Source organism: Podarcis erhardii (genome assembly GCF_964252035.2).
Source record: "Podarcis erhardii genome assembly, chromosome: 3".
NCBI lineage: Eukaryota > Metazoa > Chordata > Lepidosauria > Squamata > Lacertidae > Podarcis > Podarcis erhardii.
The window spans coordinates 104,554,600-104,614,336 of NC_138507.1; the positions used below are offsets into that span (position 1 = coordinate 104,554,600).

At 45.1% G+C, this 59,737-nt stretch overlaps 2 protein-coding genes across 2 annotated transcripts; one reads left to right on the forward strand and one right to left on the reverse strand.

Annotated features, from left to right (window-relative positions):
• Positions 1-6,504: 6,504 nt before the first annotated feature.
• On the reverse strand, positions 6,505-18,584 carry LOC309338709 (uncharacterized protein). The gene is made up of 4 exons (XM_081856025.1): positions 18,406-18,584; positions 15,513-15,743; positions 9,202-9,537; positions 6,505-7,021 (listed from the first exon to the last, which is right to left on the reverse strand). The coding sequence occupies exons 1-4, from the start codon at positions 18,406-18,408 to the stop codon at positions 6,818-6,820; spliced, it is 774 nt and encodes a 257-aa protein (XP_081712151.1). The 5' UTR covers positions 18,409-18,584; the 3' UTR covers positions 6,505-6,817.
• Positions 18,585-22,557: 3,973 nt separating this feature from the next.
• On the forward strand, positions 22,558-39,135 carry LOC309338629 (uncharacterized protein). Its single transcript, XM_081855949.1, has 4 exons — positions 22,558-22,703; positions 25,572-26,633; positions 36,038-36,427; positions 38,715-39,135. The coding sequence occupies exons 1-4, from the start codon at positions 22,701-22,703 to the stop codon at positions 38,895-38,897; spliced, it is 1,638 nt and encodes a 545-aa protein (XP_081712075.1). The 5' UTR covers positions 22,558-22,700; the 3' UTR covers positions 38,898-39,135.
• Positions 39,136-59,737: the final 20,602 nt, after the last annotated feature.

The following is a 59,737-nucleotide window of genomic DNA, read 5'->3' on the forward strand; positions in this document are numbered from 1 at the left end:
AGCGGCTTAGGAAAAGGGGGGGAAAGGGGGGGAAACCCGCAGGAACTCGCAAGACATTTTCGTCTTGCGAAGCAAGCCCATAGGGAAAATCGTTTTGCGAAGCGCCTCCAAAACGGAAAACCCTTTCGTCTAGCGGGTTTTCCGTCTTGCGAGGCGTTCGTCTTGCGGGGCACCACTGTATACGTAGCAGAGTAAACTGCACAACAGAAGAGGCTTGAGGCTGTGGATACATACTAAAACTACGGATTTATGTTACATAAATCAGAACAAAGAAACATATCGTCTCTCCTTGCCGTCTTCTCGGAGAGAGGAGGAGTTTGGATTTGATATCCCACTTTATCACAACCCCAAGGAGTCTCAAAGCGGCTAACATTCTCCTTTCCCTTCCTTCCCCACAACAAACACTCTGTGAGGTGAGTGAGGCTGAGAGACTTCAGAGAAGTGTGACTGGCCCAAGGTCACCCAGCAGCTGCATGTGGAGGAGCGGGGAAGCGAACCCGGGTCCCCAGATTACGAGACTACCGCTCTTAACCACTACACCACACTGGCTCCTCAGTGTGGTGAATCAGGGCGAATGCTTGGTGCTATATAACCGCCCAGTAACATGTGGAGGAGCGGGGAATCAAACCTGGTTCACCAGATTACGAGTCTACCGCTCTTAACCACTACACCACACTGGTGTAGACTCAAAAACCAAAGCAACACACACCGAGCGGAAGTTCCGCTCACGGGACCCAGCAGTCTGTGCTGGAATGTAAACAGACATGCCACACGCAACAATCCCATGTCTGCAACAAAAGGTGGAATGGAATCTCCAACAGCTTTAGCTGAGATTCCTGCATTGTAGGGGGTTGGACTACATGACTCTTAGGGTCCCGTCCGACTCTACAATTCCGTGATTCTATGAAAAAAGCAGGGTGGGCGATTTCACTCAAAGCTTTCCCACTAGCTGATATCCCTATTTAAAATAAACAAGGTAACGCACCACTTTTTACAAGATGAACCCCAGCCCAGAGGCAGAAATGTTCTGACACTGATGATAAACATAGGGACATAAATGCACTTTGTACCGATTCAGACACATCGTCCCATGTAGCTTAGTATTGCCTACACTGACTGGCAGAAGCTGTTTAGGGTTTCAGGCAGCAGTCTGTCACGCAGCCCTACCTGGAGATGCTCAGAATTGAACCTGAGGACTTCTGCATGAAAAGCAGGTGCTCTACTGCTCTGCTATGGTCCTTCCCGATACAATCCATGCATCATACAGTAGCCGCAGGAGGATGGTCAAGCAAGGAAATGAAAGCGTGAGCTGGGAATGTGGGGATTGGACCTGCTTCCCATTGACTGGTGACTGGGAGCGGCCGCCGAGACCACATAACACCAATCCTGAAAGACCTACATTGGCTCCCAGTACGTTTCCAAGCACAATTCAAAGTGTTGGGGCTGACCTTTAAAGCCCTAAACATTCTCAACCCAGTATACCTGAAGGAGCGTCTCCACCCCCATCGTTCTGCCCAGACACTGAGGTCCAGCGCCGAGGGCCTTCTGGCGGTTCCCTCACTGCGAGAAGCCAAGTTACAGGGAACCAGGCAGAGGGCCTTCTCAGTAGTGGCACCCGCCCTGTGGAACACCTTCCCATCGGATGTCAAGGAAATAAGCAACTACAGTGGTACCTTGGGTTACAGACACTTCAGGTTACAGACACTTCAGGTTACAGACTCTGCTAACCCAGAATATAGTACCTCAGGTTAAGAACTTTACCTCAGGATGAGAACAGAAATCGCACAGCGGCGGCACAGCAGCCCCATTAGCTAAAGTGGTGCTTCAGGTTAAGAACAGTTTCAGGTTAAGAACGGACCTCCAGAACGAATTAAGTTCTCAACCTGAGGTACCGCTGTATCTGACTTTTAGAAGACATCTGAAGGCAACCCTGTTTAGGGAAGCTTTTAATATTTGGTGAATTATTGTATTTTAATATTTTGCTGGAAGCCACCCAGAGTGCCTGGGAAAACCCAGCCAGAGGGGCGGGGTATGTATGTTTGTATGTATGTATGTATGTATGTATGTATGTATGTATAAACAAACAAACAAACAAACAAACAAACAAACAAACAAAATTATTACTGCAGTTTGCAAACGGTCTTATGCATGCACACAATTGGTACGCTGCAAATACGGAAGGTATGAGGCATGCACATGATGCTTATCCATGCTTCCATTTACATACTCAGGCGCTGTGTGCATAGGGGACCTTAAAAGCATGGAGGTCAGAAGCAGGGCCAGCATGGATCCTCCCAGCTTTCTCAACTGCCCTCTCACATGCTCATTGGTAGGTTCGGTCCCCAGCACAGGGCAAATGCAGTACCCCATCAGAGGCACAAGAGGGCATACTTTGACAGTTTTGGTGCTAGCAATGCCCTCTGCAGGATCCTCACATTTCACAGAGAGATGTTCTGTGCCTTGCAGAGGCAGAAAATCAACAGGTAAAGCTTTCCCCAGTATTGCCTCTCCTTGTTGGGAGGTGCGGGCAGGCGGGGGGAATCCACTGTCTCTTGTGCAGCTGTAAAGGCACAGAGTTTATGGGAAAGGCAGAAATGCTGTTTCCCACAACTGGATGATAGAATAACAAAGTGTCAGGAATCAGCTAAATCCTGAGCAGACAATCTGGATTTACCTGCATTCCTAAGAATAACAATAACAAGTCCTATCAATGACAACAATCATGGTTCAAGTCACATTTATTTACATATGGACCTTTACTGCAAGTATTCCACCCACGACGGGTCCACAACAGATGCAATATAACAACTCAGTTCATTAAGCAAGTCATCAATAACTTAAAAAACTTGGCACCTTTGCATCGTTGCTATACATCGCCTTATAATCCTCACGTTGACGCTGTTATATTATCCCCATATTACAGATGGGGAGACTGAGGCTCAGGGAACAATGTCTCACCTAAGGCCAGCTGGTGAGATTTGAACAAAAGACCGTCCAGCTCATTCTCTTAGCCAGTTGGGCAGTTTTAGACTCTAGAATTAATGGCCTGACCAGGGGGGGCAGGGCATGGGGGGCTATTTAAATGGTAATGTATGTGGTAAGCCAAATTTTTATATTGGGAGTTGCCTTGAGATCTGTGTATGGCGTGTAGTATACAAAAAAATAGAATAGAATAGAATAGAATAGAATAGAATAGAATAGAATAGAATAGAATAGAATAGAATAATAAAATAAAATAAAATAACAAAACAAAACAAAACAAAACAAAACAAAACAAAACAAAACAAAACAAAATAAATATATGCTGCAACTGGAAGCCCTGACACTCCGTCTGCTGAGTGGGACTCCAGACGTCTGCCTTTCATGTCCTTTCATGCCAGTTCCTCTGCTCTTAGCCAATGCACAATATTGGCTCTTAAAGTTCTTAGGCTGACAAGCAGGTAACCAATGAACCAACTCAAGGATGCTGCTCTTCTTCCCCTCTGTGCATTTCCCCGCAAATAAATGCCATGCAACTTACCTTTGCATCCTGGTCCTGTCCACGTAACCCTGGAGGCAGCGTTTAAAATCCAGCAGTTCCCTTTTCCCTCCGCAGTCTTGGAAGTGGAGCGTTAACTCAGCTCCTCGGCGCCACAAATCATCCAACTGCTCCCCCCCCTTCCCTTGCTCTTAAAAGAGTTGCTGCTGCCTCTGGCTTGTGAGGGGTGGAGTTTCTTGACAGATATGCCACGCTCAGAGATGCATTTGCAAGCAGCCTTCTTCCTGTGATGATCACCTTCAAGTCAGTGGGGGATTAATTTATTTATCGACCTGATCTTGCTCTACTGGAGCTATGTAGGTCACAGAGCAGCTATGTGGGGTTTTCCCGCTCGCCCATTCACCCCCATTTCTTTTCACAGGGTAATTATAATTACCCAGAAGAAAGTGAATCTGTTTAAAGAAAGAGTAGTCTTAAAATGATGTGTTTCTGTAATACTTTCCCATCTGTGTATGAGAAACCCTAGCCTTACAAGACAGTCTTATTCATGGCCTGAAACCACACTGTCACCAGATCTCTAGACCTCAATATCCTGAATACTGTAATACAGTATATTATGGTCTGTACGTGCTTGTTACTAGCAGAGAGCCATAGCTCAGAGGAATACTGCCTCCTTTGCATGCAGAAGGTCCCTGGTACAATCTCCAACATCTCAACAAATGGCTAGGAGACACCCCTGTCTAGGTTTCAGCAAAACCAGTCAATTTCAGCTCATTTTCTCATTTCCCCAACCTTAGGTTCAGTTCTACACTTTTCCATATCCATTTGTGATTGTGTGTGGGGGTTTTTAAAGCATCCTTGTGAAAATTTATCAGCATTTTAGTGCAAATGTCTCCCGAGTTTCAAGTCACAAACTGTTTCGCAAAGTGTGAAGTAGGTAAAGGTAAAGGGACCCATGACCATTAGGTCCAGTCACGGACGACTCTGGGGTTGCGGCACTCATCTCGCTTTATTGGCCGAGGGAGCTGGCGTTTGTGGCCAGCATGTGGCCAGCATGACTAAGCCGCTTCTGACGAACCAGAGCAGTGCACGGAAACGCTGTTTACCTTCCCGCTGGAGCGGTACCTATTTATCTACTTGCACTTTGACATGCTTTTGAACTGCTAGGTTGGCATGAGCAGGGACCGAGCAACGGGAGCTCACCCCGTCACGGGGATTTGAACCGCTAACCTTCTGATCGGCAAGTCCTAGGCTCTGTGGTTTAACCCACAGCCTTTAAATTGTGATCTGAATTGAATCCCTCCAGCCTTTTGTCTGTCTGTCTGAAACCGGACAGTGTAGACAATTCTGAGATAGATGAACCAATGGTCTGACAAAGGTGTGAGACAGCTTCCTGTGTTCCTATTGTTGCCTGTGTCCTTACCATTTCTGTATACAGAGAAATTGTGGGAACCATTCTACCCAATTTCTCCAGGGGGAGGAGAAAATTTTCAACAGTTTCTTAAGGATGGGTCTCACAATTAGCAGCAGCAATGGCACAGCTTCCTTCAACACTCCCCCCCAGGCTACCCCACACCAAGCAGCCGCAAATCTGTGTTTACAGACTCACCACAATTTGGAGTCCTTTACAATGCCAGAGACCTGGTGTTATTTTAGGACGTTCTGGGAGGTATAAGGAGGTTTACGGCCGCCACACATAAATTGTGGAGAATATTCAGATGGAATTCTGTGAAGTATTCTTTTAGCAGACAGCGGGGGGGATTGCTGAGAAAAGGAAATCTCTCAGAAATTCCCCCCCCCCCCAATGTCTTTGGATAAATATTGGCTCAGCAGCTCAGCTCCATTGTGAGCCAATTCCTACATAAGATCAACAAGCCAAAAGCCCATTATCTGGTTCTTACAGTGCCCATGCTGATACCTGTGGGAGGCCTACAAGCAAGACATGAATATATTAGGCCTCAGTTGTTATTCTCCTACTGCTTCCAATAGTGGAGGTAGAACATAACCATACTAGCTAGGAGCCATACTGGCCAAATCATCCATGTATTTAATCATCTTTTAAAACTGTTGATATGGATGGCCATCGCTATCTCTCGTGAATTCCACAGTTTAATGATGCCCTGTGTGAATAAGTACTTTATTTTGTTCATTCTGAAGCTTCCAAAATTCAGCTTCAATGGATAGCCCTGAGTTCTTGTATTGTGAGTGGGGAAGAAAATCTTCTTCCTATCCTGCTTCTCTACACTTTATTGCACGGCTATCTCTACATTTTATCAGTGCTTTGAATGAACTAGTTCAGTTAAACAAAATTCACTGAACTAGTTCAAAAATCTCTGAAGGACACCAGAAAGTAGTTCCTATAACAGCTGAATACACTAAAGGCGAATAAAGTTCACTTTGAGGAAGAAACTTGAACAATTGCTAGTTCGCCTTCATGTCCATTCTCACACACCCAGCCAACCAGCAGGAGGCCTGGACTCTTAGCCTTCAATTAAAAGAAGGAAGTGAATTGGACATCTATCAATAAGGTTAGGAAGCAAAATGTGGAGGCAACATTCTAAGGCTTATTAGGCACTTATGGAGGTACTGCCATTGCTAAGGTCACTTAATCGCTTTTGCTAAATGATTAGAAGGAAGGAATGTGAGGCATTTCCTGTATTTTCCCTGCTGAAGGGATTAACTGTCTTTCAACAGGAACTTGCCACGAGAACTATATGTACAAGAAAAAGCAAGTGATGTCTCATGCCTTTAACAGCTATGCGGCTGGCACAAAGTAAGTATGTTCTAGTATGGAAATTCAATTATGGGAACGCTTTACCTATCATAGAATCGTAGAGTTGGAAGGGACCTCAAGAGTTATCTAGTCCATCCCCGTGCTATGCAGGAATCTGTCGATATTCTGCCTACTGGACATATTACTGGATTGTCTTGAATCTCCCCCTGCCCAGCCCTTTACAAACATTTCCAGGGGCCCTGCTTACTATACCCCTCTTATCAAAGAAAAAATTGTGGAAATAGAATCTGTATTTTTTGTTTAATTCTAGGCCAATTTATTAACATCGATGACTGTGACAGGCTCAGGTGGGATGGCTGCAATGGATGAGCCTATAACTGAATAGCAAAGGGAAACAACAACACTCAGCAGCGGCATTTGATAGAGAGAACTGCCAGTGCACTTAGACAGCCGAGCCAAATCTTGCATTTGTCGCATGCGACTGAAAAAGGGGGAATTGTAAAGAGGAGGGAAGGGAGAGGCGATAGAACGGAGATACATAAACATCAGGGAGCTGCTTGCCCTCTTTTTTTCTCTGCTGCCTAGAGTCTGCTGCTGTTTCGTGATTAGTTTCTCCTACTTCTGTAATCCAGTAAAATCTTCTTGAAAATGAAATACAGCAAAATGGCAAAGCAGAATACGTCGTGTTTCATAATAAAATAGAAAGCCAGCTCCCTGGCTGTGTAAATAATGTGGATAAAGATGAAGCAGAAAAAAAATAGGGCATACTGGTTCTGGGGCTGAAGGAGTTCGTGGAGCTCTTGCCCAATCTGTGGGGGAGGGGGGAGAGAAACAGGGGTGGGGGGAGGAAAAAGAGGTGTCTGTTAACAAAACGCTCCCTGTGATCAGCTACCCAAAGAGCCTACAATACTATAAACACCTTCCCATTGAACCCAGAGGGCTTCGCATCTTCATAGACATTGTAAATGTGCTCAACTTAAATTCCATTGATTTATATCAGGAGTGGGGGAAACAAGGCCCTCCAGATGTTATTGGATTGATGGGGCCTGGAGTCCCACAACTGCTGGAGAGCTACGGATTCTCCATCCTTGATTTATATGGACTTAAGCATGCTCAGAAATATTTAGATTGTGTATTCAAAATACCGATTCAGAGAAATGTCAAACTGCAGAAGTCAGGCGAGCCCACAACATGGCATCTAATGTGTTTTCTTTTCTTTTTTTCCTCCCTCGAACTTTTTCACTCCTGGAGGAAAAGGACCATGCCCCCCTTGCCCCAATGTCTTTTGAATGAAGCATACAATGGGCAGTGCTTGCCTTGGGGTTTCCTATATTCTTAATGCATCAACTGTTCTGGGTGAGGATAGCAAAAATGTCTTCTTTAGACACAGCGGCAGAAGCCAAATGTGTGTTTTGGAAGCATGTTGCCAACCTGGTGCCCTCCAGATCTCCCATCAGCCTCAGCTATGAAGCAGGGGCAGTGAGAGGTGTAGCCAGGGAGAGGGCATGGCTGGGAGAAATCCTCAAGGGCCTGATAGTGGAAGCTGGTATCCATTGGATCTGGTGGGGCAGAAGATAGCGAATGGGAGACAAAGCCAAAGGGTCAGTAGAGGCAGAGCTGGGGGTGGAGGAGAATTCAATTTAGTTTGTATTTAAGGTTGGATCTGTCAGAATTTCGCTTTCTGGAGCAAGATGAGAGCTGAAACACAGCCAGCCTTCCAAAGTTGCTCTTATCCGAAATTTGCAATGCAGTTTTCCAACCAAACCACATTTGCAAAAAAAAAGAGCATACATTAGCAGTAAGTGTGCAAAAACAACAACAACCCCACGAATGTTATTTGTGAAAATAACATACAAAAATGCATTACATTAGGATTCTATTGCTTGCAGAAATGTTGGCCGTGGTCCAAACTGCATACAAAAATGTGTTTACTGGGAGAAAAGGGCACTCAAATGCTGGAGAATTTTCATGAGGGTTCAAAAAAAAAATTTTTTTTTTTAATTGCAAATTGCCGCAGGCATGTAGAGAAATGGCTTTAAGGTTGGAAAAATGAGACCGTGGGAGTAGAAATTAACAGATTCTTCCATCCCTAGCAGGAACTAAGCAGTTGTTTTTTTTTACAGATTGATTCCAGCACCTAGAACGGGGTCAGCAACCTAAGGCCCATGGGCCAGAAGCGGCCTGCAGAGGTCATTTGACCGGCTGCCAAGCCACCCTCGAATTGAGCTGCCCGCTCATATGCTGCACAAAACCGGTGCAGTGCGGCGCAGGGACTCACTTCCGCAGTGCTAGAAATCACATCTGCGCATGCGCAAATGCCAAAAATCACATCTGCGAAGATGTAGATGCCAAAAATCACATGCACAAAAATGGAAGCAAGAAGAATTACCAACGATAGAAGAATGGCAGATGAAATTGATGGACTATGCAGAATTGGATAAATTAACTGGAAGGATTCAAAACCTGCGGGATCAGAGATTCTTAGAAGACTGGAGTAAATATATGAACTACTTGAAAAGTACTGTAATAGTAATGAACAGATTATGCTAGTAGGGTTGCAAGAAGTTTTGTAAGGAGAATTATATGAAATATTACAAGAAAGACTATGAGGAGAGTTATTAGTTGATGACAATTAACAGTAATAGATATATTAAGAAATGCAGAATAAGTGATAAAAGACGGAAAATCATCAGAGTTGTTGACGGAAGTCTAAAACAATGTATAAGATAAGAAGATATATAATGTGATTGTTGGAAATGATATGTTAAAAAACTAATAAAAAAGAAAGAAAAGAAAATCACACACTCATGCATGCGAGATCCGGCTCACGGAGGGATCTCTGCGGGACTGATCTGGCCCAGGCAAAATAAACCTTGCTGACCCCTGACCTAGAACAATGCCCAAAGATGCTGTAGGCCAAGGAATGCAGAATTTGGTTTCCATTTTTAATGGAAAGCTCACATCTACCCCTTATTCCCCCCTCACTTACTGATCGAGGGGTTGTCTGATGATGTAGCTGTTGCATTTTCTCCTCGTGCTGCCGCCTCTTCTCATTGTCTTCATGCCGGTACCTCAGTCTGGTCATTGCACCATCAAGCCTCATCTTCTCCAGGTCGAGATCAGCTGCTGTGATATGCCTGCTGTGCAGCTGACCCATCCGCTCCATACTGCTGGCCTCGCCCATCCTGGAGTAAGCTTCTGGCTGCAGAGCACTGGTCCCTCGCTGGGTGCTGATGGCCAGCCGGTCTCCCTGACTCTTATTGTCTAAGGTCTCCGTCATGTCATCAGGGACGTACGAAGAGGCTGGCGTGTCCCTTGCAGCATCCTGTAATAGGAAAGGAGAGACAGAGGGTGTCCAGAGGAGGGCAACCAAAATGGTCAAAGGCCTGGAAACGATGCCTTATGAGGAACGGCTAAGGGAGCTGGCCATGTTTAGCCTGGAGAAGAGGAGGTTAAGGGGTGATATGATAGCCATGTTCAAATATATAAAAGGATGGGAAATCGGAATTTTACAAGAAGTTGCATGAGATTATGCTGGATTATCTGGACTATAACAACATCATTATGATGGGAGATATGAATGGGGTCGTATCAACTAACATGGATAAGTCACAAGGCCAAAATGTTACAAAAGACGGCAGACTACCAAAGACTTTTTTTTTTTAAATGACAGACAATATGGATTGGATTGACATTTGGAGAACCAAGAACCCCCTGGGAAGAGAGGGAACATTCTTCTCTGAAGCCCAGCTGACTTGGACAAGAATCGACCAAATATGGATATCTAGAGGTCTGGCACCCAAGGTCAGAAAAGTGGAAATCTGCCCAAAGACCTGCTCCGACCATAATGCACTGAAGATGGACATGACACTACTGCCAACCGGTTCCTTTAGATGGAAGATGAATGACAATTTGTTTAGAGATCAGGAGATTATTAAGAAGGCCCAAAAAGCTTTGAAGGATTATTTTGAGATAAACATGAACACTACGGTGGAAAAAAGAACTATCTGGGATGCAAGCAAAGCTGTGATGAGGGGGTTCTTGATACAACAGAACGCTGTAAAGAAAAGGATACAAAATGAAAGGAAAGATAAGATTTTGCAGAAAATTAAAGAACTGGAGAAGAAATTAAGATTAAATCCGAAGTCACAGCCGATTCTGAGAGAAATTAAACTTCACCAAGCACAATATTCTAAATTGGTAAACCAGGAAATAGAGTGGAAGATTAAACTAATGAAACAAAAAACTTTTGAATCGGCAAATAAATGTGGGAAACTGCTAGCATGGCAGTTGAAGAAGAGACAAAAACTAAACACAGTTACAAATCTAGAAATTGAAGGAAGAAATATTCAGAACCCCATGGAAATCAGAAAGTGCTTCCAGAGATATTTCAAAAAATTATATACTCAAGGGCCGCAAGACGAGGCTGAGATTAAACAATTTTTAGAAAAAAATGGACTAACAAAATTGTCACAAGAAAACAGATCAATCCTGAATAACAAAATAACACGACAAGAGATTGAACAAGCCATTCAGAACATGCAACTGGGCAAATCTCCAGGGCCAGACGGCCTGACCGCCAAGTATTATAAGACATTAAAAGACTATTTGATTCAACCAATGATGGAGGTCAGCAACGAAATCATGGAGGGGAAGAGGGCGCCGGAATCGTGGAAGGAAGCTTTCATCACATTGATACCAAAATCGGAAACTGAAAAGACACAACTCAAGAACTATCGTCCCATCTCCCTTTTAAATGTGGATTACAAAATATTTGCAGATGTTTTGGCAAGCAGACTTAAAAGAGTTTTAAATGAAGTAATCCATAAAGACCAGGCAGGCTTTCTCCCAGGTAGACACATGTTTGCTAACACAAGGAACATTATTGACATCTTGGAACTTTTGCAAACAGACATAAATACAAAAGCAGTGTTAATTTTTATAGATGCGGAGAAGGCCTTTGATAATATCTCTTGGAAATTTATGAAGGGAAATCTAAAAGAAATGGGAGTGGGACGGGGTTTTGAGAATGGGATTGATGCAATATATTCAGAACAAAAGGCTAAATTGATAGTTAGCAATGTGGTTACAGAAGAGTTTAAAATTGAAAAAGGAACACGACAAGGCTGCCCGATTTCCCCTCTGCTATTTATATCGGTTCTGGAGGTGCTCTTGAATATGATCAGAGGGGACCGTTTGGTGGAAGGGATCCAGGTCGGAGCGAAACAATATAAACTTAAAGCCTTTGCAGATGACCTAGTTTTGACTTTGCAGGAGCCAGAATCTAGTACAAAAAGAGTATTGCAACTGATACAAGACTTTGGTCGGGTAGCGGGATTTAAATTAAATAAACAGAAAACCAAGGTGTTGGGGAAAAATTTGACAGATACAGAGTCAGAACGGTTTCAGAGAGAAACAGAACTAACTGTGGTTAAAAAAGTAAAATACCTAGGGGTAAATATAACAGCAAAAAATCTGAGTCTATTTAAGGATAACTATGAAAAATGTTGGTCTGAAATTAAGAGAGACTTGGACAGTTGGACAAAATTGAAGCTTTCTTTGTTAGGCCGAATTGCTGCTATTAAGATGAATGTATTGCCAAAGATGTTTTTTTGTTTCAAACATTACAGATTGTGGACAAGACGGAGTGCTTCCGGAAGTGGCAGAAAGATATCTCTAAATTTGTCTGGCAGGGCAAAAAGCCCAGAATTAAGTTTAAGATATTAACTGATGCGAAAGAAAGAGGGGGCTTTGCCCTGCCAGACTTAAAGTTGTACTATGAAGCCGCAGCTTTCTGCTGGCTAAAAGACTGGCTACTTCTCGAAGACACTGATGTACTGGACTTGGAAGGTTTTAACAATGCTTTTGGTTGGCATGCATACTTATGGTATGACAAGGTTAAGACCAATAAGGCCTTTAAGAACTATATTGTCAGGAAAGCAGTATTTAATGTCTGGACAAAATACAAAGACTTATTGGAAAACAAAACTCCAAGGTGGCTTTCACCTCTGGAAGCTAAGGCCCGAAAAAGACCCAATATGGAGGCCAAATGGCCAAAATATTGGGAAATATTAGAAAAAGATGGAGACAATTGGAAATTGCAGAGTTTGGATAAAATGAAGGACAAAGTGCGAGACTGGTTACATTATGCTCAGATTAAAGAAGTCTTTAAAAATGACAAAAAGCTAGGGTTTCAGGTGGAGAAATCGAAATTGGAAACAGAATTGTTGGAACCAAAAACTAAGGTACTTTCAAGAATGTATAACTTGCTGTTAAAATGGAATACACAAGATGAAATGGTTAAATCAGCTATGATAAGGTGGGCACAGGACATTGGGTATAATATTATGTTTGAGGACTGGGAAAGGTTGTGGACCACTGGGCTGAACTTCACTGCATGTAATGCTTTGAAGGAAAATGTAATGAAGATGATATATAGATGGTACATGACCCCAGTTAAACTTGCCAAGATATACCATTTGTCTGATAATAAATGTTGGAAATGTAAAGAAAATGAAGGAACATTCTTTCACCTCTGGTGGACCTGCCCTAAGGTGAAGGCCTTCTGGGAAATGATATATAATGAGCTGAAAAAGGTATTTAAGTATACCTTTACCAAGAAACCAGAGGCCTTCCTTCTGGGCATTGTCGGCCAGAAGGTGTTAAAGAAGGACAGAACATTTTTTATGTATGCAACAACGGCAGCAAGGATACTCATCGCTAAGAACTGGAAAACCCAAGAACTACCCACACTGGAAGAGTGGCAGATGCAACTGATGGACTATATGGAACTAGCTGAGATGACTGGCAGAATCCGAGACCTGGGAGAGGAGAGGGTTGAAGAAGATTGGAAGAAATTCAAGATTTATTTTAAAAAATACTGTAATTTGGTTGAATGTTAAGAAAGGATGCTAGATCATAAATAATTGTGCACCACTAAAATAGAAGGAATTAAGATGATAAGTAAATTTGAGGAAAAATTATAAACCTATTGGAGAATTTATAGATTATATTTAAATGAATTTGACATAAGAGTGTAAACAAGATGATAAATTGCTGGCAAGAATTGAAAATGATGCAAATGAGAGCGGGAGGCGTGAGGGAGTCCATAGATGTCAAGAAAAGATGTTATGATATATGTTATGCTGTTTTTATTTTTGCATTTATGTTTAAAACCCAAATAAAATATATTTTATATATATATATATATATATATATATATATATATATATATATATTTGCTTTCGTATATATATATATATATATATATATATATATATATATATATATATGGATGTCACATAGAGGAGGGAGAAAGGTTGTTTTCTGCTGCTCCAGAGAAGCGGACACGGAGCAATGGTTCCAAACTACAAGAAAAAAGATTCCACCTAAACATTAGGAGGAACTTCCTGACAGTGAGAGCTGTTCGACAGTGGAATTTGCTGCCAAGGAGTGTGGTGGAGTCTCCTTCTTTGGAGGTCTTTAAGCAGAGGCTTGACAACCATATGTCAGGAGTGCTCTGATGGTGTTTCCTGCTTGGCAGGGGGTTGGACTCGATGGCCCTTGTGGTCTCTTCCAACTCTATGATTCTATGATTCTATGACAGGGGGGAAGTGTCAGTGGCTACTAACCAGGCCAGCTATGCTCCATTCCACCCCACCCCCAGTTTTTAAATGCCTTATTGATTGAAAACTTTATAACAGAAATGTACAATAGATGTTATAGGCAAAATGAGAAATAAAAAAATACACAATTATTCATTCTTTAACTAATACTTGCTTTGCACATCCATTTGTGATTAAGTTTGACAAGCCCTCCGATCTTCCCTTGTGTTCCCAAATTAAATTCCTTAAATATATGCTTAAACTTTACTTTCTCCATGTTATTTAACTTACTATAAATTTTGTTTTGTAAAATTATCCTATTTACACACCGAAGCTCAGTCAAAACCTGCCAACAGATTGATCTTTTGACAATGTTCTTTTACATAGACTCTGTATATATCCCACTCTCTGATAAATTCTTCATCTGTAACATCTCTTGACTGTTACGGGAAATGCTAGAGTGCTAGAGTGGCTGGTCCTTGAGCTGGGCTGTTCTTAAAGTCTTAAGAGATATCAGCCTTAGCATTGGCATCTACTGTACTATAGATATATGCTCTATCATTATCTGTCTTGGAGACATCCATGGTCTTCACCATATGGTAGACACATGCTGTGGGGCTGAATGTGATGCAAAAGAACCTAATAAGAGCCCTGTTGAAGGTCCGTCTACTCCAGCACCGGCATTTCCCTTAGTGGCCAGTCAAATGCCTCCATGAAGTCTATAAGCAACAGCCATTTCTAGAAGCTTGGAGCAAGGAGTTGTCCAGGGATGGCTAGTTCTATCAGCATTTTTAGGTTATTTTTAAAGCTTTTCTTATTCCACCAGCCATTTGTGAGGCTGAACCGGGTTAAATTAATTTCCAGCTGCTTCTGCTGTTCATGTTGCAATTTCGTGAGTGGCTTGAGTATAAGGGATCAGATGGCCCTTAAGGTACCTTGGTCCCATTATTATTATTATTATTATTATTATTATTATTATTATTATTAGTGGTGGTGGTGGTGACACCTCCCATCTGACTGGGCTGCCCTATCCAATCTGGGCAGTTTCCAACAAATTAAAACACAGCAAGACATCAAACGTTAAAAACTTCCCTATACAGGGCTGCCTTCAGATGTCTTCCAAAAGTCAGATAGCTGTTTATTTCCTTGACATCTGATGGTGCTCTAGGGCTTAGCGAATTAACACAGGAACCTTGAAGCTTTCCTGGCAGCAAATTGGCAACCAGCACAGCTGTCTCTGCAGCAGAAATCACGTTGCCAATAATCTGCTCCCATAAGGATTGTGACCACCGCATTGTGTACTAGTTGCAGCTTCCAGATGAAATATAAGGGCAGCTCCACACAGAGTATGTTCCAGTAATCAAATGTTATAAGAAGGGACCTTACGTGAGTCCTGATGAACAGATACTTCTCTATGTAAAGAAAAGGACCCTGAATGGCCCAGGAACCCCATCTGCAAGGAGAAACATTAGGCATGTATGGCTCTTTTCTCACACTTGCTGAATGCGCAGCTGGGTCAAGGCTGTTTTTCCCCACTTGCCTCACAGAACATCCTGCCCTCATTGGTTGCAGATGTAGCGTCATGTGAAAAGGTGACCGCTGGATCTGTGTAATCGTCAGCTCCCATCGAAAAGATGGGAGTTCAACTGGATTCCCAGAGCCAAGGAATCCCTGCCCCACATCCGCTGCCACTTACCATCCTTTCCTGATGCTTTTTCAAATCTTTAATTGGGGTTATCTGCACAGCAAACTCAATCTCGGTTTGCATCTCCTTGAACCCTACACTGCCTCCTTGGTAAGAATATTCAGACCCTTCCACATTGCTGGTGTGATCCAGATCTGCTTGAATCTCCTTGTCTGTTTGGTGCACAGACTCCGTCTCAAAGTTGGAGAAATCTGATGAGGAATGGGGTTCTCTGGATACTTCCTGTTATAAAAACAGATGGGGATTTAGGGCAGTTTATGTTTGTTTGCTTTTCAATTAAATTTTCTGTTTTACATTTAGGAACATTCATTTCAACAACCTTAAAATATGAGTGACTTCCGTTCTTCTCTTTCCATGGTTCATTTTGCATAACATAAATCCATGCATATTTTATATAAACCAAACCATTCAGTATTCCATTATTACATCCATCAAAACTTATTTACACTGTTGAATTTATCTTAATGCTGCCCACGGTTTCAAATAAACACATTTTCCTTCCATATATTTTCCATATATTAAATGAACATTTTCCAATCTTCTTTAAACATATGCTCTTCTTGTTCTCTTATTCTACATGTTAGGTCTGCAAGGTGCGCATGTTCCATCAGTTTAAGTGGCCATTCTTCTTTAGTTAGGACTTCACTCATTTCCCATTTGGGGGCTTACAAAACACGAGCCGCGGTAGTGGCATACATAAATAACCTTTTAAAGCAGGTGTGTGTGTGTGTGTGTGTGTGCGCGCGCACACACACTCAAAGATAACTGATTTTTATTTGTTTTGACCATTACAATGCACAAAACAACAACAACAACAACAACAATATGTCCATTTCTAATACAAAACCACACAAAGTCAAGCAGATGCAATCAAAACCAGCAACAAAAATAAAAAGGGGAGAAAGGGAGAGGGAAGGACAGGGAATATGTTTCAGCAGGTTAAAGCGATCTTTCAGGAAGAGAAAAGGCATATAGGGCCACCCCATTGTTACCTGCCTGATTCAGAGCTTGCCACTCAGTTCTTCCACAACGCCATCTTTCCCCCAGTTTTGATACAGGGGGTACGCTATAAAGTGAGTTTCTCATGTGAGCCAGGATCGAATGGGTGTTTCACAGCCAGCCTCCTCCAAACCTCCCTGACTGCCACTGTTGATGGCGGGGAGTGAGTCCCCTGAATATGCTTTGAACCCAGAATGTGCCAACACAAAAAAAGTGACAATTTGTTGTTGACAAAGGACAGCTGGACATATAAAGGGCCCCATTACCTTCAGTAGCTGAGGGCCTCATCAAACCTAAATCCAGCCCTGATTTCAGTGAGAGAGTTAAGGAGGCACCTAATTCTCCCACTCATTGATTGACATAGCTATAGCTCTCTCTCTCTATCACTTAAAAGGTATTGACTTGGGAACATCTCCACCCCCATCATTCAGCCCAGACACTGAGGTCCAGCTCCGAGGGCCTTCTCACTGCGAGAAGTGAAGTTACAGGGAACTAGGCAGAGGGCCTTCTCGGTTAGTGGCGCCTTCTCCGTGGAACGCCCTTTCATCAGATGTCAAGGAAATAAAGAAATAAACAACTTTTAGAAGACATCTGGAGGCAGCCCTGTATCCGAAAGGTTTTTTATGTTTTGACGTTTGCTGTGTTTTTATTATGTTTGAAGTTGCCCAGAGTGGCTGGGACAACCCAGTCAGACAGGCAGGGTATAAATAATAAAATTTAGTAGTATTGCTAGATCATGCCCTAAGTTCCTTCTCACCTGCCTTGAGCCCATCTCAGGTTTGCAGATAAACATGATATTAGGAGTAGGCTGCATTTTCCCCATTAAGGGCCACATCTCCTAAGGATAAATCTGTCAGGAGTCATATGAGGAGAATGGATACAGCTTTGTCTTGTCCTCTCTGCCCAGAGGGCTGATGGGAGATGAGCAGATTGCTCCTTTCAGAGGTGTGAATGGATCCCTTGCAAAGCAGGGAGAGGCCTGCATCTTGCCCTGCCCCCCTTTGTTGTTGTTTAGTCATTTAGTCGTGTCCGACTCTTCGTGTCCCCATGGACCAGAGCACGCCAGGCACTCCTGTCTTCCACTGCCTCCCGTAGTTTGGTCAAACTCATGCTGGTAGCTTCGAGAACACTGTCCAACCATCTTGTCCTCTGTCATCCCCTTCTCCCTGCGCCCTCCATCTTTCCCAACATCAGGGTCTTTTTCAGCGAGTCTTCTCTTCTCATGAGGTGGCCAAAGTATTGGAGCCTCAGCTTCACGATCTGTCCTTCCAGTGAGCACTCAGGGCTGATTTCTTTAAGAATGGAGAGGTTTGATCTTCTTGCAGTCCATGGGACTCTCAAGAGTCTCCTCCAGCACCATAATTCAAAAGCATCAATTCTTCGGTGATCAGCCTTCTTTATGGTCCAGCTTTCACTTCCATACAACAGTGCTATTTTTCTAGAAAAAGAGTTGCCAGAACTTACCATGAACACCTCCTTGCTATGGCACCCACCTGAGTTCTGACTGAAAATAAGCCCTGCTCATTACCTCCAAGATTTAGTATCCACAAACACAATCTGTTTAAATACATGCTTCCCCCCAAAGAATCCCGAGAACTGTAATTTGTTGACGGTGCTGGGAGATGTAGCTCTGTGAGGGGGAAAACTACAGTTCCCAAGATTCTTTGTGGTGGGGACCTTTAAATGTATGGCCTTAGAAACACTAGGGCAGATGTGGGGGACCTTTGGCCCTCCAGATGTTGTTGAACTACAGCTCCCATCAGCCCCGACCAAGCATGACCAAGGGATGATGGGAGTTGTAGTTCAACAGCATCTGAAGGGCCAAAGGTTCCTCAGACGATCTTTCCCCATCCTGAAACAGAAAGAACTTACTGGGATTTCTTACCATAGCAGATTTTGTACTGGGAAGGGAACATACATCAACATTGGATGCCAAGGCAGGAGCCTCTATATCCCCACCTGCCCCATGTAGAAGAACCGAAACCGGCTGCCCCAGTTTGAAGCAGACACACACTGCTCAAACACCAGCCACAAGCTCTTTCCTGAACTGCCACAGTGATTTCAGAAAGTTCCGCACTGGGATGATGTCATAATTTTCCAGTTACCACAACAGTTAAGACAAGTGTTGCTAAGAGGCCATTGTGGATTGTCTGTAGGCCTGCTAAATATTTTATTTGAAAACAGTACTGGTAACATCATATGTGGCCATATCAATAGATGACCCAAGAAAGGTGTATTTTGCTTCTCCTCCCACAGCACACACTGAAATCACAACATTTGTTTATTGATCTTATTGGACACTATTAAAAATGAAAAGTAACTCAAAGCGACTTACAGGAAAAACCCCACATACATTAAAACTAACACAAAACTAAAACAGTGTGAAAGCCTCAATGTTTTATTCAAGTTGGCATCCTTGGTGAGGAGTAAGGCAGCTGCCATAGGCGAAAGTTGCTGGGGGGCAGGGAGAGTCAGCAAGGGGTCAGTGGCCCCCGTTATAGATGCCACCTGGAGTGCCCTATGCCCCCTAAGCAAGCCTGCCACCCTCAGGCGCAGCGAAGGTCACTGCTCTGGTGTTGATTCAGTTGCCAGTCTTGTTGGCTTCTGAACATGGAATTGGCAGCATCATCTTCTAGCCCACCTCAGCCAGGTAAATGTCTTGGGTTAGACCTTATTCTGATGATCACCTGAATGCTGCCCCACCTGTGCAGGTGGGGTGGGAAGGTTGGCATTGCTTATTCCACCACTCCTCCCCTTCATTTTGCTCACTGTTTTTCTTTCCAACGTATCTTCTCAGTATCTGCAAGTATCTGTCAGGCTGCTGCAGCAACACACCTTATTTGAGTGTATTTTTGGTTTCTATGGAAGCTGCCCAGAGTGGCTGGGGAAACCCAGCCAGATGGGCAGGGTACAAATAAATTATTATTATTATTATTATTATTATTATTATTATTATTATTATTATTATTATTCCAAAGCCACTATCGTGGAATCTGACAGAGAAGAGAACACTGTCTTTCATTTCCTTATTTGCTGATGTTTTATTTCCCTTCCTTTCCCCCCCGGTAGAAAACTGCACTTCATTGCAAAATAATACTCAGGGTGCCTAGTTATGGAAAGGTTTCGTGCTTCTGTGGATACACGCCTAATTGAAAACACATTTTTAAATAACGCTCTGCAACCATAAATATTCCACTGATTTTATATACTGCGTTAATATTACATTACCTCTGATGCCAAAATTCAACACTAATCTGGTTTGAAAACAGCCACGAGAAGTAGGAGTGAGGACCTTGGAGCTGACCATCAACACTGGACACGACTGAGCAGAAATACAGGTCTTTACCACTATACTGAGATGGGTTGTATTTCGATTTAAATTAAAGTGATTGTTTCTGAATCGGCATCTGCTTGTTTATTTAGTATATCACACTCTTCCTTCCAAAGGACCTCGGGATGGCAACCATTGAGTGAGAAGAACAATTTTTTTAAAATCATAAAAACAATTCCAATGCAGGTGAAGACTAGAAAAGATATCAACTTCACAGACTTGATGAAAGAGGAAGGTCCTCAGTAGATCTACAAAATGCAAATTTTATGCAAATGTGTGACCCCTTTATCCTCTCTCTCTCTCTCTGGTGTGTGACTGACCACACTGACTTTGTGGTCACTATTCAGCCTATTCCGCATGAGAGCTGTACCATGGCAGTTATGAATGAAACTTTGCTGCAGTAGCTCAGAATGGAACATCCATGTTCAGAGGCAGTTTATACTTCTGATTAACAGATGCTGGATGCAAGCAAAAAAGGAGTAGCTTCCTTCAATGAGGATCTTTCCAGCATCATGATCTGGCTGACTGATAACTGCAGATAGATAGATTTTCCAGCTGACCAGAAATAAAAGTAGCAGGGCAGGGGATACACTCAGCCTGACTTTGTCCCGTGCAGAGACAAAGAGAAGGCTGACCTTGTAAAGAAAAAGAAGGCACTTTTTATCACATGTGGTGGGAATGTAAGAAAGTGAAAAGCTTCTGGGAAATGATATATAATGAGATGAAAAAGATGTTGAAATATACATTTATTTAAAAAAAAACAGAAGCATTTCTACTTGGCAATGTAGGGGAGGATATTAACAGACAGGATAGTAAACTGTTTTTATATGCAACAACGGCAATAAGAGTATTATTGGCACAGAAATGGAAACAAGAAGAGCTACCGACGAAAGAAGAAAGGCAGACGAAATTAATGGACTATGCAGAATTAGATAAAATGACAGGAAGGATTCGAAACCTGTGGGATCAGAGATTCTCAGAGGACTGGAGTAAATATGTGAATTATTTGAAAAGCAAGTGTAATCAACAGATTATGCTAGTAGGACTATAAGAAGTTTTGTAAGGAGGATTATGTGAAATATGGCAGAGAAAAGTATGAAGAGAATTATTAGTGAAGGACTATTAAAAGTAAAAGTGAAACTAATGAAATGCAGATTAAGTGATGAGGGAGGACTGAAAAAATCTTCAGATGTGGTTGATGGAAGTCCAAAATATTGTATAAGATAAAATATGTTGTATATTTTTTGGAATCTTTGTGTTTGTGTGTGTGTGTGTGTGTGTGTGTAAAAGAGAAGGCTGACCTACAAAAATCTGCAAGAGAAGCTTCTTAAGCAGAGAAGAATGGTAACTTGTGAGTGTTTGCTGATCACACTGCTCTTAAAAAGTCACAGGTTGAAGTGCTAGAAGACAAGACGGCAACCCTATACTAACGACAGAGTGTTCTGAGCTTGGGTAGCTGCTCACATCTTCTCAAAGATGTTGAAAAGGTCACCTCACTTTGCATCAGGTTTCCAGCAGAGGGTCTCAAGAACTTAGGTTTGCTGCTTCATGTGGAATGAGACCATTGGTCTCCTCTAGCCCAGCAGTCTTGAGATGGACAGCAGCTCCCCGGGGTCTCACGAAGGGATTTCCTCCATGGCCTTTTAAGCAAGAGATGCACTAGGGATTCAGCCTGGGGGCTTTTATGGGTCTGGGGGAGAAAATCAATTTAGTTTTCATTCAAAGACGAATCGACCCAATTCACACTTCTTCAAACAAAACCTGAACCAAAACAAACCCTTCCAAATGCTCACGTCTCTGAGTTTTGCGGTTTGCTTCTACAGTCAAATAATGTGTGCAAAACCACATGTGCTAGGACAAAGTGTACAGCAAAATATTATATTAAGGGAAATTGCTTGCAAAAAATGTGTACAGAGTAGCCTGCTTAGTATCATCACTATTTCTTTTCAAGTGCCGAGCAAAAATGCCCATATCTTTAGATCTTAATTTTCTGGTTATCTTTTAGCAGGCTTGGATTTGTTTCATGTGTGTGTGTGTGTGTGTGTGTGTGTGTGTGTGTAAGTTGCTTTCAGTTTCACTTTTGAGAGGGAAACATAATAATTATAATGCACACAAAATTGCATATTGTGTGCATTTCACCCTCAAATGCCAACCAATTTTCACAAGAGGTTTTTTTTTAATTTATTTAAAGAATTTGCAAACTGACATGGAAATGTGGAATCTACAAATTATTATATTTGTTAATGCGAATTGAAGTTAATTATTGTAGCTGTGCTATAAGTGATTTTATCAAGAATGGATTGTATTTGGTTTGAGTGACAGTCTTGAGGCAGAATTAAAGGGAATAAGACCTTGAAGTTCAGCACGTGGGAAGCCACCCAAAATTTATAATTGGCTATGTAATTGATTTGTATTTGAGTTGGTATTGCTATTTGGTGTTAATATAATATGGTGCATATTGAATTTTTGTAACTGAAAATTAATTTTTTAAAATGTAATAATAATAAAAAGGAAATGTGGAGAACAGGCCCTAAGACTAGAAGAAAAAAAAAGAGAAACTGAGAGAAGATGAAATTGACCAGATTCGCCCACGTGCTCTACTAATGAGCAGCTGAAGGAACTGGGCCAAATTGTTAGCAGCTGAATGTGTTTCTTGCCGAAGTCGCTTGGGAGGGTGAGGAAGAAGCCGAGTGCGGAATCTCGTGACATCATCACGGCAGTTGGCCTGGAATGTGGATTTGCATGGCCTGGTTTTGCAAAGTGGGGCAGCTGGTGTCCAATTGAGGGGGAAATTATATCTCTACATGTGCCGTGGTTAAGATTATTGTCTCCCTGGGGCCAATTTCGCCATGGTAAGATCCATCACTCTCATTCCTTTTTCTTTTCTTTTTATTTCATTTATATCTCACCTTTCTTCCCAAGCACCATACAATTATTTTTCTCTCCCTCCTGCATTTTACAACCCTGTGTAGTAGGCTAGGCTGAGAACTAAGGGCTGGCCCAAGCCCAGCCCAGCGATTTAAACCTGGGTCTCTCGCTCGCAAAGTGAGCCTAATGGGCCAGTCACTTTCTCTCAGCTTAACCTACGCCACAGAGCTGCTGAGAGGATTTTTGTTATATATACATATAAAAGGGTAGGATGGGGAACAATGAATACCACCTTAAGCTTCATGGAGGAAAGGTGGGATATTAGCATTATAAATAATTAAATGTGAAATTAAAAGCAGAGTATTTTATCTCCATGCACCCTACCCTAGAAAAACACTCAAGAATGCTGATGCAGTTTGTTTGTTAGTTTGGACAATTTATACAGCCATCTTCAAATATTGAAAGGGCTGTCACATGGAAGATGGAGCAAGGTTGTTTTCTCCTGCGCTGTAGGGTAGGATCCAACTTCAACTTACAAGAAAGGAGAATCCGACTAAACATCAGAAAGAACTTTCTGACAGTTAAGAGCTGCTCAATAGTGGGACAGACTCTCTCGGGAAGTGGTGGACTTTCCTTCCTTGCAGGTTTTTAGGCAAGGGTTGGATATCCATCTGTCATGGATGCTTGAGTTGAGATTCCTGCATTGCAGCAGGATTGGATGAGAAGTCAATTGGCCTCCTCTTGTTCCTTGATCTTCTTGACATTTGGTGATTTTTGACTCTGTTGATATGCAACCCCCTTATTTTCTCCTCCTCCTCCTCCTCTTCCTGTCTTGTCCTTCATTGGACCAAAGATATACCCACCTAAGCTAAGAAAATCAGAACTCTGCTGGATCAGACCAAAGGCCTAGCTAATTTAGCATCCTGTTTCCTACAGTGGTCAACCTCTGGAAGGCTTGCAAGCAGGATATGAGGTCAACAGCTGTCTCCGGATGATAGACCTTACAGATAGCATATCCCTATCGTGACTCATAGCCATCTAGCCATCGATAGCTTATTCTCCATGAATTTGCCTTATCTTCCCATGTCATCTAAACTTCCCATGCCATTTCACTATTCTGACACACTTTCACATCCCTCTCGAGACAGATGGGTGCCAACAACAAAATTTTGGCACATGTCTCAAGGTAATGTGCAAAATACAATACAGAGGGGGGGAGGGACAGCTGAAAACAACATAAAAATAACAGCAGATAAAATTTAATAATAATAAAATATTTGTACCCCACCACTCTGGGTGGCTTCCAACATACAGAGAAACGTAATGAAACATTTAAAAACTTCCCTATACAGGGCTGTCTTCAGATATCTTATTAAAGTCAGATAGTAGTTTATTTCCTTGACATCGGATGGGAGGGCATTCCACAGGGCAGGTGCTACTGCTGAGAAGGCCCTCTGCCTGGTTCTCTGTTACCTCACTTCTTGCAGTGAGGGAACCGCCAGAAGGCCCTCGGCAATGAACCTCAGTGTCTGGGCAGAAAGATGGGGGTGGAGACGCTCCTTCAGGTATACAGGACTGAGGCCATTTAGGGCTTTAAAGGTCAGCACCAACACTTTGACTTATGCTTGGAAACGTACTGGGAGGCAATGTACGTCTTTCAGTATGAAGTAGGCACCCACAGCAGAGTCCCATCCATTCAGCTGTGAATCTTGTTAGGAAAAAAAGATGTCTTCCGTTGTTTCTGGAAAGCCAACTGTCCCATTTTTAGTGGGACATCCTGTATCCAAAAGCCAATCCTGACTTCTGTTTCAATCTCAGAATGTCCTGTTTCAGTCAAAGAGACACTCACTCTGGCAATTGTCAGCAGAGTCGCGCCAAAGCGCCTTCCAGACCAGTGATCTGGCATGACTCTGCTGAATGCCAGAGCGCCGGGCGAGAGCATCAAGAGTGAGGGTGAGTAGCGCAAGCAAGTGATGAGTGTTGGGAGGGTGAGGACAAGTAGTGTGAGCTGTGAGAGGTGGGGCAGGGCAGCATGGTGGGTGTGGATATCCCGGATTTTGTTCAAAAAAGTTGGAGCATTTGGGAAAGTGAAGATAGTGGATGCCTTCATATTTGGATGGGATGCTGTTCCACAGAACAGGGGCAGCCAAACTAAGAGCCTTGCTCCAAGTTGCTGTGGAGTGGGGCCCTTTTGTGCAACACAGCCATTTTGGCCTTGCTGTCACGGGCCGTGCTGAGGAGTGTTGCACTGAGGAGGAATCGTGGGAGCCACCCCCTCCCCCTGCTCCTACTCCTGAATCTTCCCAGGAGCGGGAAGACAGTATAGAGTTGGAACAGTGGTTTACAGAGGGGCACAGTTCAGAAGGCAGAAGCTGGGAAATACTGGATGGGGAACAGCTAGCAGAAAAAACACTGGGAGAGAGAGGGTTAACAGATTCACAGTCATTGGACAGCATTTATCCACTCTTCTCAAGGTCAAGAAGAGCTCAGAAAGTCTCAAAACAGAAAGTGCAGAGTCTACAAACTCAGATTACAAAACATAGGAGTTATGTAGATTAATAGGAATGAAGGGGGTGTAAGCCTTAATTGTGAGCACCACCATTCTGGGTAGACCCTTTCTTTTGTCATTTGCTGTGTTTAATAAAGAAACTGGTAAAAATTCCCTTTTGTTTGATCTGCTCATTTATGGCTACAGGGGAGGAGGTCGATTCCCCAAAGCCTGACACTCGTGCATTAAAACCAGTTGAATTTCCCCCCCTTAACTTTCCTGCCCCCGATGTGATATTTGTTGATGATGTCTTCTCAGAAAAGCGTGTGTGACTTCTCCCTTCCCCACCCGCAATCTGTTTCAGGATGCCAACAGTTCAGGGTCCCCAGCCATCCCCGCGATTGTGACTGACGCGCTCGCTAATGGAGACCAACGAACACCGTTAGCGACCAGAAGGCAGCTAGAAGCCACCAGCAGCCCTCTGCCGTTAGACGCGGTTGCCAAAGAGGAGAAGGATGAGCACAGAGAGGAGAAGGACGGCCAAGGAGCCAAGGAGCAGGAGCAGAAGAACGCCAAGCAGACCCAGGGAGCCGATAGCGAAATGGAGAAGATGCGCTTAGACTTTGAGCTGACCCTTCTGAAGCGCCAGCACGAGGAGAACGACAAGCAGCGGCAACATGAGGAGAAGATGGAGAACATACGCCAACACTTGCCATGCAGAACGCCTGGCCAAGGGGACGAGGAGCAGCGGGGGAGCAATTTGGACCCCATCACGGAAATTGAGCTGGAGAAGATGCGCATGGAATTTGAGCTGGCCAAGCTGAAGCAAATCTCCGAGGAGAACGAGCGGCAGCGGCAGCACGAGCGGAAAATGTACGAGGACAAGGAGAAGCAGCGGCAGCACGAGGAAACCATGGAGAAGCTGCGCCTGCGGCAAGGGAATATCCGAGTGCTGGGCCCGAAGGCGACAGGGAGCAAGGCGGAAGCTGCAACTGAGTCGTTTTCTGAGACCTTTGGTGAGGTGGGGAAGATGAGGATAGAACTACAGCTGGCCATGGAAGTCTACTTGCCAGATGTGACTGAAAAGAAGTCCCACTCTGAGGCTAGTGGGCAACAGGAAGGCCCGAAGCCTGAACAACCTCTGGAGAAGATCCTGGAGACAGGTAGGCCGCCAGTGCCACCGGAACAGAAGACCGACGAGGTGACTGAGCACCTGGGTCTGCAGGTGCCCCGCATTGTGGTGAGCGGAGCAGAGTCGGAGTGGTCGAGCAGCAGGTTGGACTTAGCCATCGAGACCGAGCTGGAGAAGAGGAGGATGGAGTTTGAGCTAACGAGGCTCAAATACGAGCATGAAGAGAACGAGAGGCAGCGGCAGCATGAGGAGAAGATGGAACAGCTGCGTCAGCAACAGGCAACACCCAAGGAGGTAAAGGGGATACCGGGAGATAAGAAGGGAGGCTGTGGTCATACTGGATCGCAAGCCTTTTTCTAGCCCTCTTGTACACAGAGACCCTTTCGCTCTGGCTCGCCTCTTACCTGCTCTTGTGGAAAGGGCTGTAAAATGCAAATAATGTCCTTTGACAAATACAGGCTCCTCCAGATGGGTGCTTTATTGCAGGCGGATTCCACAACAAGTTATTGACACAGTGACAGCTCCCAAGTGGTGGGGTTTTATCCTGCTCTAGTTTGTTTTCTGATGTTCCCACAGTGCTGTCACTTTATTTCAGTCTGGCGGGACTACAACATGACAAAAGCCAGGCAGAAATAAACCAGAACGCTTGCGCTATATAAAAAAGTTACAGGACGTGAGCAGGAAGCTGAGGGATCGGCACTAATCAGAAATGAACCAATGTGACTGCTTGGAAATTTTTGTAGGCACAAACGGTATTGAAAGCAGGGTCTGTGTGACCATCCCAGTAGCATCATGAGCACAAATCAACATGAATGTGGAAAAAAACAAACATCTGCATTGGTCTCCGGTTAACACAGCCTTTTCCTCTGGTATCTTAGAGTTACTTAGAGTTTTACTATAATTTGACCTTTATTTTATAGCATTGCTTTTATATTTTTAAATAAAAATATTAAATAAATAAAATAAAAAATATTAAATAAAAAAATTTTTTATATTTTTATAGATGCACGCTGCCCTCAGACCTTATCGGCAAATGGTGGCATATAGTACTGATTTTAAAAATTAACTACAATCCCCCACACACCTCAGAAATGAGAGAAAATGGGAAGATGAGATAATGTAGTTAAGAGTGTTGGAGGTAGTTTGATGGTACTGCCTTCCAAGTTTACAATTTTCTGTTCAGGGGTAGTTGGGCAACATTTGGAGGAACCCTGGGTTCCTACCGCTGCTGTAGGGCCTATGTCAAAACATCAAATACACCATCAGATACCTGTGATCTAATCAGCACAGGAGCCATCATTTTATGGGTGACATTCCACTGGTGCTCCTGAATGTTTCTAGGCTTATTGCTATTTCACTGCTGGTCACTGGGCTTGGGCATTGGTGGGTTTAACCCCTGAATGGAAATTTGAAAGGGACCATAACTGTCAACTTACAGATTTGAAAATAAGGGACCAGCAGCCTCGAAAATAAGGGATCAGCAGCCAAAATAAGGGATTTTCCGGGCACAGGTATGTTTGGCTTCTGAGCCCCTCCGAGCCAAAGGCAAAAAACCCAGCCAGCAGCCAAACAAAGCCTCATCAATAAGGGACAGCAGCGGGACATGGGACTGGGATAAGGGACTGTCCCGCCAAATAAGGGACGCTTGACAGCTATGAAAGGGACTAGGTTTGACTCTCTGTCTTCCAAATCCTGTTCATGCAACTCTTTTTCTTTCTTCCACAGTCTGAATGAGGAACCTGTGCCCTGTCTATTGGCTTCCTTCCTTCCATAGGCTGGGCTATCAGCAAATACACACAGAATGTCTCTCCCTTATAACTTTGAACCTCTGCTCTGCATTGCCTGTACTATATTATACTTTGATAAAACACGCTAGACTCTCTGCCTTGTGTTTTCCTCCTTGAGATGTGTACAGGGAACGACCATTTTGCACGAGCTCAAAGCATGAGCAACAGTACATGTGCATGCCATTTTTGGACCCAGAAGAGGGCGGAATGGAGACAGGGGCAGAACAGAGTGGGGTAGTAGACTTATGTCTGCTCCAGCGATGTGCACAATGACCTGGAACGCAATCCCTGTGCAAATCGGGGGTTGACAGTACTTGAATAGAATCAATTCAGCAAATACAGGTCTGGTTTTATGGGTAGGCGAGTTGGGAGTTTGTGCCAAGGGCCACACCGAAGAGAAAACAGGATTCAGCTTGGTGACTTGATGTTTGCTGAGTGTATTGCCTGCTGTGAGCTAGAGCAAAATTACTGAGAGCTAACTTTGGGTCGGGGCGCTGGCTATAGGGGGCAGGAAGGGCTTCTGCCCCTCAACATTTCATGGCAGGGGGCTGACCCGCCCCCCAAATACTGAGAGTGCTGCCATCCCCCACTGCCCCTAGGCATGTGCTGGCACTCCCTCTGTGCCCCCCACCGCGATCGCCAGAGCATCTCGGCAGGCACCCGCACATCCCGGCAGGCATGGCCCAATGGGGGGGACCAGGGCGTCGCACGTGTGACATCATGCATGCGCAACAGACACTCCAATGTTGGGCCCAACTCAGCATGCCTGTTTGGGGTCCTTTTCATGAACATTTCTAGGGAAGCCTGAGCACAGCAGGACACTAAGTTTTGCTGTCCTGAGCAAGCCATACCACTTGGCGACACTGTAAAACTGGCCATGGGAGGCAGGGAGGGAACAGAGGTGCTGAAAGCATTTCGTCCCAGGGGTGGAATTTCTCCTAGGGCCAGCCCTGAGAAGATAGAAGTGTTAGACAAATAGACTCAAGTCCTGGTTCATCTCCCAGCTCAAGCTTGAGCTCTGGGAGTTTAACGGAGTCTACAGGTGCTTTTGGCATGTACATAGTGTTAGATAAGATGGCGCCCAGTACACTTCTGCTGTGCCGATGGACGTCTGTGCCGATAGAAAAACTTGAGCTCCCTTAGCTCTCTCCCTTAGCTCTCTTAGCAAAGTCCTTAGCAGAGTTCAGCAGCGGGAGAAACTGTTGCCTTGTGTGTGGATAATAAATCAGACTGAATGCAGGCTTCTTGCTAATCTCTAACAGTCTTTAATGAGAAGAAAAACATCATAACTCAGCCCGGCGAGAGAGCGGAAATCCTTTTGCCTCTCAGCCAAAAATGAAAGAGAACTCACACAGAAAGAAAGATTCCCGTATGTGAACATAACCATGCCTCAGAATGTGAGACGTCACACAGAACTGTTTAACCCTGTAAGTTCTGATTCTCCTCACACATAGTACCACAACTATGCTGCAGAAGTAATACAGGCTCTGCCGGACTGTATGAATACTATTTGAGCTCGTCTGGGTCAGGAGGTGTCATAATCCAGTGATGGGAAGTCTTTGGTTCTCCAGATGTTGCTTGGCTCCAACTACCATCAGCCCCAGCCAGCATTACCCATGTTCAGGGATATAATAATAATAATAATAATAATAATAATAATAATAATAATTTATTTGTACCCCGCCCATCTGGCTGGGTTTCCCCAGCCACTCTGGGCAGCGTCCAACAAAGATTAAAAATACATTAAAATGTCACACATTAAGAACTTCCCTAAACAGGGCTGCCTTCAGATGTCTTCTAAATGTCAGGTAGTTGTTTTTCTCTTTGACATGTGGTGGGAGGGCGTTCCACAGGGCGGGCACCACTACCAAGAAGGCCCTCTGCCTGGTTCCCTGTAGCTTTGCTTCTCACAGTGAGTGAACTGCCAGAAGGCCCTCAGCACGGGACCTCAGCGTCTGGGCAGAACGATGGGGGTGGAGACGCTCCTTCAGGTATACTGGGCTGAGGCCGTTTATAATGATGGGATGATGGGAGCTGTGGTCCAACAACATCTGAAGGGTGGTTATTTTTATTTTTATTTGTTAGTCGTTTTTCTCACACAGCGACCAAAACTATTTGCATTAAAAACCAATCACAAGCAAAAATAGAAGTCTAAGAATACAGCAAAAGAGCTATAAAGTAAGAGCCAGAAGCTTGGATAGAGAGAGAAGTATTTGCCTAACTAGATAAAGATGGTGCCAGGTGTACCTCCTTGCGGAGAGCATTTCACGAGTGGGGGGCCACCGTGGAAAAGGCCTGTTCCTGTGCTGCCACTTTCTGAACCTCCCATCGAGTGAGCCCACAAAGAAGGGCCTCAGATTATTATCACAGGCGTTGGTCAGTTCATGTCAGGAGATGTGGTCCTTGAAGTACCACAATCCTGAGCCACATATGGCTTTATCAATCAAAACCAGCACTTTGAATTAAGGCTCTCCATCTCTGCCATAATGGAGATTAAGTTGCCATTTATTTCACAGTGCATGCCTACATGGAAAGTAAAGGTAAAGGTAAAGGGACCCCTGACCATTAGGTCCAGTCGTGACCAACTCTGGGGTTGCGGCACTCATCTCACTTTACTGGCCGAGGGAGCCGGCGTACAGCTTCCGGGTCATGTGGCCAGCATGACTAAGCAACTTCTGGCAAACCAGAGCAGCGCACGGAAACGCCGTTTACCTTTCTGCCGGAGCGGTACCTATTTATCTACTTGCACTGGTGTGCTTTCGAACTGCTAGGTTGGCAGGAGCAGGGACCAAGCAATGGGAGCTCACCCCGTTGTGGGGATTCGAACCGCCAACCTTCTGATCGGCAAGTCCTAGGCTCTGTGGTTTAACCCACAGCGCCACCTGCGAACCTACATGGAAAGTAGATCCCACCATATTCAATAGGGCTTACTCCCATCCCAGGTAAGTATATAGGGGATTGCAGTCACAGCCTGTTCATATCCTACCCCTTCTCATTTGTTAACAATATGTACTTTGGGCTCCAGTTTAGTTAATCACTCCGTTAGATTAATCTGATCTCAACATGTTGATCAAGTAAAAAGGTGCCTGCCTCCATTCCAATTTTGCTCAGTAGATTTCAGCCGAACTCAAACCAAAGGTCATATACACCACTTCCAGATGACGCCCAGCTCCTCCTCAAGCAAGAAAATAAAAGTAATGCAGGAGATGTCTCCGAAGTTTGGGTCCCTTGTAAATACTGCATGCAAAAGGTAGCCCATGTTTTTTTGCAAGCGCATGCATGCAATTTCCAGATGCAGCTGGATGTTGAAGTTTCAGGCTTCGAAAAGCTGCAAGGCAGAGCTTGTGGTTCAACTGTGGATCGACTAATTGTGTTCTTCTGCTGAGATTACGGAGTTCTTTTTGCCTTTTACGCAGTCGGGTCACAGAAAAGCTGTTGGAGAGGAGTTTGTCGTTGCTTTTAGAAACCTTCATTTATATACTGTATATATAAAAAGGTTTAAGAAAATGGGAGGTGAAACTTGGGTGAAGTTAGTAAGAATTACTGTATTTTTTGCTCTATAAGACTTTTTCCCTCCTAAAAAGTAAGGGGAAATGTGTGTGCATCTTATGGAGCAAATGCAGGCTGCGCAGCTATCACAGAAGCTAGAACAGCAAGAGGGATTGCTGCTATCACTGTGCAGCGATCCCTCTTGCTGTTCTGGCTTCTGAGATTCAGAATTTTTTTTTTCTGGCTTTCCTCCACCAAAAACTAGGTGCGTCTTGTGGTCTGGTGCATCTTATAGAGCGAAAAATACGGTAAATATGTGCCTCTGTTTCCATAGGGAAATCGTTCTGTGTGTGTGTGTGTGTGTGTGTGTGTGTGTGTGTGAGAGAGAGAGAGAGAGAGAGAGAGAGAGAGAGAGAGAGAGAGAGATTGTAGGACTAGAAACCATGGAGAGCTGCTGATAGCCATTGTTGAAAATACTGGCCTAGATGGACCAATGGTCTGATTCAGTATAAGGCAAATTCCTAATCTCCTTAGTAAACACTCTTCTCCCTCTCCACGGCTGTCTCTAGCAATTCTGCAAACGTATTTTTCAAGGCTTTTTAAAAATGACTTAAAAAGGAGAAGTGGAACTCCACCTGTCTGTGCTCACATTCCTTTAAAACAGGCCACACAGAGGGACAGAGACTCTCCCTTCCAGCATTCACTGTTCAATAACATTTTCTCATTCATTCTTTGGCGAGACGTGCGCGGCTTAATTGGGGCGGATAAATAAATAAGTAGTTCGCCGAAGTTCCAGCAAGGGAAGGAAAAGTTGCTCGCTCACAACTCGGAGACAAAGCATCACATTGTTTAACTCGCAGATGAGGAGGAGAGGAGACCAGATAAATATGAAGTCAGTGGAGACGGTCAGCATGCCTTTGGCTAGATTTCCTGACAAAGAGGCTTGTTGTCCTCCTGGCCGCCTGGTCTGTTGTGAATGAATAAGGCAACAACTCCATTCAAGACACAGACTGTCCGTTACACATACAGCTGGCTGCTTTGTGCCCGCAGATCACAAAGGCAATGAGGGGAGGAGACTGGGATCAGAAAAAGGAAGCGGTGGCCATTGTTCCAAAAGATATATGGGGTGGTAGCCAAGTTTTTCAAGGAGGAGGAGGAAACACGTAGCCCAACAGCCAGTTGCGCTCAGCTTTCAGACCACAGGAACACAACCATACCCAATCTGAGGAACCATCATCAGATGTTCTTTTCTCAAGTGGCACCTTCCTGTACTATCCAGCATACTCATGTGTGAGTTAAAGATAGTGCTGTGGCAAAACTAGGGGAAGGGCTAGGGCTCCGTGGTGGAGCATCTGTTTGCCATGTGGAAGTTCCCACATTCAATCCCTGGCATCTCCACATAGGACTGGGAGAGAACTTTGCCTAGAAGCCTGGAGTGCCTCAACGGGCAGCCTGGGCAGACAATACAGAATTGGATGGACCAATTGTGCTGACCTTTAAAACCCTAAACGGCCTCGGCCCAGTATACCAGAAGGAGCATCTCCACTCCCTTCGTTCAGCCCTAACACAGAGGTGCAGCTCCGAGGGCCTTCTGGCAGTTCCCTCACTGCGAGAGGCCAAGTTACAGGGAACCAGGCAGAGGGCCTTCTTGGTAATGGCACCCAACCTGTGGAATGGCCTTCCACCAGATGTCAAAGAAATAAACAACTACCTGACTTTTAGAAGACACCTGAAGGAAGCCCTGTTTAGGGAAGCTTTTAATATTTGCTTAATTATTGTATTTTAATATTTTGCTGGAAGCCACCCAGAGTGGCTGGGGAAACCCAACCAGATGGGCGGGGTATAAATAATAAATTATTATTATTAGCGGTAGTAGTAGTATGAGTAAAAGGCAGCTTCCCATGGTTACATGTCTTTAGGATATATGGAATTATTTATACATACAGTATATATTACCTGAGCCTAAGATGGAGGGGCTCACGAAAGATTGCAAGTCTGAGGGCAGGGACCGCCTTATCGCAAACATCTCGTAGCTATTCTGGGAGCTTTTCTTTTCCAACAAGCAAGATTAAAATGCTTTAAATAAATATAAAACAACTGAACGTATGCATCATCTTGTGGGCTAAGACAGGGGGAGAAGTGCATGTTGCGCTAGAACTATTGTTTATATTCATATACAATTAAAACTTACACAGTTAATCAAATAAGATTCCTTTAATCAGGTAACAGATCTATTTTTTTCTGAAATGATGAAAAGTTATAGTTTATGGTGGCAATCCAATAGGCCTGCTCATTTTTATCACGGGGATGATAGGTTGGGATGATAGAAAAGAAGGATAAGACGGAACACAAAACCTCCACCATATAAATATTAGGGTATTTCGCAGACACAGCCGCCATGTTTATATACCAATCTGGGACTCAGCTACATTAGTAAAAAAAGAAAACCAAAAGTTATAAATGTGTTAGAACACTGTGGCACCAGATGGCGCTGTAGAGCTGAAATTGGAACTTTATGAAATTTTACATTGTGAGCTTTAAAAAGGTTTTTTTAAGCAATTTCAGAACATTTATTTATAGCTGTGTAGATGCAGCCCAGCATTACAATAGACACTATAAATGAGGCTTTTAAGCTAAAACCCACTTCCTTTTGCCATTTGCTCAGCATTCAGAGTATGGAAATCAGGTTCTCTACTACTGAGTGATGAGCCAGTTGTAGCAACAGGCGGGCTGTGATGTCATAGTGAAGCATCTATGACATCAGTTTGGCAGTTGGCTCTGTTAAGTCTGGCTTTGCTTTTTATATTGTCTGGGGTGGTGGGTTGCAGAAGTGCATCATGGGACAGTGAGAGCCTAGTGTAACAAAAGGCTGCCTAGTGTGGTGTGCAGCCCTGTTATTCACACGCCTACTGCCTTGAGCTTCAGTCGCTTATGGTAAGAATGGTTGTTCCTCCATTATCCTTTGTCTTGCTCTTCCTTCAGGAAGCTCAGAGTTGTTTGGACAGGGCTCTGAAGGAGCCTTCTATCCAAGCACTGACCGCAATGAGAGCTACTCAATTTTAAGAAGAGGCCCAGCCACACTGGTGTTTTATTGTCGGTGCATTCTGGGCACAACAGTAGTGGACTAGTGATGGATTTATCCTGCTTTAGTTTGTTCTGCAATGCTTCCCCAGTGCTAACACATTATTGCAGGTGCTACAAATACAATAAAAATGGGACAAAAATAAACCAGAACTCTTTTGGGTGTTAAGAAAACAACAACCAACTGTGATTTCAGCAGGAAATTGTGGGATATGCACTGATTGGAAAATAAGTTGTGTCACCATTGTGACAGACACCCTCACTGAAGTTGAGTGCTGGGTAGTGTGACCAATATTATAGGAGTGCTAATAGATAAAGCTACCGGCAGCAGCCCATATTCACACAATAGAAGTCTATAATTAACTATTTTATGGTAGCGCCTATGTTTACCAATAGCATTATAGTTCTGTGAAGCTTTCTAGTGTCCACTCACGTCCCACCTAGAGTTACAAAGTGTGAAGAGGGAACAAAACTGTCTGCCTGTTTAATGCTTGATGGTTTCCCATTTGAGGCACAAAATTTAAAGATACACCCTCTTTATACAGAAATTTTTAAACAGCACTCTTTATCAAACCAATTCTCAGGTAGATCTAGAATGGCTATCACTGTTCTAACCAGCAACACCCCCTCAGGTCCTTCTAGGATTTGACTCTCTGCTGATTGACTGTTGGTCCCACCAGCTCTCGCTGGTTCCTGGGATGCCAGGAGGCAGACCCAGGGCCTGTCCGTCACAGCCACCCCAAAACTTTTGCAGACACAATTGGCATTGAAAGCGGGCTTGCACAGAACCATCACTTCTAGAGCATCATGATGAATGTGCAATAAGAAGTTGTATACTCCCCCATTTTTCTCTTGTGGTGAGGGGATATAGGATGTTCTGCATCAGCTACCTAAATTGCTTTTCAGTATGCAGCCTGTTAGCCAACTTAGGTACAATTTCCAAGCTGAGCAAGTTGTGAGGTCAAACCCCAATTTCAAAAGTGGCAAGGGGTGAAGAGGGAGCATTTAAAAAGAAGTCATGGTTAGTTCTTCACCCATGCAGTGAGCCTGGCTACCTGCCAGCTTAGAGATTAGCGTGAAAGGTGTAGGTACCAGAAAATCAAACTCTGGTTAAGTCATTAGTCTTGCCTTTCCTACGATGCTTCATGAGAGCTGCTTGCTTTTAAAAAAAACATTTAAAGCGCTATGTTGTGTGTTTATTGGTTTATATTTTATATACCCACTTATTTTTATTTCAAAGCAAAAACGAAGAACAACTTGCAATTTTGTTCTTGGAAAATGGGGGAGGAAGGTGATGGGCTTGTGACATCAAAAGCAGGTTAGATACCCTTTCCGTGCTAGGACAACCCTGAAAATGTCTCGTCTGCTGCCGACAATGTGACTGAGCCAACGTCGGCCCCCGACGACCTGACCGAGCCGCCCTGCACCCCTAACGATGTGACAGACCCCCTGGACATCCGAGACGAAGAGGCACAGCTGAGGATGAAGCCGCAGATGGAGCTGGAGAACCTGCACCGCGGCCTGGCCAACACGGAGGGGGAGATGGACACCTGGGTCCAGATGGAGCAGCCAAGCAACAAGCAGGCCCGCGCCCTGGCGACTCAGCTGGAGAAGATGCGCCTAGACATGGAACTCACCATGACCAGGTACCGCTACGAAGACAAGGAGAAGCAGCGGCAGCATGAGGAGAAGATGGAAGCCATGCGCCAGCAGGCACTGTCAACGGCACAGGTAAGGGCTGGCAAGTGGAGGTGAGAAAAGCAGAGGAAGAAGACGGAAGAAAAGATACAGGCCACGATCCAACTTGCATTTTCTGTACAGTGGTACCTCAGGTTACATATGCTTCAGGTTACAGACGCCGCTAGTCCAGAAATAGTGCTTCAGGTTAAGAACTTTGCCTCGGGATGAGAACAGAAATTGTGCTCCGGCGGCACGGCAGCAGCAGGAGGCCCCATTAGCTAAAGTGGTGCTTCAGGTTAAGAACAGTTTCAGGTTAAGTACAGACCTCAGGAATGAATTAAGTACTTAACCCAAGGTACCACTGTAGATTTTTTTTTTAAAAAAAAAACAACAGTTTTTTTTTTTTTTACCATTTCTGTGTTGTATTTTCTCTGGCAGGTACAAAGCAGTGCAGGGCTTTCAGCGCATTTAATAGCTATGTCCCCTGAAGGGACATGGGTGGCGCTGTGGGTTAAACCACAGAGCCTAGGGCTTGTCGATCAGAAGGTTGGCAGTTCGAATCCCCGCAACGGGGTGAGCTCTCATTCCTTGATCCCTGCTCCTGCCAACCTAGCAGTTCGAAAGCACACCAGTGCAAGTAGATAAGCAGGTACCGCTCCAGCAGGAAGGTAAACGGCGTTTCTGTGTGCTGCTCTGGTTCACCAGAAGCAGCTTAGTCATGCTGGCCACATGACCCGGAAGCTGTACGCCGGCTCCTTCAGCCAATAAAGGGAGATGAGCGCTGCAACCCCAGAGTCGTCCACAACTGGACCTAATGGTCAGGGGTCCCTTTACCTTTACTAACCCCTGTTGAGGTTTCCTTTTCTATATAAAGGTGCCACAGCCCTGTCCTCTTATGAGACTCTGCCCTACTTCCACAGCCAGGAACAGGGCCCACCTGGCTGTTCTGAAGAAGTTGAATTGATGGCCAAACTGCATTTTGCAAAGGGACCATAATCTCTTGAAACTTTAAGAAACAACAACCCCAAATACCTGAAAGGCAGCCAGGGAGAAGGGGGTAGGATGTGAAATTGCTCACAGCAGCATGGAAAGATTTCTTTCCCCTACCATGAGGTCTTTTCCAGATCAAAATTCCCTCCCAAGGCTGCTCTTTTCTGTATTTGTAGCATTTTTCCTTCCCAGGGGAAACAACAGTGGGGGGGGGGGCAATAGTTTGATCAAGTAAACAGCAAAGGGAAAGAGTTTAAGCATCCTTCTCTGCTGCTAGCAACTCGCTAGTTTTGGTTTTTGAGAGAGAATTCCAGTGACAGATCTCATGCAACATGTAGCGGCAAATTTGACCCTTAGTAGCTTCTTTCTCCCGCTGCTGCTTCCAGAGATTGAATTCCTCATAGATTCCAGTCACTCACCACAAGTTCCCAATTCAGTTTGAGAACTGAGAAACTACAGAAAAACGGAGCCACTTGGTTGGCCAGCAGAAAAACTTCTCTTTGACATCTGGTGGGAGGGCGTTCCACAGGGCAGGTGCCACTAACGAGAAGGCCCTCTACTTGGTTCCCTGTAACTTGGCTTCTCGCAGTGAGGGAACCGCCAGAAGGCCCTCAGCGCTGGACCTCAGTGTGGGGGTAGAATGATGGGGGTGGAGACGCTCCTTCAGATATACTGGACCGAGGCTGTTTAGGGCTTTAAAGGTCAGCACCAACACTTTGAATTGTGCTCGGAAACGTACTGGGAGCCAATGAAGGTCTTTCAAGACTGGTGTTATGTGGTCTAGGCAGCCGCTCCCAGTCACCAGTCTAGCTGCCACATTCTGGATTAGTTGTAGTTTACAGGTCACCTTCAAAGGTAGCCCCACGTAGAGTGCATTGCAGTAGTCCAAGCGGGAGATAACCAGAGCATGCGCAACTCTGGCAAGACAGTCTGCAGGCAGGTAGGGTCTTAGCCTGTGTACCAGATGGAGCTGGTAAACAGCTGCCCTGGACTCAGAATTGACCTGCGCCTCCATTGACAGCTGTGAGTCCAAAAGGACTCCCAGGCTGCGCACCTGGTCCTTCAGGGGCACAGTTATCCCATTCAGGACCAGGGAGTCCTCCACACCCACCCTCCTCCTGTCCCCCAAAGCCAGTACTTCTGTCTTGTCAGGATTCAACCTCAATCTGTTAGCCGCCATCCATCCTCCAATAAACAGCGCAGGAGGGTTTCACTATGGAAGTGTAATGTGGGAATTACTGGCGCTTGCAAAGGAAAAAGAGAGTGCATCTTTGTTCAGCGAGCCTTTTGGTGACCTGCAGCAACATGGCTGGAACTACACACCTTTTTCCCTTTGCTCTCTTCACAGCCTTCTGGGGGAAGCCATCATTTTCTGTTACCTCAGGACCAGTTCACCTTGTTCCTGTATTGCTTCATCTTCATACATGTCATCTACATAGCGAAGGAACTGGTGTTCTTCTTCATTAAGAAGCATGAGATGTTCGCCATCGGTGTCATCCTCATATGTGCCATTAAAATATTCTGGAAGTAAGAGTCTTTGGCATGTATGGCTCACAGGGCCCCGGCAATGCACCCGGAACCAGCATTTTCACAGACTTTATTTAATGCAACCTTCCTCTTTGCAGCCCGGTCGCCAATACCCACAACACATGCACAAAATGCAAGCCTACCCCATGCATCGCAAAAAAAACCAAAACCCAGTTCTGTCAATCTTTCTCTGCCCCCACTTTACACACATGTGCGACACAATAAAGCATGCAGACTAAGCACCCTGATGTACTTTTAATTGAGTTTTAATAAATTATTTTAATAACAGAGTTTTAAAAAATTCTCGTTGCTGAATTTGCTTAGCACCGCATGAGGTGGGGATCCTTACCTCTACCTTCTTCTTCCCCAAGAAGTTCACTAACTTCCTAAATGGTCCACAAATATGGTTTTCCTTAAAAAAAATATTAAAAAAATGACCCCATTTTTATACCCTTTGAAGCCTAAAAGTCTGTAAACAGAAGAAGTAAACAGATTCCTGACAGGGAGTCAAAGAGACTGGACAAAGCTGCAGCTGCTAAGTTGGTTTGAAGTGCTCCTTTGCACATGGTCCAGCTTGTCAATACCCTTCTTAAATTGTGGTGCCCAGAACTGAACGCAGTATTCCAGGTGAGGTCTGACCAAGGTAGAATAGGGTGGTACTTTGATTTCCCTTGATCTGGACCATGGGTAGGTAAACTAAGGCCCAGGGGCCGGATCTGGCCCAATCGCCTTCTCAGTCTGGCCTGTGGACGGTCTGAGCGTGTTTTTACATGAGTAGAATGTGTGCTTTTATATAAAATGCATCTCTGGGTTATTTGTGGGGCATATGAATTTGTTTTTGTCCCCCCCCCAAAAAAAATATAGTCTGCCCCCCTCCCGCAGGGTCTGAGGGACAGTGGACTGGCCCCCTGCTGAAAACGTTTGCTGACCCCTGATCTGGACACTAGACTTCTGTTGATGCAGCCTAGAATAGCCTTAGCATTTTTGCCGCTGTATCACACTGTGGGCTCATGTTAAGCTTGTGGTCTACCAAGACCCCTAGATCCTTTTCACGCATATTACTAGCAATCCAGGTGTTCCCCATTTTATATTTATGCAGCTGGTTCCTCCTGCCTAAGTGTAAAACCTGAGATTTGTCCCTATTGAAACTCATTTTGTTAGTTTGGGCCCAGATCTCCAATCTTTATCCCGACTCTGAGATTCTGACTAAACATTTGTAAAAACTTTATGACAGCAAGAGCTGCTCAGCAGTGGAACAGACTCCCTCGGGCAGTGGTGGACTCTCCTTCCTTGGTGGTTTTTAAGCAGAGGTTGGCTGGCCATCTTTAATGGATGCTTTAGCTGAGATTCCTGCATTGCAGGGTTGGACTAGATGACCCTTGGGTCCCTTCCAACTCTTAAGATTCTGTGATTCTATGAATTGAAAACATTTTGATCAGCTACTTCAGTAGTCTCGATTCAGATGGTGAAATATATAATTAAAAATATTGTATTATTTTTTTTAAGTACAAGGACAAAAATATGCAGAGAACATGAGGGGATACTTCAGAGCGTGGGTAGGCGGACGGTCCGGGAATCAGCGTGTTTTTACATGAGTAGAATGTGTCCTTTTATTTAAAATGCATCTCTGGGTTATTTGTGAGGTATAGGAATTCGTTCATATTTTTTCCGCTTCAAAATATAGTCCGGCCCCCACAAGGTCTGAGGGACAGTGGACTGGCCCCCTGCTGAAAAAGTTTGCTGACCCCTGCTTTAGAAGTACGTATGTAAGATAATGCATGGAGAAACGGGCGGGGGGGGGGGGAGAGAGAGAAGCGTTTCTCCCTCTTTCTCATAGCATTAGAATTGAGGGCTGAATGAAGTTTTCGGTGTTACGCGCTTTGACTTGGGGGCTGTTTGCTGCTCCGCCTCAGCCAGAAGACACGTCTTGGGCTGAAAAGAGCCTCTTTGCAAATGTGCAGAAATCTGTCCCCCGCCCCCCCCTTTGCCTTTGACAAAGCAAAACAAAAATAGCAGCCAGCAGGCGCGACTCTCTCTTCACAAACACACAGAGACACGCTTTTGTGAAGTTGAGGGTTCCCAGCGCAAGCCTCGCCTCCGGGAGCCCCCGACAAAACTTGGCGGGGGCGCGGGAGAAAGGGAGGCGAGAGACGCGAGACGTGCCCCGTGAGGCGCCGAGCCTCCTTTGGTACGTGCAGACTGGGCCTTCCGCTTCCTGAGGCCTCGGTGGCTCCTGCGGCTCGTACGTGATGCGAGGCAGCCGCTCAGGCGCATGAATTATGGACGGGCTCCGTGCGTCCCCGGACACGAGGCGCGGAGACTTTCCACACATGTACTGCTAGTGATTCACATGTATTGCTACCGCCGCCCCCGCCCCCCCCCCCGTTTGATGAGCATCCCCTCAATTCCTTCATTCAAGTCATTTATAAAGATGTTAATTGACGGGATGAAGGAATGCTCATCAGATCTGCAGATGACACCAAACTGGGATGCAGAAGACAAGAGTCGGGGTTCAAGAGGCAGATTGGAGAGCAGTGCACGTGAAAAGGATCTAGGGGTCTTGGTGGACCACGAGATTAACAGGAGTCAATAGTGTGATGCAGCAAAAAAGAAGAAAAAAAAGCTGCTATTCTAGGTAGCATCAACACACATTCCCCTACCCCCTACCCCCAACTCCACTTCTGAATAAGAGATTGTTTTGCACAGTCACTCCTGTTGCTGCTGCTGCTTCTCTCTCTCTCTCTCTCTCTCTCTCTCTCTCTCTCTCTCTCACACACACACACACACACACACACACACTGCATACATGTGCCTGCTGCTGCTGGAGAAATGAACATACCTACTAGGCTCTCTGTGCGTGCTCCAGAGTTGCCAACTGATCAGGCAAAAGCCCCTGGCCTGCTGCTCCTCTGCCTATGAGGTTAAAGGTAAAGGACCCCTGGACGGTTAAGTCCAGTCAAAGGTGACTGGGATTGCGGTGCTCATCTCGCTTTCAGGCCGAGGGAGCCAGCGTTTGTCCGCAGACATGTGGCCAGCAGGACTAAACCGCTTCTGTGACGGAAACCAGAGCGCACGGAAACTCCGTTTACCTTCCCACTGCAGCAGTACCTATTTATCTACTCACACTGGTGTGCTTTCAAACTGCTAGGTTGGCAGGAGCTGGGACAGGGCAACAAGAGCTCACCCCATTGAGCAGATCCGAATCGCCAACCTTCCGATTGGCAAGCCCAGGAGACTCGGTGGTTTAGACCACAATGTCACCCGCGTCCCTTTCCCCCTGCCTATGAACACAGGCTTGAACAACAAAAAGGGGGCCTCTACAGCACCCCTCCTCCTCATGCAAGTGTTGCACCTGGGAGAGGTCCTCATCTCTACATTCTGACTTGCAGAATCGGAGTTGCAGAAAATCCAGGCCTACCCCATCCCAAATAGATGGCTGTCCTATTGAGAATCAAGCTACTCCGATCTGCATTTCCCTATCCTAGGTTCTGTCTCTGGATCACGCCAGGGGTCAGCAACCTAAGGCCCATGGGCTGGAAGCGGCCTGTGGAGGTCGTTTGACCGGCCCCCGAGCCACCCCTGAACCAAGCCGACCGCTCTCACCCTGTGCTAAACTGGTGCAGTGCGGGGACTCGCTTCCGCGACGCTGAAAAGTGCATCTGGGCAGACACCGAAAATCACATCTACACAGACGCTGAAAATCGTGGGCACGCACGCTGATATGCGCACACAGTCCAGCCCACGGAGGGATCTCCGCGGTACCAATCCGGCTGAGGCAAGATAAACCTTGCTGACCCCTGGATCACGCTATAGCGTGGCAGGATACTGGGAACTGGCTTACTCCTTTGAACAGAAGACTCAGCTGATGAGTGCTGCCATCTGCCAGGACCTATATAGCCAAAACAACAGGAAAAAAGAGGGAGGTATTAGCAGCCGGGGGGGGGGGGGAGAAACCTAGCTTTTGCAGCAGTACAAAAGCACTTTAGGGGGGAAACCTAAGAAGGTAAAACGGCAATATGAAAACAGCTGCGTAAGGACTAAACATGCCAGTTGCCACCGACTGCTGAGTGTCTGTTGGGGTGGGGGAGTGGAAACCCAAGGAATGAAGCACTCTGCACACTGCAACATTTTGTTGCAGGTATCCCTTGTTTAACAATGTTGCAGGGATGCCAGGATTCTCTGCACGTGAGATTTATGCTGGGCAACACAGCTTAGCATTCAGGAAGTACCGTGCTGCTATTGTTGGCAAAACCTCTGTGTTTTCACGGATGGAACAAGGAGATGTGCCCAGGGAGATGCTGCAGAGCTCAGGCTGCTGAAACAGCGGTGGAAGATGACCCAGCAGGTTCTTGGATGTGTCTCAATAAAACAGATTAATGGGTGAGAGACTCTGATGGGCAATTGGCTGCTCAGTTATATCAGGCTCTCTTATATATACGGAAATCAGGCCAAATAATGTCTAGTTTCAGTCTGGGGGAAAGGGTCCCTATTGCAGTAAGAGGTGATAAAGCTTAGTGCATGGTTTCCTAAGCTTCTGGGTCATTGACGACTCCTTGATAAGTGCATTTGTGAAGATGCCTTTTGGGGTGTTTGTTCCTGAGCCGTGGAAGCCACGATGCACAACACCACCTCTTAGCTCTTTCCCCCCATGATGCAAATGATGACTAGGATTGCCAGATTATGAATATGTCCTTGTCGATGTCCCTTCAATAGCGGTTTGCTCTAGCAATTGGCAGCGGGTTCTGCTTGGCAGTTTCCTCCCATGCTAAGCATCGCTTGCTAAGGTCTGCGGATCAAATTGGGAACAGGAATGGCTTTGAGGTGTGCGGTTTGTCCTAGCCAGTTGGCAACCCTTCGTGATGCTGATGTAGATTTGAGCGCTTGGGTACCTGAGAAAATTTAACAAAAATTATGCCACGTTGCTGTATGTGGCAGATGCTTTGAAAACAAAAACTAAGGCTGCTATGATCCATGCACAAGATTCCATTGCTCTCATAGAAAGGTGTATTACGGCCCCCATGTGCAGTGGACAATGTTCTCGTGTATACATGTAACATAATAGAATTGTAGAGTTGGAAGGGACCACAAGAGTCACCTAGTCTAACCCCCTAAAATGCAAGAATCCTTTGCCGAATGTTATGCTTGAAGCCGCAACCCTGGGATTAAGAGTCTATCCAAGCGAGTTATCCTGACTATCTCAGTATCATTAAGCTTATATGTACGGTATGTATGCTTTTCCAGATAATGCGCAAAGCAGCTCACAAGAACAGTAAACAATATATAGGTGCAACAGGAACATAGGCACAAATATACAATAATATATCCTGTTATAAGCATAATATATCCAAACCTCCAGTTTTAACAACACCACAAACTTAGAAGAGCTTAACTACAGGAACCTTGTAAAAACTGCTTGTCTCTAAGGAAGACACTAGGGGTCCCCAGTAGACAAATGTTGCGATTCTCACAAGAACTACAATTCCCAAGGCTCTCTGGAGAAAAAAGGAACAATTGCTGACAAGGCGGTGGTGATGTTGTAAAGCGTAGCTGAGGCTAATGATTTATGGCTCTGCTTTAGCTTTTCCTTCCATAGGAGTGAAAGAACTAAGCAGTGACAGATGTAAAGGGAAGTCTCTTTTCTCATCCAGCTGTTGACACTGTTCTAAACAATTAGCAGTAGAATATAAAACTTGTATGTATGCCATCGTAGCCACAAGAATTTAAAGCCAGGAATAAGTCTGCCACCATTTTCCCTGGCAGGGCTCTGGTGCCTTTAATGAAATTCTGAGGGTGCAGCTTCAACAGATACAGCTTCCCCCTTGTGGGAAGGGATAGAGGGGGTTCACCAATAGCTATCTGTCAAGCCAGGATTGGCATTGTATGCTCAAACCATCCTGTCCCAGTGAGTAACCTGGCTGCTGAATTCTGCACTAGCTGAAGTTTAATAATAATAATAATAATAATAATAATAATAATAATAATAATAATTTTATTATTTATACCCCGCCCATCTGGCTGGGTTTCCCCAGCCACTCTGGGCAGCTTACAACACAAATAAAACCATAGAAAAACATCATTAAAAACTTCCCCATACAGAGCTGCCTTCAGATGTCTTCTAAAAGTTGTGTAATTGTTTATCTCTTTGACAGCGGGCAGGAGGGCATTCCACAGGGTGGGTGCCACTGCTGAGAAGGCCCTTTATTGTTTTCAGAGGCAGTGTCACATATACAATGGTACCTCGGGTTACAGACGCTTCAGGTTAGAGACTCCACTAACCCGGAAGTAGTACCTTGGGTTAAGAACTTTGCTTCAGGATGAGAACAGAAATCGCGTGGCGGCAGCAGGCAGCAGCAGGAGGCCCCATTAGCTAAAATGGTACCTCAGGTTAAGAATAGTTTCAAGTTAAGAACAGACCTCCAGAATGAAATAAGTTCTTAACCCAAGGTACCACTGTAATGTGGACTGCAAGAAGATCAAAGCGATCCATTCTTAAGGAAATCAGCCCTGAATGCTCACTGGAAGGACAGATCGTGAAGCTGAGGCTCCAATACTTTGGCCACCTCATGAGAAGAGAAGACTCCCTGGAAAAGACCCTGATGTTGGGAAAGATGGAGGGCACAAGGAGAAGGGGGCGACAGAGGACGAGATGGTTGGACAGTGTTCTCGAAGCTACCAGCATGAGTTTGACCAAAATGCGGGAGGCAGTGGAAGACAGGAGTGCCTGGCATGCTCTGGTCCATGGGGTCACGAAGAGTCGGACACGACTAAACGACTAAACAACAAATCTAACCTAGAGATTCAATTTACCACTTGGTGTTTCTCTAACTTGCCCTGGGATCATAGGGTGAAGGCAGGGGCGTCTTACCCATAGAGGCTAGTTCTGGAGGGCGCCAGGGAAGAGGCGGAGGCTGGACGCGGCGCCTCCCAGCATCAGCTCACCGCCCTTGCCCATCTCCGCCATGCCGTGCCGAAGCAGCACCATGCCTGGAGCCTCCGTCTGCCGTGGCCACCACGGCACGAAGCGGCCAGCTGAGCCGGGAGGCGCCGCATCCAGCCTCCGCCTCTTCCCCGCCAGAGGAGCTGCCCTCCAGCCGCTGCCCGTCTCCTCCAGCCCCGCCGGCAGCGCCATTCTCCTTAAAAAAACTCTGGGAAATGGGGGAGGGCGCCAGAGGGAGCTTTGCACCATGGTGCTGGATATGCTTAAGATGGCCCTGGGTGAAGGGTAGCTAAAAAATCTAAACAATGATAATGATGATGATGATGATGATGATGATGATGATGATGCTAATAATAATAATAATAATAATAATAATAATAATAATAATAATGGCATAGGATTCTTCTTCATTCCTCCACACACAAAAAGTAGCGACCAGATTTGAGGTAGAAGCTTATACAGTGGTTCCACGGGTTAAGAACTTAATTCGTTCTGGAGGTCCGTTCTTAACCTGAAACTGTTCTTAACCTGAGGTACCACTTTAGCTAATGGGGCCTCCCGCTGCCGCCACCATGCGATTTCTGCTCTCATCCTGAAGCAAAGTTCTTAACCCGAGTTGCTATTTCTGGGTTAGCGGAGTCTGTAACCTGAAGCGTCTGTAACCTGAGGTAAAACTGTATTTTAAATGCCTGCTGGAACGAAGTCCTTACACATAACTCAATAGATGTGTTTCAAACAGATGCATACTATACTCCTTTTAGAATTACAGAATGCGATGCAAAATATTTATTTTTTACTAAAAGTACACAAAAAAGCGGCTTTGTAAAGAACCAGTTTCCTGCTTCAGTGAGAGCATTCTCCTTGGAAAATCCTTGGCTTTTATGTGTTAATTTTACGTTAATCTTTTCCGAGCCATCTTGCCGTGGCCTGCATTTTGTAACAGGGTGCGCCTCCAAATGATTTTAATATTCTCCATTTGGTGGTTTGCAAATCTTGCTCCTAATCTCCTGACTTGTTAAAAACAAGTATCTTAAATTAAGCCTCTCCATTAGGATTATGCACTCAGTTCTCGATGCTGCATCCCCCAGGGTATTTCTTTTCTATAATCCTCAATTGTGCATCTCAGATTCGCAAGGCAATCTTAGGGGACAGTGATTGCTCTGGGACCTCACTTAGACTCTGAAGTCCTAATGGGAACATGTGGCTGTGGAAGGAGCACAGGAAAAGGGCAGATCCACTGTTTGCTTAGCCTATGTTTCCAAAAATGACAATGCTATTAGAATGCTGGAGCCTCACCCTGCGCCGGAAATAGAAAGGCCCTCTGTTTCCGTGTAATGTGTGAAACAGTATAATAATAATAATAATAATAATAATAATAATAATAATAATAATAATAATAAATTATTTATACCCCGCCCATCTGTCTGGGTTTCCTCAGCCACTTTGGGCGGCTCCCAACAGAATATTAAAAACACAATAAAACATCAAACATTAAAAACTTCCCTAAACAGGGCTGCCTTCAGATGTCTTCTAAAAGTCAGATAGTTGTTTATTTCCTTTACACCCAAAGGGAGCGCATTCCACAGGGCAGGTGCCACTACCAAGAAGGCCCTCTGCCTGGTTCCCTGTAACCTCAGTTCTCGCAGTGAGGGAACCGCCAGAAGGCCTTCAGAACGATGGGAACACATTCGTTCAGGTATATTGAGCCTCCTTCAGGAGGACTGCAGCCTCCTCACTTCCCCTGGATTGCAATATTTAATATCAGCCAACGGCATCCTCTTGATCCATGCAGCCACCACATTGTAATAGCATAAGGCTGCCCCCCACTGCTGTGGAACACCCTTACCCTGGAGACTTGCCAAAGTCCAAGTCCAAGTCTGGGCATTTTCCAGCTGCACTGCAAGACACATTTTTTTTGGCAGCTCTTGGGCACAAGTTAAGCAGGTCAGGGACAATTATAATTAGGACTGAGGTATTCAGTTTTGTTTTCTATGAGATAACAGCACACTTCGGGTTTTCTTGGCGAGTGGCACGAAATTAGCTGAGCCGGGAGGGATAAGGGAGGAGCAGCATATGGTCCTCTTTTAAATGATGAACTTATCTTCAAGCAGGCATCTTAGCCTTCCAAGCCTTAACAGCATGGTCCTAACCATCTCTGCTGAGAAGTAAGCCTCATTAGAAATCAGTGGCGTTTCCTTCTAGCTAAGCTCTCCACATCCTAAAAGGACCATTGCCTCCTGGCGACGCACATGGTTTTAAAATTATTTATTTATTTATTATTACTATTATTATTATTATTATTATTATTATTATTATTATTATTATTTTGTGGTGCTTTATATTTTTTTTTATATACCGGTAAATGATTTTTATTGGTTTTACATATAATCATATTACATAACACCATACCCTCTTATTTTATCTCTTTGGCTCGACCAACCCTAACGACTTCCCTCCCTCCCGTCTGATGGTTTACAAAATTAAACTTTACATCTTTACATTTCGCTTCATTTCCTATCCTTGTTATATCATGACCTAAAATATTATATTGCTCAACCTGGATAGGTAGCAATTTCATGTTACAAATCTTCAGATAACCCTGCTAATGATGTTAATTGCTTACAGTTGTCTTTCAAATATAATATAAATTTGTTCCAGTCTTTTGGAATGCTTGGTCCCGCTGGTTCCGGTTTCTTCCCGTCAGTTTTGCCAGTTCTGCAAAGTCCATCAGTTTCATCTGCCACTCTTCTTTTGTTGGTAGCTCCTGTGGTTTCTGAGGGACGCGGGTGGCGCTGTGGGTTAAACCACAGAGCCTAGGACTTGCCGATCAGAAGGTCGGCGGTTCGAATCCCCGCGGCGGAGTGACCTCCCGTTGCTCGGTCCCTGCTCCTGCCAACCTAGCAGTTCGAAAGCACGTCAAAGTGCAAGTAGATAAATAGGTACCGCTCCAGTGGGAAGGTAAACAGCATTTCCGTGCGCTGCTCTGGTTCGCCAGAAGTGGCTTAGTCATGCTGGCCACATGACCTGGAAGCTGTACGCTGGCTCCCTCGGCCAGTAAAGCGAGATGAGTGCCGCAACAGTGCCACCCGTATCCCATATATGAACAAACATAGCTGCCCCCTAACTGTGTTTAGTTTGACCCTAAGAACTAGGTTTGCATCTCAGACCCTCCAAGTGTCCCTATTTTCCAGGGACGTCCCTGATTCAGAGAAGCCGTCTGGGTTTCTGATTTGATCCCGGAATGTCCCGCTTTTCCTTAGGACACCCCTATTTTCATTGGAGAAATGTTGGAGGGTATGGAGTTATCCAACCTTGAGTTGTCTGAAGGCATTCCTGTATAGGAAAGGTTTTTTTCATGTTTGATGTTTTATTATGTTTCTATATATGTTGGAAGCTGCCCAGAGTTCTTGGGCAACCCAATAAGATGTGTGGGGTATAAATAGTAATATTATCGTTATGGAATGGGACGTCCTTATTTTCAGCAGAGAAAAGTTGGAGGGTATGGCCCCTTCCAAGCTTGCATTTCCACTTGAAGCAACTTCCAAACTTGTATCATTCCTCTTTCTGCTCACTTAAATCCTCTCTTCCCGGCACTCCTTCCTGCACGGGACTTGGAGAGAGAAAACAGAAGTATGAGGTCATATACTGGTCATATGGCAGCTGCAGAGTCCACCAACAGAGCTACAATTACTAGGGCACAACTGTGCGTTTATGACATTCAAGCATGCAAAAAGAAGTCTCTCTCCCCCCCCCCCCGCTCCACTTCAGCCTGTGAGTCTTTTCTGGACTTAGGGATCGACATAAAAATTACTTAAGCAATGAAGCAATGAGCAAGACACAGTTCCTTAACACTAAATTCCACTTTGTAAATGTTCAACGACTTCCAAAAGTGTTTTCTTAGCAAACATGGTTTCCACTGAAATGGAAATGATAAAGGATCTCTCTCTGTGTCTTTCTTTCTTTCTTTCTTTCTTTCTTTCTTTCTCTCTCTCTCTCTCTCTCTCTCTCTCTCTCTCTCTCCCCTTTCTTGATGAAACAATACATGAGCTAAAGCATTGCTATCCTGCAAAAATTGCACTTCTCCAAATCTTGCAATGCAGTTCTCCAGCCGAGGTACGTGTACAAGAATACATATCCTAAGGTAAAGCATGCGCATCAATGCTTCTATTAGGAAAAAATAGCATACATCTATGCTTTATAATAGGGGAAATTGCAGACAAGGATGTCTGTATTAGGAGAATTTGATGCTAAGGTCTGATTAATTTGCATGAGGTTTTTTTTTTTTAATTAAAAAAAATCACAAGCTGAAGTTGAAATGTGAAGAACTGAACTGCATAGCTGTCAACTTTCAGTTTTGAAAATAAGGGATCAGCAGCCTCACCTGTCCCGGGGACAGTCTACGGCATATCTAACAATCCGGGATACCAGCAGGAAGCAGTGGGAAATGGCGATGGAATAAGGAAATTTCCCGCAAAAAAAGAGAAGGTTGACAGCTACACTGGACTGGAAAACTGGATTGGAAAACAAGAAACCAAAATGGACATATTAGCCCATCCCTGCTTCTGAGTAAACATGTTTAGGATGCTCCTGCGAGGTTCCAGTTCCACCAAATCTGCATTAGCATTGTGGCTTGCATCAAAAGAAGAAGCAGGTCTGTATTATTACAAACAAGGGGGTGTAGAACATTCTGTGTGCTGTGCTTCCTTAACTTTCCTTTTTTAAAAAAATTCAGAACAGCAGTCATGCAGCAAAGTGACAAGCAGGCACTGCAGTGGGTGGGGGGGGGAAAGCCTTTTCTCTCGTAACACTTTCCTTCGCACCTTCTAACAAAGTGCAAATTAATGCAGAAAGAGGAAATCCTGAGACTGTAAGGAATACTGCGCAATTATAGGAGGACAAGAAAGCCTACAATGGTTATAGTTACAGAGGGTTCCCCCCCCCCCTCTTTTTTTGTCATTTGGTGGTGAAAATGTATTTCAGGACAAGATTACCACCAGCAGAACCCTCAGAAAACTACATCAGTCCCCACCTGCAGGAGATTCAAGGTTCAAGTTTTTGCTCCTGCATTAGAAAATCATTTCTCTCCATGTTCCTATCCCTTTTATAACAGCCACTTGATCTGCAGTTGCAAGTAGAGGCTAATGCTTATATCAACATTGCAATCTTCAAAAAGTGCTAAGAAGCCAGGGGTAGCCTACTGATGGCCTCCAGGTGTTGTGGACTACAATTCCCATCAGCCCCAGCTCATAGGGATGATGGGAGCTGTAGTCCCCAACTCTGGATAACATCGCATTGGCCACCTTAAAGTCCCAAGGCATGTCAGGCTTTGTGTAAAGGTAAAGGTAAACGTAAAGGTAAAGGTAAAGGGACCCCTGACCATTAGGTCCAGTCGTGACCGATTCTGGGGTTGCGGCGCTCATCTTGCTTTACTGGCCAAGGGAGCCGGCGTACAGCTTCCGGGTCATGTGGCCAGCATGACTAAGCCGCTTCTGGCGAACCAGAGCAGCGCACGGAAACGCCGTTTACCTTCCCGCTGGAGTGGTACCTATTTATCTACTTGCACTTTGACATGTCTTCAAACTGCTAGGTTGGCAGGAGTGTGTACTAGTACTTACACCTTGAATTGGGCCAGGCAGCTCACTGACAGCCAGTGCAGTTCTTTAAGGATCAGGGTTATACGATCCTCTCTCATTGCTCCACACAACAGCCAGGCAAGCATCATTCTGCACCAGCTGAAGCTCCCAGGCCGTTTCCAAGGGTAGCTCCACCAATAAGTGCCTTGCAGTAGACTAGACAGGAGGGAATCCATGCTCTATGGATAGCCAAGGTCAGACTATTTCAGTCCAGGAACAGGCGTGACTGTTATGTCAGCTAACCCATTTCCAAATTTCAGGTCTAACTGAAAAGGAGAAAGACACCGAACAGGATTTGCTTAAACTTCACGCAGCCTGGAGTGAAATACAACTGGACAGAAAGATCCATGTTTAACTCAAGATGAGTCAAACTGTCATTGCCCTGGAGGTGGAACAGCTAATTTACCAGACACAGAGCCAAACTGGACTTGATGGGAGCAGCTGTATTTATTCCTCAGGTGTCCATCACATTCTTTCATAAAAGCAGGGGAGGCGGTATGCCAAGAGCTGCTGTATTTATGTGAAGCTTCTGCATACGGCGAGCCATTGAATGGCAGGTGGCAAGTGAAGAACCTTCAGACTGCGGACTGACTCTGCCCACCTAGACTGGCCCTTGGAAACTCCAGGAAGAGGTAGAAGAAGGAGTGACTTGGGGCTCCTGAGCTGTGTCATGTTTGTGTGATTCTTCCAGACCCTCCAGGTGTCCTTATTTTCCAGGATTTACAGAAGCTGTCCCAGTTTCTGATTTGACCCTGGAATGTCCCACTTTAAAGGTAAAGGTAAAGGTACCCCTGCCCGTACAGGCCAGTCGTGTCCGACTCTAGGGTTGTGCACCCATCTCACTTAAGAGGCCAAGGGCCAGCACTGTCCGAAGACACTTCCGGGTCACGTGGCCAGCGTGACAAGCTGCATCTGGCGAGCCAGCACAGCACACGGAAACACCGTTTACCTTCCCGCTAGTAAGTGGTCCCTATTTATCTACTTGCACCCGGGGGTGCTTTCGAACTGCTAGGTTGGCAGGCGCTGGGACTGAGCAACGGGAGCGCACCCTGCCGCGGGGATTCGAACCGCCGACCTGACGATTGGCAAGTTCTAGGCGCTGAGGTTTTACCCACAGCGCCACCCGCGTCCCACTTTAGGACGTCCCTATTTTCATCAGAGAAATGTTGGAGGGTACGGAGTTCTGTGACCCTCGAACCAAGGAGATAAGTAACGGTACAACCTTTAGAAGACATCTGAAGGCAGCCCTGTACAGTGGTACCTCGGGTTACAGACGCTTCAGGTTATAGACGCTTCAGCTTACAGAGTCCGCTGACCCAGAAATAGTAGCTTGGGTTGAGAACTTGGCTTCAGGATGAGAACAGAAATTGTGCTCTGGCGGTGCAGCGGCAGCAGGAGGCCCCATTAGCGAAAGTGGTGCTTCAGGTTAAGAACAGTTTCAGATTAAGAACGGACCTCCAGAATGAATTAAGTACTTAACCCAAGGTACCACTGAATAGGGAAGTTCTTAAATGGTTAATGTTTTATTATGTTTTTATATATGTTTGGAAGCTACTCAGAGTAGCTGGGGCAACCCTGTCAGATGGACGGGGTATAAATATTATTATTATTATTATTATTATTATTATTATTATTGATGTCCATATTTTCATTGGAGAAAAGTTGGAGGGTATGTTATTCTTCCATGCTGATGTCTGGCTTGTCCACAAATTCTGATGCAGGCTGAAAATCTAAACCCACTTATCTAGGGAGAAACCCCACTGAACTCAAACGGACTTACTTCTGAGTAGACGTGGCTAGAATTGCACTATCACTCCTCAGTCCCCTGACTGCTGCTGATGGGCCAGGCCTGACAGGATGTGGGCAGCTGAATCTTCCCACATGGTTATCTTCCCATATTGCATCATTTCAAGCTCCTTTTTCTTAGCGCTGAGCTGGGGTTGAATACAGCGAGACTTATTCCCAACTGTGCTGCCCACTTCTTGAAAACTGTTACTTCACTGGGGCCTGATTTATCAAGTGATTTCCAGCAGGAAGATGGCACTGGGGGGGGGGGGAGGATTTAAACCCCTCTCGCCAGGGCTGCAGTCCTGATCTCGATGTGCAGGCTCCCACAGCTGTGATTTGCAAAAGGACAAAACACACCACATGCCATGGGAAGGGTCAGGCATGAGACTTCTGCATAATGTCACAACTTAATCACCCCCCTCTCTCTCCCTCTCCCTCTCCCTCTCCCTCCTGCCCCAGGAATCCTGGGACTTGTAGCTGGCTTATACGGAGTCATAGAATCATAGAATCATAGAGTTGGAAGAAACCACAAGGGCCATCGAGTCCAACCCCCTGCCAAGCAGGAAACACCATCAGAGCACTCCTGACATATGGTTGTCAAGCCTCTGCTTAAAGACCTCCAAAGAAGGAGACTCCACCACACTCCTTGGCAGCAAATTCCACTGTCGAACAGCTCTTACTGTCAGGAAGTTCTTCCTAATGCTTAGGTGGAATCTTCTTTCTTGTAGTTTGGATCCATTGCTCCGTGTCCGCTTCTCTGGAGCAGCAGAAAACAACCTTTCTCCCTCCTCTATGTGACATCCTTTTATATATTTGAACATGGCTATCATATCACCCCTTAACCTCCTCTTCTCCAGGCTAAACATGCCCAGCTCCCTTAGCCGTTCCTCATAAGGCATCGTTTCCAGGCCTTTGACCATTTTGGTTGCCCTCCTCTGGACACGTTCCAGTTTGTCAGTGTCCTTCTTGAACTGTGGTGCCCACAACTGGACACAGTACTCCAGGTGAGTCAGACCCTTGGTCCATCTAACTTAGTACCGTCTCTAATAATAATAATAATAATTTATTTATACCCCGCCCATCTGGCTGGTTTTCCCCAGCCACCTTGGGCGGCTTCCAACAAAATATTAAAATACCATAATGCATCAAAGATTAAAAGCTTCCCTAAACAGGGCTGCCTTCAGATGTTGTCTAAAAGTCTGGTAGTTGTTGTTCTCTTTGACATCTGGTGGGAGGGTGTTCCACAGGGCAGGTGCCACTACCAAAAGGGCCCTCTGCCTGGTTCCCTGTAACTTGGCTTCTCGCAGTGAGGGAACCGCCAGAAGGCCCTCAGTGTCTGGGCAGAACAATGGGGGTGGAGATGCTCCTTCAGATATACTGGACCGAGGCCGTTTAGGGCTTTAAAGGTCAGCACCAACACTTTGAATTGTGCTCGGAAACGTACTGGGAGCCAATGTAGATCTTTTAATGTAGATCTTTTATGTGGTCTCAGCGGCCACTCCCAGTCACCAGTCTAGCTGCCGCATTCTGGATTAACTGCAGTTTCTGGGCCACCTTCAGAGGTAGCCCCACATAGAGCGCATTGTAGTAGTCCAAGCGGGAGATAACCAGAGCATGCACCACTCTGGCGAGACAGTCTGCGGGCAGGTAGGGTCTCAGCCTACGTACCAGGTGGAGCTGGTAGACAGCTGCTCTGGACACAGAATTGACCTGTGCCTCCATGGACAGCTGCGAGTCCAAAATGACTCCCAGGCTGCTCACCTGGTCCTTCAGGGGCATAGTTACCCCATTCAGGACCCGCGAATCCTCCACCCCCGCCCGCCTCCTGTTTCCCAAAAACAGTACTTCTGTCTTGTCAGGATTCAACCTCAATCTGTTAGCCACCATCCATCTGCCAACCGCCTCCAGACACTCACATAGGACCTTCACCGCCTTCACTGGTTCTGATTTGAAAGAGAGGTAGAGCTGAGTATCATCTGCCTTTTGATGGACCCCCAGCCTAAACCCCCTGATTGTCCCAGTGCCTGCATGTATACCTTGAAAAGCATGTCTACACTGACTGACAGAAGCTTTCTGGGGTTTCAGGCAGGAGACACTACCAGACCTACCAGGAGCTGCCGGGGATTGAACCTGAGTAAGGCAGTTTCCAAAGTTCCTATGTTCCGCGCTACTGGCACAAATGAAAAAACTACACAGTGTGGTTAAGTGCTGTTGTTGTTGCCATTTATAATAAAATATAATTTCCCCTTTGCTCTTTTGTGCAGGATTATGTAATGCAGAATATGATTATAATTCACAGCTCCATATAGCAGAGAGGAATGGTGCACCAGATATTAAACCAAGCAAACTGCCTGGCTACAGAGCCCCACTTGATCGCCAACATTTATTCCGTTAAGTAAGATCCTGGCAACGCTTCCCTGCACTTCGCATCCCTTCTCCTCTTGCAACAGAATGCCTTCCATGCTGGGCTTGCTTATCCCACCAAGCATGACCTCAGGGTATATTTTGATATCATAGTGCAGCAGCAACCGCCGTGAAACCATGTGACAAACCAAATTCAAAACAACCCAAGACAGAGATGATGAGATACATTAGCTCATGTCCAGTAATCATCACCCCTGCCAGAAAATCTCTTACCCTTTTGTCCTGAGCTTTCCAGTCATCTTCCATTTCATCCCAAAAGGACTAGCTGGAAATACTTGCCACTTTTGGGTACCCAGATGATTTGACATAGGCAACCCAGTGCAGGGGGGGGGTCCCTGCTGATACTTTCCCTGCCCCACTTTTTTCCTTGCTCAACATTTTGAGCAGTGCCAGGAGGAGGCTGAATTTCCCACAATGCCCCTGGCCAACAGTTGCTGTGGCGCACCGTGGGAAATTCAAGGGTGGGTACATCCAGGCACCCAGTCCACCAGGGACTCCAGACAAAGGAGGGGCCTCTCCTGGGGTCACCTTGCCCATGGCTGTGCATTCCCTTGACATCAGAAACTTGGACTGTCTCAACCAAGTGGAACCACGTAGCACCTGGTCTGAAGAGCCTGTACCTGCTATATGCTATGGAGCCCAATTCAAGAAGTTAGCATGGACGTAAAAGGTCCTAAGGAGGGACGCTGTGGTCTAAACCACATAGCCTAGGGCTTGCTGATCAGAAGGTCAGCAGTTTGAATCCCCATGACGGGGTGGGTCCCAGCTCCTGCCAACCTAGCAGTTCAAAAGCACGTCAAAGTGCAAGTAGATAAATAGGTACCACTCCAGCGGGAAGGTAAACGGCATTTCCGTGTGCTGCTCTGGTTTGTCAGAAGCGGCTTAGTCATGCTGGCCACATGACCCGGAAGCTGTCTGCAGACAAACGCCGGCTCCCTCGGCCTATAGAGCGAGATGAGCACTGCAACTCCAGAGTTGTCCGTGACTGGGCCTAACGGTCAGGGGTACCTTTACCTTTACCTAAAAGGTCCTAAACAATAATGTAAGACTCGGCTGTCTGAAGGAACTTCAGTCTCAACAAAAATTGATCGAGGTGTTTCATGTTTTCCTTGTACAGTACTGGAGTACACCACATTTGATAGAATCTAGTGCTATGCTGAATTTTTCTCCTGCATTTCCCCACCCCCACCCCCACCCCCACCCTCACCATTCTCCATAAATGAGAAAAGAAATTGCCTTTAAAAACTATGAAACAGGAGAGACAATGTCAGAGGTACAGGGAGTGCAGTCCTGTTATAGTGCTTCCCTTACTTTTGAGGCGAGGGGTGCCTTTCCTTTCTTTCACTCTGCCAATCATCTCACTGGTGGTTTGCACTCTGCAGCCTTCCTAGGTGCCTGCAGTTCAAAGAAGCATCGTTGGGTGACTCCTCCTATTAGTTCCCACCCAGATGAAGAATTGTGGGCAGCCGGGGAGGCTGCAGCGTGTTGGGTAAATGTTTCCTGGGGAGAAAAATACACACCAATTTGGCCACCTTGTAATGAAAGGATAACCTCAAAACTCTGCACTCACAAAAATCCTAAAGAAAGAGGCCTGAGAATGATGCATTTTTTAAAAAATACCTCCCGGCATTAAATACACAGTGATTCCAAATTAAATAACTAACAATTGCTTTGCCTGTGTGTTTGGGCTATTATTTATTCAATTGCAGTCCTGGGCTCATTGAATTCACCTAGGACACCTTCCTCAATAATGTTCTTGTCTTCTCTTCAATGCACCTTTTGAAAACACTGGGCATTTCCTGACTCTCTGTCATGCATCACTCTCCTTTATTGATTTAACACTCAAGCTGCTTTTATAGAATGGAAGCATTTTGGCTACCTCTGGAATATAGTTCATTCTCAATATATGCTTTCTGCTCTTCTCTCTGTCTCCCAGTTTGCATGAAGGTAGCAAGCACCAGTGGTAATATAGTGAAAGTTGTAAGATGTCCCAAGTAATATTATCATTTCATTCTTGTAGGCTTCAGAGCTTCAGGAAAACAGCATGAAATATTTCAAATGAATATAAACACGGGGGAAGTAAATGAAAGGCCACTCCTATGTGAGTTTACTCAGAAACAAATCCCACTGAGTTTTATTTGACTTACATGTTAATTTTTGGAGACTTATAGCCTTGAAATCAGAATTTTCCACCCTCAGTGAATTTCTGTCACCTCCAGAAAGTTTAGTTTAAAAATAGGCTCATAATCCTCAGTGCAATCATCTCTTATTATCTTTTGCTCATGCCAGGCTAACAGGAGGTTCTGGCCAGTACAGATACACTTCTTAAAATGAATTTTAAATGCAAGACATTTTTCCTCCATATATGGTGCACTGATTTCTAGGTTCCTTTGTGGCACGTGTTGAGAGTCCGCTACCACAGTTCAGTAATTGTGTAAACTCTGTAGGAAGTATTTCCACAATAACCTAGTGAAAGGCCACTATTTTGCACAAAGGTAATTGCACCTAAGGGACGCGGGTAGCACAGAGTCTAGGGCTTGCTGATCAGAAGGTCGGCAGTTTGAATCCCTTTGAAGGGGAGAGCTCCCGTTCCTCGGTCCCTGCTCCTGCCAACCTAGCAGTTCGAAAGCACATCAAGTGCAAGTAGATAAATAGGTACCGCTCCGGTGGGAAGGTAAACAGTGTTTCCGTGCGCTGCTCTGGTTCCGCCAGAAGTGGCTTAATCATGCTGGCCACATGACCCGGAAGCTGTAAAGCGAGATGAGCACGCAACCCCAGTGTCCGTGACTGGACCTAACCCTCAGGGGTACCTTTACCTTTAATTGCACCTAAGCTTATTGATTTCAAGTTCAGTTTTTAAGGACAAATGCATTTCTGAAGCAGTTTTCAGGCTTTTCTTTTTTTAAAAAAAAAACCCTTACGAAAATTCATCAGCATTTTAGCAATAATTTCTCCCAATAGACACATTTTTATACGCAGTTTTCGCAAATATACACATTTTTTTTGCAAGCACTTTCCACTAATTTAATGCAACTGTATTTGTTATTTTCATATAGGTGCATTCACATGCACACTTCCAAACCCTGTTATGCATATTTTAGTACATGTTGCTTGGCTGGAGAAACACATAGCAAAATTCAGAAAAGTGCAAATTTGTAAGGATGGAGGTGTTTGGTTCATACATTGTTAAAGAAATTGTGGATTTGGTAGCCTTTAAATGCGAACTGAATCTAATTGCTCCCCTATCCCTTCTCCCAGCCATAGCAAGAGAAGTTGGGGATTAAACCTATGATCCTCTGTACGCAAGGCAGATTCTCTACCACTGAGCTGTGGCGCTTCCACAAATTAATGCTGCTCCCACCACCATGACTTTATAGTGCTTCAATCTATCACACACACACACCATAACCAACCACTGTTTTGACTGTCATTGCTTCCTGCGTAATACTGGTGCCAAGATCCTCTGCTGCTGCCTTTGGGGCATTTTGCTAGTTAATAAATATAACTGAAAGCACTGATTAATTCATTGGTACAATTTTATGGTTAGTAATCATGGATATTAAAGTGATTTGTGAACAGGCTTTAATCAGGGCTGTTTGGCTTTGGAACGGATACACAGTGCTGATGAGTTTTCGGCAAACAGTCTCTCGATTTGGGAGTTTCATAGCTTTTAATTCCATGCTGCCTTCCTACCCCAAAATGATACATGATAGCTCAAAAGAATATATTCATTAAAAGGTAAAGGGACCCCTGACCATTAGGTCCAATCGTGGCCGACTCTGGGGTTGCAGCGCTCATCTCGCTTTATTGGCCGAGGGAGCCGGCGTACAGCTTCCGGGTCATGTGGCCAGCATGACTAAGCCGCTTCTGGCAAACCAGAGCAGCGCACAGAAATGCTGTTTACCTTCCTGCCAGAGCGGTACCTATTTATCTACTTGCACTTTGACGTGCTTTCAAACTGCTAGGTTGGCAGGAGCAGGGACCGAGCAACAGGAGCTCACTCCATCACAGGGATTCGAACCGCCGACCTTCTGATCGGCAAGTCCTAGGCTCTGTGGTTTA

Bases quoted from the DNA above. Each gene is read 5' to 3' on its own strand.
- LOC309338709 (XM_081856025.1), bottom strand. The intron at 9,538-15,512 runs GTAAGTGGCAGC...TTCCTATTACAG, and splicing joins AAAAGCATCAGGAAAGGATG to GATGCTGCAAGGGACACGCC. The intron at 7,022-9,201 runs GTAAGTGAGGGG...CCTCCCCCACAG, and splicing joins ATCAGACAACCCCTCGATCA to ATTGGGCAAGAGCTCCACGA.
- LOC309338629 (XM_081855949.1), top strand. The intron at 26,634-36,037 runs GTAAAGGGGATA...TTTCCGTGCTAG, and splicing joins AACAGGCAACACCCAAGGAG to GACAACCCTGAAAATGTCTC. The intron at 36,428-38,714 runs GTAAGGGCTGGC...CTCTCTTCACAG, and splicing joins AGGCACTGTCAACGGCACAG to CCTTCTGGGGGAAGCCATCA.